This window comes from Coenobita brevimanus, chromosome 99, assembly GCF_032717465.1.
Source record: "Coenobita brevimanus isolate Jiangsu-jjx chromosome 99, ASM3271746v2, whole genome shotgun sequence".
Classification (NCBI taxonomy): Eukaryota; Metazoa; Arthropoda; class Malacostraca; order Decapoda; family Coenobitidae; genus Coenobita; species Coenobita brevimanus.
The window spans coordinates 21,127,878-21,183,979 of NC_137052.1; the positions used below are offsets into that span (position 1 = coordinate 21,127,878).

Consider the following 56,102-nt stretch of genomic DNA (forward strand, 5'->3'; position numbering starts at 1 on the left):
GTCCACTATAACTGCAGGTGCTGAGAAACCAACAGCAACTGGCACTGCGAGAGCAGCAGCTGAGAGACCTTAACGAGTTGCGTCTGCAGCTTAGGGTTCAGGAGCTTCAGCAGCAGGAGTTGGCGGATTATTTGTATAAAGACTTGAAGAAGAAGGAGAAGAAGGACTACAAGAAGATGTTTTACAAAGGCGCCATGCTGCTCGGGGCCATGTCCCTGGTGCCCCTGGCAGCGGGGGTTGGCAGACGGAGACGAGAGGCTGATTTTGAGTTCCCCTTACCGGATGCCCTCCCTTACCCCCTCCACGTCTCCCTGCCTATCGCCCCGCCTCACACCTTCCCCAGCAGCTACAACCTCACCCTCCCCACAGCCCTCCACACCACTAACCGCACCTTACCACACACCTTCCTTCGCACCCTAAATTCAGACCTAGCCAACCACACTAACCGCACCCTACCACACACCCTCCTTCCTATCCTAAACTCGAGTCTTAACAACGCTCCCCTAACCCGCCAGACACCACACCCCAACCCTGACCCCTCCCCCTTCAATATATCCTTTGAGGCTGTGATAAGTGTCCTGATGGAGAGAGAGAGAACCCTGTTGGAGGAGGAGAACCTACAGGACCTAGAATCTCTTCTGCCTCCCCTTCCTGCCCTGGGAGACTCCAACTGCCTCCACCGCTCCTTCTGCAAACTCATGGTCAGCCTCGAGGACACGCCATACTACACACGCTTCCTTGAGCTCTACCTCAAGTGAGTATGACAAGGACTGAGCCACTGTATTGTAGTTTGGTAAGGGTAGAGACACTAGGCTATATAAACCCTCCTCTCACGGCATCCCGTCAGGATTTTGTTATAAATATGAAACACGTCTCAAATTTACCAGTCAGCAATTATAAATACGAAGTGCACTCCAAAACTAAACTCTGTTATGCCTAGCAGTGGCAAGCTAATGGCCTGTGCAGCGGAGGGTGAGTGGCACCGTGTGATGAGGGTGGACGGGACAGGGGAGGGAATAAAATGTGTGCTGGTTTTGACAATCGGTCAGGCACGTGGGAAAATCCCCAGTCCTCGAACCAAGACGGTTTATGAACACAGAACAAAATGGTTATGTGTGATGCAAAACACTTTGCTAATATCATATGAACCCTCCTAAGCTGTCCAGGATATGACCCTAAACTAACACCTACCTTCCAATGGATGTGACTTTCGTGGTTAGGTCTTGCTGGGTTAATGGGGTATTACTTAAAAGTATACGGTACTTAAAACTGAAAGACGCACCTAAAATGGAAAAGAAGCCTTACCAACAAGGCTCTCCATGACTATGATCTCAATTTTCTGAATCTTCAATGTTCACCTAAAGTAGCACAAGATTCTTCAGTTAATGGTTTCAAGTTTGGCAAATAATGAATAAACTTGACGTGTAGTTGTTACTAGTACGGATGAATCCCCTGACATGAAATAAATGAAAAACTTTCAGTACATAGCCTATTCAATCCAAGAAAGACAAAAAAAAAAACTTATTGTTTATTTATTTTGGCTAATGAGTTTTTCGTCCCTTTGCAGCTTATATCACATAACATTCTATGACACTACTACGGTAAGTCAGTATTAACAATAATAATGCAAAACTATTGCCAAAGTTATTTCGAGCGTCAATATTGTTAGGTGCCTTTAACAGAGTTTACTCTCAAAGGGCTCTGCCAAATTAATTATATTATCCTTAACTGCTGTAAATTATGACTGGCAAAATAAACATTTCATTTCAATTTCAAAAATTCTTCGTGACTAGCACCATCTTCATTATATTTTGTTACAGCTCAGCACCGAAGAGGATGAAATGGAAATTTTACATATTTAAAGTCAACAGGGTATGGTGACTACATATCCATAAAATGAATGTGTATTGATTGATTTATTTACATACCTTGCCGTCAGGTTGTTTCCCAAGAGCATCCGAAACCCTGGAGTGGAAGAAGCCCTGAGAATGGCAGTGTTTAGACTCCCCTCCAGCACTGAGCATGATGCTGAGGAACAAGCGGCGGGAAGCGGCCTAAGAGGGCACAAGAATGACGACAGAAATGTCAGAGGAGGAGAGGAAGATGGAGGCGAGCCAGGATGGGATAGTGGAGAGTCAGGAAGGGGAACCGAAGGAGAGAGAGAGGGAAGAGTAGTGCACAACGTGAGGAGAGACGAAGGGTCAGCGGGATGCACGGTCTTCCACTGTAAACTGCCCGATCAGTACCTCTGAAGTCTGAACGCTGTTGACGAATGTGGACAAAGTAATGGAATTCGAAGCACAACATACTTTTAAGTATATAATCAGTTTATTCAAGTATATATAGGCATGTGTGGAAGCTTCTGAGATAGATATACACACTTATAAACAATATTGCTTAGGTAGACTGTCTGTCAATAACCTGAGATTATTTGCTTTTGCGAATCGTCTGGTTCAGCGTACTGTATTAGTTCTCGGGACCGAAGCCTGCATCGAGGGATTACTTTAGAGTTCAGATATGGTCATCAGATGGATAAAGCACTTTTTTGTACTTATTTTTGTAAGAGTTAAATATAAAGTACGTTACTGAACCAGATTTGCTAAGTATTTTGTCATACAGTACTTGCTGACAGGTTAAGGGAGAGACGATGGCCATGCTTTTTTTTCTTTTTCTCAATGATGCTTTTGCATATTTTTCATATTAATATGCGTAAATATTTATTTATAGGTGATGGTCATAGTGGGATTGTTTGCTTTCCTTTAGAATAAAATGATATGATAAAGTGTGTCTTTCAGTTAGCCTAAGCCCTCAGCAGCTGATGTTGGGAAACTGGTAAGTCAACTTTATAGGAATAAAATTAACACTGGAATCCTGATGTAACAGTTTTGGTGTAATTTAAAGTAAACTTAACCCCTTCTGCCTGAGGACGTCTATTTAGTTTTGCTTCACCTAACATTGGGCGGTCTTATTATCTTGGGACGACCCTTTCAGTGAGTGTTAACAAGGGTCTAACCTTTCCACTAAAAAGCAAGAAATAAAAAAAATATCTGTAGCCAGGCACTTCAATCCAGCTGAGTGGCCATACGAAATTGTCTCCTTGTCACCCTCCTTGGCCATTTGGTTGCCCTACATCCAACACATCGTCCCCCCCCCCCCCGACACTCACACACACACACACACCGCTCGCTGGTGCAGTGGTAACGTTCTCGCTTGCCATCTGGTAGACGGGAGTTCGCGCCTCGCTCAGGTTGCGAAAAGGTTCACTGACGAAGTGGGTGGTTACTGTCCTCCTTGAGCAAGGGGACGGGTGTGTGCGTGTGTGAAGGTCACAGCCTTGCCCTTAGATCGGACTATATGAGCTCTCAGCTCCCTTCCGGGAGTGTAAAAGCTGACGATCACGGCCATCAGGTGATCCTAACCGACCCGGTGAATTACACAGTATATGCGTCATTCCACTGTATCCCTGCATCTCATTCTTGATCTGCCCCTCCGCCTCTTCACCGCATTCACACAAACTGTTCTTATCAGTCTCATTCTCCACTTTCTCTAGATGGTCGTAACATCTAGAGCACTTCTCTGGATGCTTTCAGTCACATTCACATCAATACCACTTCCTCATTTGTCTGTCTCTCCATGTACCTCCACATGCCCCTCTTAGATAACTCACTACCACTGATCTCACTCGTGTCCTTCCAACAGGGTCCAAGCCTCGCACCCGTATGTTAGAGTGGGTTATCACAATACTGTCTTGCAGCGACTTTCTTACTTCCATGCTCACTTCCCTATTTCTTATTGCTGCTTTCAGTGAGCCAGCAACCTTTCTCCCCTTTTGTACCCTGTCAAGCACATCGTGACCTAAATTTCCTTCCTTACTCAGCACACTAAGTACAGTGCTGTACTTGAATGCACACTCTCACATTCTCCATTTCTTCACCATCCAACTTCACTGTGTACTTTGTGTCATTTCTATTAAAAATACAACTCATAATCTGAGTCAAATCACTTGTAATTAGCAAGAATTTAAAAAATATATACAGTATATCCTCGGGTTGAAGGGGTTAACTAAAAAAAAAAAAAAAAAAGAAGGCAGTCTAGCCGATATGAAGGACCCCCTGTATATTATATATTTATTGCATATTTAAAGTCCCTAGCAACCTAATGCAACGACACTATGTTGTTTGTTAGTGGAGGAAATATTATAAATACTGTTGTATATCTGCTGGTCATGCAGACAATAAGAATGGCGAGAAAGTGAGTACTGAGTATAAAAACAGTGAGAGAGGGAGAGATTATTTGGAGGTGAGAAGAGAGATGAGGAAAAAATTGAATAATGAGAAAGATGATGGCAGTAAGAGAAGGAAATAGCAGAGGGCAGAATATGGAAAAAAAAAAAAAAAGGCAGAGTAAAAACAGTTAAGGACAAAGAAAAAAGAAGGACAGGGTAAAGAGGATTGAGGGAGGAAAGGGAAGGTCAAAGTAATGAGAAAGGCAATATAAAGAGAAGGATAACAGAAAAAACAATGAGAAGAACAGTTGAAAGAAGGTCATGACAAAAAACATTGCAAAGGTCAGAGTAAAGGGAAGGGTTGAGTAAAGAGGACGGTAAAGAGAGGAACAAAGTAAAGAACAGGCCAGAGTAGAGATGATAAAGCAGATGGAGTACAAGAAAGAGGTGGATAACATATGTAAAGGAGAGGAACAATAAATGAAAGAGACGAGAGAGTAACAGAAAAGGAGGAAAAGAGAGGAAAAGAACTGAATATCAAATTGAGTATTGAGAAACATAGGCAAGATGCTGTATTTTCATCGAATAACCCATTTGGTCAGATGATGCAACTTCCAGTATATTCTTGCTACCACCAAACAATGTTGTTCAACTTTTAATAACAATCCCACAAATGAAGAGGTCATGATGGCTACAGTTACTGCTGTAGCAGTTCAAAAGTTCTCTCCAAAGCTAAGGAAAATAATCCAAATGTAGTATAATTATAATAATGCAGTACAGTAATATAAAAAAGCTGCTACAGTGGAGGGGTTAAGGGGGCATCTTAATTTGCACCTCTTGCTTATCATTTTGTTTCTGCATACACCACATCACTATTTCCTTCTGCATTATTTAATCCATGCTGGTAATGAACAGCAAGAGTAACATGTGAAAGAGTATTTAAGTGTAATATGCAATATACAGTACAAGGATAAGAAAGCGGTGCTAGAAAGTCGCCTAGGCCCATTACAGTATGGCCCTTAGAGACAGTCATGCAAAACAGCACTAGAACCCAATTACTGGATGTATATTTGCTGTTAGGGTGAGATTCAGGCATATAACTGTATGCTGCCACAGCACTTTATTCTTAGCCATGTATACATCATCACTCCAACCCATCTCAGATCCCAGATTGTACACATAGTTCAGTTACTTCTGGTATCTGCATTTATAGAAAAGAAGAAGAAGGCTAGATTTATGTCTATTGACTGTAATAGGGTCATTATGGCAGACAAATTTTTGCTGAATTTTTCATCTTCCCTAGGAGCATGAAACAGAGTATGTTATAGTCAAGTCTTCAAATGTACTGCTGGGAGAAGAAGGATAAGCAGCAAAAATATTGCACCCAACAGTCTAACAAGCCTGAGAATGGAACTCATTTTCTACCAGTTGCAAGCTACATATACTAACAATTCACAACTGACTCCTTAAAATGAAAGGCAAAGAAACTGATCTGACAGTGTATCAAAATCAATCCTCCACATGCCTTCGGTAATCCCCCTACTACTAGGGCAGTCTCCTAAGCTAAGAAAAATGTCTAGTACAGGCAGCAGCAAGAATTAAAAAAATATGTCACCATATCACAGGGAATAAGCTCGTGTGTTGTTATACAGCTACTAAGTAAGCACATGGACACTAGTTGAGTTTTATATAGTACACAAATACAACTGTCCAGTGCTATTGTGAATTATATATAGAAGTAAAACAATCAGTACCGTACTTTGTAAATCTAGTTGGAATACTTTAATCATAGTAAATACAGTTTAACTCCAGAGATACCGTACAATAACAGCTTCCGGATGTGCAACAGCATTGAATCATTGCTAACATTCTTAATACAAGGCAAATGGTCACAGCATGTTATCACTAAAACATCACCTTCAGTCACAGATTTATTTTTCTATTTCATTCTTGCTTCCAGTACAGTATTTTTTTTTTTTTTTTTTTTTTATAAGTTTAAGGGAGATGTCTGGGAGTGAAGGAGTTTGTGAAAGCTGTTATCATTTACAGTTTAAAAAGTTTTTACTTTGTTAAATAAAATAATGTGGTAGCAACTTCATTAAAATTAAAAATAAATAATTGTGGTGAAGTGCACAGTCTATATTGGGAAGTTATTCATTTATAATTACTTTTCCTTTTTTTTTTTTTTTTTTTTTTTTAATGTGTCTGACTCTAGGCATAGGCTTCACAGTCTGGTTCCAAGGCCCAGAAGTCCTCCTACATACCATACACCTCTACATGTCACCACTTCGGCGCTAACACCCACCATCCATATTGAATACATGCTAGGGATGTCTCATACAGGACTGGTGTACTGGTATTAGTGAGGGTATTTTTATGACGTCTCGGCGGGTCTTCTGGTAGATCAGTAAAGTCTGCATTTATTACATTCAAATCCTTAAACTGTTCCCTGCCCCAGTGGAGATTTGAACCTGGGTCCAGCAGGACTGCAAGCCACTGTTCTACCCACTGAGCTACCGCCTCCCCCCTGATGTACATTTGCTGTGACATAATACTGGACTGTCTAGAGTGTATATTAATAAATTCTAAGAAAATTTAGTCAGTGCACATCTTCCCACAATATATTATAAAACACTGGTAGGCAGATTATTAAATACAATTTTTTGAGTCAAATTCAACACATGGTGATGTTAGAACCAAATTGCTAGCAAAGGTAACTGAAAAGTGTAAAAGTTTCAGATTAAGTATAGAGTAATTTTCACTTTCATATGAATAAACAGTTTACCCCAGCTTTCATGGACACATTGGTACTATATTTCTATTAAAAACTCAGTATATGACACAAACCTCTATGCTAAGTTGAATTTACACTAAACAACTATCAACACATGCATGTTATTGGTCAAATACTGTATGTATAGTGATATGTAAATCACTGAAACCTGGGACATGAGTGCTTTGAAAACTTGCTAAATGCATGGGAAAACTTTACCTTTTCATATCAGATACACTCATGTGGCCAGTGTTCTCCCAACTTCACTGAATTTATCTACTGTACTGTATGGTATGTGGTTAACATAAACCAAGTTACTGTAGGTGATTACTTTTTTTTTTTTCCCCCATGTGACAGTAAATTTCTCCTCCTTATAACTTAAAAGAGTTGTGATGTTCTGTGCAGCCTCTGTGAACTTTTATGGGTGCTGCAACCTGTTTGACAAATCTCATAGTCTAACAGTAGCACACTGATGGAAAATTTTCTAACGATGACCAGCCCAAAAACATAACAGCCTTGTCACTTGGGGTGTGTCACCATCAACAATGAATACTGATGAAATGAATTACACCGTCTGGTTCCACACAGAGAATGTACTGACCACACTGATCAAATCACCATAAGGGTACTCATGAAGCTGGGATACCAAGCATGTACTTAATATTGTAGTATATTACCTGAACACTGTAAACACAGTTTAAAAGCAAATCATAAAAAATGTAAAAAAATTATATTTTGCACTTGTTTAGGGAAAATATCCTTTGAAGGATAGCAATGTTGCATGACACTGAGCTGACCCCAGCAAAGGCTGAGATATGAGTGGTCCTGAGCTAAGCATTATGTTTCCTTTATGATCTTTGACAGACAAAAGATCTAATACAAAGGCCATTAACATGATGAAATTCACTGCTGTATAGGGTAGCCTACTACTGAGAAGCATATATTGTATAGATACCTAGTTTGGGACACCAAGCAGTGCAATCACCAAACAACAACTAGTGCATTTATATACTTGCTTATCAATATCTCCTCTAAATGTAGAAGGGCACCTTCAGATGGTGGCTAATACAGATGTTCCTCACTTCCCATCTCACCTAAGGAGGTGCAAGGCTAAGAAAAAACTTTCCAAATCCAATAAATACCTAATGATTAACTGCGCAGTGCCTGAAGACTATTAGGTGGACATAAGCTTCAGCAATACAGAATTAACGGAATAATATCTTTGATATTAATGCTAATAATTTATTGTGGATACGGAAATATCTTTTAGAAACTTGAGGCTGTCAATCCATACCAAAGTCTTGATACCACTCCATTACAAAATTACAACAACAACAACAACAACAACAAACATATTTTGTCATGACATAAGAGACAGGCAGAAAGACATTATGGTCCTGTTTTTTCAACGCTTAGGATTCCTTTGTTCAGGAGTAGATCTACCCAAGCAACCTGTGAAGTGTTCATTCTTTCTGCCTGCTGTCAGTGTTAGGCGATAACACTGGAATTATATACAAGCAGTCCTTGTTACGTCAGGGATATGTTCCAAAGGATCAATTTTTTCCATACAACTCATATTATGCATGAGGAGAAACTACAGATCAGATTTACAGGCAGGACTGGAATAGTCACTCTTTCTGAAATCAGGTGTGCCTTAACAGCAAAACAGAATACCACAAAAAGGGACTTACGGCGAGAACTTATTGTACTGTACTTATATAAGAAGCATCCTTTCTATTAGCATCCAATCATCAATAACCATGCATCCTTACATATGATGCCCAATTTCTAGCATATAACAAGACAGGTTTTGAAGGTATAGACAGAACTTCTCATTCAGTTTCAAGAATGAACATTTGTGCATAAACAATACTGTTATTCACATAAAAATGTAATCTTATAATGTACATTCTACTCATGGTTGTGGATAACATATAACGCTTCCAAACGCAGCATATGTTGTGGTGATCAATGCATAATGGTTCCCCTTGTGATATACCTTATGCACAGAAATCGAACTAATAACCCATACAGATAAATGAACTGATATTTCAGATTCTTTTGTTTAAGAATTTAACACTAGATTAATTCACAGCTGCTGGCGATATATGAATTATTATTTCACTTATATATACGCACAGTAATTTTATTTTGCTTAACCACACGCATCCACTGACATCTTTTACTGGCTTATTCTTGCTATCACCAGCCTCTTGGTATTTAAGAGGTAAATGAACTGTATCTAATCCCTGCAATTTTAATTCTCTCATAATCTTAATAAAAATCATCAGGAGATAGCAAGAATAAAATAAAAATGATGTCTTTGTAGTGAAGAGGTTAAAAATGTAAAAAATATACAAATGGTAAGTACACTTTCACTGATTTAAAATTAGGTCCTAGTCAGGTTAGTTTTCCAAGGTTAATTCTGGTTATCAGTAGTGGCACTGATTTGAGCAAACATTTTATTTAACCTAATATATTAAACTCTGAGCTTAAATATTATTATTAAATGGAGAGAGACAGTAAGCCAAGAGTGTGACAGTGTTGATGTGGACAGAGAGAGTCAACACAATCATCTTTGTCCAGACAGTCATTCTTCTGGCACTTCAAATCCCATGTATTCAGGATTATCAACTGGTTTTTTTATTTCAGTCAACTACAGCAGAAAATGTTGAGTATATCTGTTCATAATTTCCATCTTTCATAAACAGCTGCCTGAATTATCATACAAAAGATAAAAAGAATTGTGCTTCTGTTATACGAAAGAATGTAGAGTAACGTGAGGGGAAGAGAGAAGCTGTGTCTCGTGTAATATAGAAAGATCTAAACTATTATGATGAGAGATGAAGACACAGTTCAGAATGCAATAAAAATTGTAAAACCTAAGCTTAAAATTTCTTTAATCCCACGACATCTTAATGTGATTCATTTTTACCACCTACAGATGAATCTACTCCAGTCAGGAAGAACTTCTTACACTGAAAGGATAAAAGAGGTCTACATCTAAATCCTTCCAGAAAAAAGTCTGTCCAAAGCTGAATAAAATCATCTGGAATAAAATAATAAAGACATCACTGTATTAAAGATATTAACTGGCTGCCTCCTGTGTGACTGCAATGATTCAGAAATGCACAGAATCTGGATCATGAATTTCAGTGATACACAAGTACAGTACACAGAAACAAGAATATGCATTTCAGTGATAAAGAAATACACTTCTCTTCTTGGCTTTTTCCTTCTCTCCATCTTGGTCAAGTGAGTCACTCTCTTCCTCTCTGAACAGCACCATATCCTGCCACCACCTTCACACCATACCATCTCAGCTACATCTGCTGTCCTACCCTTGTGCATCCTACTGGGCCTCTGCTTTTGATTTTTTCTGTAAATGAGGGAAAAATATTAATATCATCATCGTCATTACTACCACGATTATCATGACAATGATGATGATCATCATCAACATCACCAACACCATCTTAGTATTACATATGTTGAACTGCAATAGGTTTAAAATTGGAACTTCTTATATGTGGTAATTTTATGTTCACCCCTTGAATCCAGTGACATGTATACTGTACTGTATATATACAGTATATTTTTTGTTCATACTCCCTCTATATGATCTTAGTCACCTTAGGGCAGACAACTCAAACAGGAAATTATACTACATATAACCATCACAAACCTCTTCACTATACAACATCTCCTCAATGTTGACTAAAATTATCACTCTAATGACTGCAAGACTAACAGCCAAATTTAACCATGGAATAAAGGGGTTAGGACTTTCCACTGGTACAGCTTTCAAAATCATTAAACTCACAGAGCTAAGGAACATGTTTTCAGTTTAGGATATGCAGTATATACTTTTTTTCTGAACCAGACAGGTTAGGTATAACAGTACAATATTAAAGCCCTTCAATGTGCAGGGGTTTTCCTGAGTTCAATGAAATAATCTGAAAGCAGCAATAATAAACTAAAAGATTATGTTATCTTTATCCAAAGGTTTCATGCAGCTTCTGGCTGTAAACAATACAAGACAGTTACACATCCCAGTTCCTCTTTTAAAGTGTTTTTGATTAATAGCTAACCTTCATCATCCACCTGTGTTTTACATTTTGGGACAAAATTCTCTCCCAACTTTTTCCATTCTCGTCTATTGGTTGTTAGCCTGTATCATCCCAGGCCAGCAAATTATGGATTTCATAGGTGCCTGGTGGTTCAGGGGTTAGATGGCCCTAACTGAGTTATGGTGTAGTCATGCACACAGGTTCAGTCCCCAAGAGATGACTGGAGGCTTATTAATCAGGTTGTTGTTGTTGTTACATAAACCACTCTGTCTCACTGAGCAGACCCATCAACACAAGCAAGCAATCACCCCTGCAGAACCATCCCAACTAATAAACTAGTGTTCCCTTGTAGCAGGCAGTGCCTAGCCATAGCAAGGCACTTGATTCAATGTGGAAGGTTGGTACCTAGATGAATGCCGAATTTATCTCTCTACCCAGTTAACAACGGCACCACAGTAGGCTCCATGTCATCCCATGATTTATTATACAGTTACCACCCTGCACTGTAAATGGTTTACTGGGTTACAGAAAATTATTTGGCTTGTCACCTGATATAGAGCCACCTGAAGTGGAAAGAAGAGTAATAAACAGTGACAGGAAGGACGGAATAAACAGAAAGAGAGGAGAGCAGATACAGACACAGAAAGACAGACATATGGAAGAAGTTGGCAGCACTACATCAGGTGAGTGGATGATGGGTGTCCCATCAACCACCATTATTGATCATGTAATACCACCAAAGAAAACAGGCCAGACATGTAACCTTAATTGTACTGGGCTACAGTAGCCTAACCTTGAGCCTATACATTCTGAAGCGGGTTGCAAGGGACTGGGTGTTGTTACCCATTTCTTATGCCTCCACATGACTATCAATCTCTTCTTATCGTTTCCTCTCACTATATCTCTAATGCAGCTCTCATTACTCAAGTGGCACAGCTGTTATCTCTTCCATGAAAGACGTGTTCTGTTTTCCAGTTTTACTTGCACTGTAAAGTGCCATGTATATGACAGTGACGACCTTACTTTCTTGTTTGTGTTCTCATAAGATAACTTAAGCCTGAACCTTTATCATGCCCACATCTTCCATCTTACAATGCCGGTCTTCACTGGGAGTACTGTACTACCCTGCCAGGCCCTCCACACACCACCAACCAGCCAGTCCTGCACACTCTTCTCTGCCTCCTTCATCCATTATATTCCACCCATTTTATTCACCCCCCCCCCCATCATATTTTGTAAGAAATAAAATTTTCAGTGAATATCATTCCATCATACAACAACCATTTCATAGGGTGCATCATTCCATCCTACCCCACCACCACCCCAGCCCACTCCTCTCCACCTGTCCCATCCTTTTTTTTTTTTTTTTTTTTAGGTGAAATCTATGAACTGCACCTTATTGGCCACTTTACAATGTCCACCTCAGGGTATACTCCTTCCATCTGACCATCCATCACCATCACAGATCATCCTGCACATTCTTTTCTGCCCACCCTACCCCTTTTGGTGCTAATACCCACTGTCCATACCCAACATATGCTTGGGCTGTCTCATTCAGGAATGGTGCTGTGGTATTAGCAGGGGGGTTTTAAGGTCATGTTGGTGAATTCTGTGGATTGTGAATGCCATAATGAAATTTATATCATCATACTGCTCTCTATTCCAGCCTGGAATCACACTCATGTTTTTTCAAACAGCGGTAAATGTTTCTAACAACGTGAACATTACCGCCTCCAGTGCTATGCCAATTGTAAAATGGCAGGGGGCTGCAGCTTGCTGTTTACCATTCTGCCAGTTAATACATCAGTCACTCAACATTTATCTTGATAATCAAGCATAATCATGTTGCCTAATCTACAAACCAACATCTTATCTTGAAAAATATACAGTTCATCAGCAGGAGTAAGTAATCATCTCCATCTCTTATCAGGAATGAGTAGTTTGTACCATATATTTTTGTATCATTTGCATCATAATGTTTATAAAGGCTCCAACATGCTTATATGCATCAGCCTTGGTTACCTAATGGCAGCTTTCCACGTTGCTCGATCTCTGGCAGCATTCCTATTCAGTCCCTTATCCCTAAGGTCACACTCTATGACCTTGTCTCAAGTCTTTTTTGGGCTGCCTCTCGCAACCCAACCCTCGACATTACACCTCTCACCCAACTGTCATCCTCCATCCTATCAACATGGCCAGACCATCTCAATCTACCCCTCCTCATCACAACACCAATACATTCAAGTCCCATCCTTCCTCTCAACTCTTCAATTATAATCCTAGCTCTCCCAGGCTCATATTCAAGGATGCACTAAGCATCCATCTAATTGCTGTCATTTCTGTACATTTCAGCCTACAAATATTAATTTTCCATAACTCATACATTCTCAATCAGACTTGTATTCTTACTCTACTTGTGCATCTCAAGCTACAATGATATGCTGCACATCCTCAGTGGTGGTGCAACCTGTCTTATTACATGTCGGCGATGTATTCCAAAATATCATAAATTTTTACATACATAAATAACACATTTACATAGGCACTACAGGTCTTTACAGACACCACAAACCTTTGCAAAAACATTACAGAACTTCACACAGCCTTACAGAGTCAATTTGCTGCCCATACTTGGTTCAAAATGTGATAGGACACTTCAAACTACCCTACAGATACCAAATACAGTACTATTACACAGACACCACACACCTTTACACAGGCACCACACACCTTTACACAGACACCACACACCTTTACACTAACACCACACACCTTTACACTAACACCACGCACCTTTACACTAACACCACACACCTTTACACTAACACCACACACCTTTACACTAACACCACACACCTCTACACAGACACCAGAAACTTTTACAGAGACACCAAAAACCTTTACACAGACATCACACACCTTTACACAGACACCACACACCTTTACACAGACATCACACACCTTTACACAGACATCACACACCTTTACACAGACACCACACACCTTTACACAGACACCACACGCCTTTACACAGACACCACACGCCTTTACATGGACACCACACACCTTTACACAGATTCAACAAACCTTTCAACAGCCAATATGTTATAACGAAAGCCACCTAAAGTATCATACAGAAAGCACAGATTTCCACACATTACACCAAATAGCTTTCCTGATCCTTACCAAGTCCACTTTCTTGCCATACTTGGTCCAGAAGGTGACAGGGCACTTCATCTTATGGCTGGTGCGCTGGTCGAACACACAGCACTCTGAGAAGGGTGGGCAGTAGAGATGCAGGGACACGGCCTCGTCACTGTGGGAGGTGTTCTCTACTTGGTGTAGCCCAATGGAGTCTAAAAGAGGAAGGAGGAGTTACTTAATACTAGTCGCTCTTGCCTAAAAAATCTGGACATGTGGTTAAGCCCCAGGATCTTGAGATCTGGGTAGGGAAATCATAATCATCATCATCATCATCATCGTCATTGTCATCATCATTGTCATCATCATTATCATCACTGTCATCATCACCACTGTCATCATCATCATCATCATCATCACTGTCATCGTCATCCACACATGGATATTTTTACTAAGATGACAACAGTATGTACCCAGCTTGTACCCTCTTAGTGTCTAGGAACAGACTCTATAGTATATTCTTTAAAAATAGTTTCTATATGTGGGTAGTTAGTATATAACTTTTCCAGCAAACATAAACTTTATATAGATACAGTGTTGAAATTTATCTCTGTATATGAATGGAGAAGCTGCAACTCTCTCTCTCTCTCTCTCTCTCTCTCTCTCTCTCTCTCAGTGTGTGTGTGTGTGTGTGTGTGTGTGTGTGTGTGTGTGTGTGTATGTATGCATACATGTGTGTATATATGTATGTATGTATGACATGTATGTATGTATTTATGTATACACAAGCATCATAGCATGTAAGCACGTGTATACGAGTGTGTGCATACTGTACAGTCAGCAGCACGCCCACACCACCTCAGCAGTGTCAGCAGCCCCACCCACACACCCACCCACTCAGCGCATCACAAGGCCATCATCTCCTTGCCTTTCCACTACACAATTCCATCTTCATTAATATACGTGTATAGACTGATAGATAGATAGACAGATATATAAATAGATGGATAGATAGATAGATATTTATTCTGGGTAACGACACGTCACTTTATTCTCTCTCTCTCTCTCTCTCTCTCAAACACTGATGGCAAGCATTTTCTTGGTATCCACTGCATTCCTCACCTCCTCATTCCACCAAGCCAGTCCTTTCATACCAATCCGGGGATGATTCTAGATGACACAACAAACTTTGCAACTCCTCTCCATAAGCGATTCACTTTGCCTACTGCACCTTAATATCCTCTTGTATGTTCACAGTGTTGGTCTATCTATCTATCTATTGCCAGACGCCTCAATCCCGTTTGGGGTGGCCACAAACAAATCGCCTCCAAGTCGCCCTGTCCCCCGCCATTTCACTCCCCTGCTCCCAACTCACACCCCCCTCTCTCATATATCTCTCCACCCCATCCCTCCATCTCATCCTCGGCCTCCCCCTCCCTCTTTCCCCCTCCACCTCACTCACATACACTCTCTTCGTCAGTCTTTCACCCTCCATCCTCTCCACATGGCCAAACCACCTCAGTGTGTTCCTCATAACGCTTCCTATCACATCCACATCAACACCACAACGCTCCTTTATATCCTCATTCGTCAGCCTGTCTCTCCATGTGACTCCACAGGCTCCTCTTAAATAACTCATTTCCACTGCTCTCACTCTTGACTTGTGTCCTTCCAACAACGTCCAAGCTTCACTTCCGTACGTTAGAGTTGGTATCACAATACTGTCATGTAGTAACTTTTTCACTTCCGTGCTCACTTTCCTGTTTCTTATCACTGCTTTCAAGGAACCAGCAACCTTTCTTCCTTGCTGTACCCTTTCAAGCACTTCACCCTCCAAACCTCCATCCTTACTCATCACACTACCCAAGTACTTAAACGTACTCACATTTTCCAATTCCTCACCATCCAACCTCGCTGTACATTCACTGACTTCACCTCTCTCAAAGACCATCACTTTACTCTTCCCTACATTCACCTTTAGATTTCGTTTCTTACACACACTCTCAAACTCATCCACCAAGCCTTGCAGCTCCCCTTCGTCTTCACTCAACAACACAGTATCATCTCCAAACAACAGTACAGGGAGTTTCCAAACACTATCCTCTCTCACCAAGGTCACTCCAACATCCACTACCAACAATGTTGGTATCAGTGCTATAATGATGGCCAATACTCTTCATCGTTATAATTTTTAAGTAAGGAATTGCGTACAGCTTCTCGATAGATTTTTTTTCTAAAGTGACGAATTTAGCAAAGTTTTCAGTGTTTTTTATTGTAAAGGTTTATGCAACAGTGTTCCAGTTATTTTATATACTGTATTATGGGTGTAATGTATGCAAAATAAACAGCAAAGAAGAGGCGCTACGGAGTCAAAGGTGTCATATAAACCAAACTGGAGGGGCACTCATGGGACGCATCTCTCCAAGGGCAACGTAATTCCCAAACCATTCATCATAATTGGTTAGGTTTTCTCATCACTGATTTGGGTTTCCCAAAAAGTGTTTTCCGGATCCAGAATCTGTAATACGATCCAGATCGGTCCCAAAAGTTACTTGATTGTTCCTTGGGACATGGGCTATCTACCCACCAAATTTGGTTCAAATATCTCTTTAAGTTTTGAGAAATCCTGATAACAGACAAACAAACAAACAGGGGTGAAAATATGCTCTCACTGTTGGAGAGAACAAAATAAATTGCAAAGGAAGAGGTGTTAAGGGGGACTTCAACAACTACGAAAATGCAACTCATTCTCTCCAGACTTGTTCCTTTGATGGTGTACCTCCTTCACCTCCACCACTTCCCTCACTTGCAACACTTCCTTCACTTGCAACACTTCCTTCACTTGCAACACTTCCTTCACTTGCAACACTTCCTTCACTTGCAACACCTCCTTCACTTACAACACTTCCTTCACTGGCAACACCTCATTCACTTGCAACACTTCCTTCACTTGCAACACTTCCTTCACTTACAACACTTCCTTCACTGGCAACACTTCCTTCACTGGCAACACTTCCTTCACTGGCAACACTTCCTTCACTGGCAACACCTCCTTCACTGGTAACACCTCCTTCACTGGCAACACTTCCTTCACTTGCAACACTTCCTTCACTTGCAACACTTCCTTCACTTGCAACACTTCCTTCACTTGCAACACCTCCTTCACTTGCAACACTTCCTTCACCTCCAACACTTCCTTCACCTCCAACACTTCCTTCACCTCCAACACTTCCTTCACCTCCAACACTTCCTTCACTTGCAACACTTCCTTCACTTGCAACACTTCCTTCACTTGCAACACTTCCTTCACTTGCAACACCTCCTTCACTTGCAACACCTCCTTCACTTGCAACACTTCCTTCACTTGCAACACTTCCTTCACTTGCAACACTTCCTTCACTTGCAACACTTCCTTCACTGGCAACACCTCCTTCACTTGCAACACCTCCTTCACTTGCAACACCTCCTTCACTTGCAACACTTCCTTCACTTGCAACACTTCCTTCACTTGCAACACTTCCTTCACTTGCAACACTTCCTTCACTTGCAACACTTCCTTCACTTGCAACACTTCCTTCACTGGCAACACCTCCTTCACTTGCAACACTTCCTTCACTTGCAACACTTCCTTCACTGGCAACACTTCCTTCACTTGCAACACTCCCTTCACTGGCAACACCTCCTTCACTTGCAACACTTCCTTCACTTGCAACACTTCCCCTTCAATGCAATCAATAAGTCAGCCACTCAACCCAATCACTGTCACGCCTACTCCCCAAGTACACACTGCCACGCCCACCCAATACACACTGTCACGCCCACCCAATACACACTGTCACGTCTATTCAATACACTCTGCCACGCCCACCCAATACACACTGCCACGCCCACCCAATACACACTGCCATGCGCACCCAATACAAACTGTCACGCCCACCCAATACACACTGTCACGTCTATTCAATACACACTGCCACCCCCACCCAATACACACTGCCACGCCCACCCAATACACAATGCCATGCGCACCCAATACACACTGTCACGTCTATCCAATACACACTGCCACGCGCACCCAATACACACTGCCACGCGCACCCAATACACACTGTCACGTCTATCCAATACACACTGCCACCCCCACCCAATACACACTGCCACGCCCACCCAACACACACTGTCACGTCTATCCAATACACACTGCCACCCCCACCCAATACACACTGCCACGCCCACCCAACACACTGTCACGCCCACTCAATAGATTCCCCATCGTAATTTAAGATTTGGTTTTGCAGGAAGAACTAAAATAACAGGAAGATTCTGTACTCCAGTTCATTTATCTTCCAAGGAACAGATTGTCTTCTTTTTACGGCTCATATCACCAAGCCTAGTGGCAGAGACAATACTATTGTTCCACATCCTTTCCATAACACTTCTTTGTGACTAGGTAAACACAAAGCAAGGTATACACACAGAAGAGAGGGTAAACACAAAGTAGACCATAAACAAAGTCGGTACACACACAGTAAACGCAAAAACTAAACACAGGATTTACTAACTATTAATGTAGTAGACACCGTTTGGCTTGAGCAGTGTTCTGGCCGTCTCCTTCATCTCGCTACACTCCTGCATCTGTTGGTCATCTGGCATCTCGTATCTCAGCTCCTGCAGCGACCCCTTCATATGCTGGAAAAATATATATATATATATATATATATAACAACACAAAACGCGTAATTAGTTTCTTTATTATCTGCAACACGAACACAAACACGTTAATCTTTATTATCTGCAACACAATACACACACATTAAGCTCATTATTTGCAACAAAATAAACAGACATTATTACCCTCTGTCATCTGCAATACAAGACACATTGATTTCATCACCTGCAATACACATGACACAATACGAAACCTGTTCCCTTGTTAATATACACACTATCATCATCATCATATTGACCTACTTTCCACAAAATCAATAAATCAGAAGGTCCCAATCCGTCTTTAATGAGCGCTATTTATGTCAATTACTGTGGGCATAACAGGATAAGATAATGCTAAAAGACGGTGACATCAAACAAATACATCCTACCTACCTCGGGGAGTTCTTACCCATCTCAGGTGACTTCTTGTAATGAAAGGGAAACTACTTCAGCTCGAGTATCTACCTATCTATCTATCTATCTCTCCATCGGTATGTGTGTGTGTGTGTGTGTGTGTGTGTGTGTGTGTGTGTGTGTGTGTGTGTGTGTGTGTGTGTGTGTGTGTGTGTGTGTGCCCTTGAAGGTGACGAAAGGGTGTGATAAGACATAACATCCTGATAACAAGAGCTTAACCAAATCAACCACACTCCTTCCATTACATCACCATCACCTTATCACATCCATCCATCCGTCCGTCCATCCATCCAGTCATCGATCCATCCGTCCATCCAACATCCATCTATCACTCTCTCCAGCCATCCACCCGTCCATCATCTATCTATCACTCCCTCCAGCCATCCACCCTTCCATCCATCAATCCATTCAACAATCCCTCTGTTCATCCATCCATTCATTTGGACCACACACGCACACACACACACACACACACACACACACACACACACACACACACACACACACACACACACACACACACACACACACGAATTAAGCAACAGATAACAAAAAATAATATAGGTTTCCGTGTGTCACTTTCAACATTCAGGCTTGGTTCCTTCTCCTAAGCGATTTATTTTGCTGGCAACACCTTACTGTCCTCATCTGTGTTACATAAGTCCTCCCAATATCGCCGTACTCTGCATAAATAGCGTACAAAATTATATTAATCAGCCAAATACAAAAATAAATAGCTAAGGGAGAGGTGCTTGAGCCCTCTTACCTGGCGGGGATACCGCCCTTTTGTATGTTATTTGTATGATTGGCTGAGAGAGAGAGAGAGAGAGAGAGAGAGAGAGAGAGAGAGAGAGAGAGAATGCGTATGTGTGTGTGTGTTACATCACTGAGGCGGACAAGATCTGCATCATTAAAACTGTTTACACCCCAGCAACAGCAGAGGCACAGCAGACACCGCAACACCCCTTCCTTGGCGATTTATGTTGCTTAGTACGCCTTAATAGTCTCTCCTGTTACCTTCATCGTTTTAACATGGACGTAATTTGTGAGACTGACGGTGAGAGTGTAGGTGAGTGAGGTGGAGGGGGGAGAGGGAGGGGGAGGACAAGGATGAGATGGAGGGATGGAGTGGAGAGATATATGAGAGAGGGGGGTGTGAGCTGGGAGCAGGGAAATGAAATGTCGGGGGACAGGGCGACATGGAGGCGATCTGTTTGTGGCCACCCCTTACGGGATTAAGGCGTCTGGAAATAGACAGATAGACAGAATTTGTATCGGCTCATTTGAGGAGCTGGTTGTGAGAGGTATTCTTTTTGTTTTCAATCTTGATATTTTGTAGGAATTCAATGTTGATTCGTAGACGAGGTTCGTATACGTTCGCTGCTACCAGATGTCATAAAATGACTAAATGTCATAAAAGACTTTGTGGTTCCTTTTGGTTGAGTTATATATATATTAGACTTATGGACGAGCGGTGTTTATATCTTGGAGTAGCTTCCCATTTGTCATGTAGTGACAGGAGAGGTAAAGAATAGTATGGGACTATTTTTATTTGTCTTGGAAATATTAACAAGTCTCTCACACGGAGCGGAGTATAGAGTCCAGTCCCGCTAGCTATCTCTCTGTCTCTCTCTCTCTCAAGTTGCCAAGCCCTTCCTTTTTCTGACCTGCCTGTTCTAAGGCTTGTCTCCTTCTGAGCTCTCTTTCCTAAATTCTGGTGTAGCAGGGGTGTGTCACGTGTGTTCCTTGTGAGTGGAAAATTCTAGCAGCCTGTGTGTGAGTATGTGTGTATGTGTGTGTATGGTCACTAGGTCTTTGTTCACGGTTGGACTGCTGACAACTAACTGCATCATCTCCTTACTGGCCACTGTCGTCAGCTTTCCTCAGTGTAATTTGCAAGCTCATTTCCTATTCCCAGGCTCGCATAGAGCTATCTATCTATTTATCTATCTATCTATTATGATTTGTAATGGAACACATGTGAAATAAATCGCTAAAGAAAAGGTGTTAGGAAATATCCACAGGTACTCAGAATACGATCTAGACTTCTAAGGTGTGCCAAATCGGTTCAGATCCCTTTCACTTTCCATGGCCGGTTGATGGCTGACTAGTAACCAAGGAGACTCATTCCACCTTTCAGTTTGGATTCCTTACACTACTCATGGCCGGTTGATGGCTGACTAGTAACCAAGGAGACTCATTCCACCTTTCAGTTTGGATCCCTTACACTACTCATGGCCGGTTGATGGCTGACTAGTAACCAAGGAGACTCATTCCACCTTTCAGTTTGGATCCCTTACAGTATTCATGGCCGGTTGATGGCGAAGGGACTAGTAACCAAGGAGACTCATTCCCACCTTTCAGTCTGGATCCCTTACACTATTCATGGCCGGTTGATGGGTAAGGGACTAGTAACCAAGGAGACTCACTGCCACCGTACCTTCATAAAGCAGTGGGAGTCGGCGTGGTCGTGGATGGTGGAGGTGTGGGAGGGGCCCCAGCACACCAGCATCAGGTTGAACTTGCCGTTGCCCGCGTCGATCAGGTTGCGTGTGTACCTGCGGGGCAAACGGGCTAGTGTTAGGTCATCTAGGGGTCATGTGGGGTCATGTAGGGTCATTTGGAGTTGGATGGAACTTGTGAAGGGTCATGTTAGGTCATCTAGGAGTCATGTGGGGTCATGTAGGGTCATTTGGAGTTGGATGGAACTTGTGAAGGGTCATGTTAAGTCATCTAGGGGTCACATGAGGTTACTGGGGGTCATGTGGGGTCAAATGGAGTTGAACAGAAAGAACATATGAGGGGTTCTCGGTTGGCTCAATTACCCGATGCATTGGTCAATTTAGTTATGCATGTTTCTGAGATGTGATAGGAAGCGTTATGAGGAACACACTGAGGTGGTTTGGCCATGTGGAGAGGATGGAGGGTGAAAGACTGACGAAGAGAGTGTATGTGAGTGAGGTGGAGGGGGGAAGAGGGAGGGGGAGGCCGAGGATGAGATGGAAGGATGGGGTGGAGAGGTATATGAGAGAGGGGGGTGTGAGTTGGGAGCAGGGCAGTGAAATGGCGGGGGACAGGGCGACTTGGAGGCGATTTGTTTGTGGCCACCACAAACGGGATTGAGGCGTCTGGCAATAGATAGATAGATAGATGTTTCTGAGATAAAACTGGGTCAAATGGTATCATGTGAGGTCACTGGGGGTCATGCTGGGTCACTGGGGTCATGTGCTGTAACTGGAGGTCATGTGGGGTCACTGGGGGTCATGTGGGGTTGGATGGGACTGGTGAAGGGCTTTGTGGGGTTACGTGGGGTCAAGGAGTTAGCGACGGGGCATGTGTCAAATCACCCGCCACATCAGTAACACACATGTTTAACAACTTCAACCAAGCCAAGTGGTTTTCAGTCTGTTCTCTCTCACGGTACAAGATTTCCTTAACATCTTGAATCAGACTTTTGTATTTTTTTGCTTATTTTTTCTACCTCCAGACAATTTTGTTACCCTGTGAGGAGCCATGTGTGTTGGCAGGGATAGAAAAAGTCTCCGTAAGCCCGTACACAGTCTTAATCTCTCCCCTGAACTTTTTTTTTTTTTTTTTTTTAATAACAGAACGGAGGAAGGAAAAACAAATGGGGAAAAAAAAAATCCATACACCAGGTTACTGGTGTCCTCTGTTCATAAAATATCTGTAACAGTTAGACTTGAACAGTTGTGGGTTGAAATTTGGAGGAAAACAACTCTGGGGAAGCGAGTTCCAGAGAGATGCAGTTCGGGGAATGAAAGAATTCTGATAGGCAGAAGTTCTGCAATATGGTTGAGTGACATTCCAGTCATGAGCGCTACCAGATGCCCGTGTAGCACGAGGGAAGGCACGGAGAGGTGGCACCATGGACGCAACTTCGTCTGAGCATTTGCCAAAAAAATATCTGTAAAATAATGCAAGGGAGGCAACATTCCTTCTTACTTGCAGGGGAGGAAGTTATATGTGTAATGGCAGGGTTGTTAATGATTCTAACAGCTTTATTCTGAATTTTGTCTAGTTGTCTTAATGCAACCTCTCCACAACCATTCCACAAGGGTGGGCAATATTCAAGCTGAGAGCGCACATGACTCTTATAAATTATAGCTAACTGCTCATCGGCGAAGAAGTTACGGACTCTGTACAATAATCCAAGTTTCTTTGAGGCGGTTTTAGCAAGTGATCTGACATGAGAGGTCCAGCTGAGGGCACTGTTAAGTGAGACACCAAGAATTTCAATACTTTTGGAGATGGGAATATTAGTAGCACTGAAGGTAATGGCAATTTAACAATTGCCAGTTTGGAAGAATGGTGTAATTGTTAAAGTTCCGAAGAAGGGAGACCTGAGTGAATGTGGTAAATGGAGGGGAATCTCTTTGTCACCGATAGCTTTGAAAGTTTTCAGTAGAGTGTTGTTAAATAGGTTGGAGCCAGTGGTTGAGGGTATTCTGAGGGATGAACAGGCTGGTTTTAGAAAGGGACGTGGTTGCAATGATCAGATCTTTATAGTTAGGCATTTGATGCAGCAAGTTAATGAAATGAGAGTACCATTAAGTCTTTGTTTTGTTGATTTTGAAAAGGCTTTTGATAGTGTTTCGAGAGAGACTATGGGGAAGATCATGAGACATTATGGAATACCAGAGGAGTTTGTGAGGGTCATTATGAACATGCATGAGGACACATTTTGTAAAGTGATGGTTGATGGTTGTCTGAGTGATTCGTTTGAAGTCAAGTCCGGAGTAATTCAAGGTGGTGTTCTATCGCCTTTACTATTTATATTGGTCATTGATTACATTATGAAACGTGTTGGAACAGAAACCGGTGCAGGTATACTTTGGGGAGAGAACAGGAAACTTTTGGATTTAGATTATGCAGATGATATAGTTTTGATTTGTGATGGGCCAGAAGAGATGCAGAGAGTGTTGGACTGTTTGGTGAGTGAAGGTCGCAAGGTGGGTTTGGTTATTAATTGTGGAAAAACTGAAATAATCAATATGAATATGGAAAATGCGTAGGAATGTGTAATTGGAGGTATGGTTGTAAAGCAAGTTGATAGGTTTAAATATTTAGGTACTTATTTAGCCAAGGATGGTTCTTTGAACTTTGAATTCGAGGAAAGGTTAAAGAAGGCTAATCAGGCAATGGGAATGCTTAAAAATATTTGGAATAATAACAATTTCTCTGTGCATACAAAAATCAAACTTTATAAGGTAATGGTTAGGAGTATCTTAATTTATGGACACGAGTCTTGGTACAGCACAGTGACTATGGAAAATAAATTCTTGGTGTTTGAAAATAAAGCACTTAGAAGAATATTAGGAGTTAAATGGTGGGAAAGGATACCAAATAGTAGAATTAGAGAAATAACGGGAGTGCAGCCGATCGATGAATATGTTAGATTCTCACGATGGAAGTGGCTAGGACATGTGTATAGGAGACAGGGAATAGTACGAGGTACACCAGGGTGGGCGGGACTTGGTAGGAGAGGTAGAGGAAGGCCAAAAGAGACGTGGGTGAGGACAATGAGACGGGAAGCTGGAGATGAGTGTTGGGGAGATCTTGAGGAGTTAGCACAAGATAGGATGTGGTGGTGTGAGTTCATCGAGGCCCTATGCATCCCCGAGGGTGCCACAGGAAATGATTGATTGATTGATTGAAGGTAATGTACGAATCTGGCAATATCTGTCTATTAGTAAACTGTATATATTTAGTTTTACTAGCATTAAAAGAGACAAGGTTGTTTTGTCCCCATTCACTGATTGTAGCTAGATCTTGATTTATGGAGATGGCTGTACTGAGTTGAGAGGTAGAGATATTAGACTTAGTAAATGGATGTCTGAGTGTGAATGAACTATGTAGTGTTGAGTCATCTGCATATGAGTGAACGGGATTGTGAGTGACAGATAAGAGATCATTAATATGAACCAGAAATAGGGTTGGCGCCAGAACTGATCCCTGTGGCACGCCGGCGTTAATTGAGTGGAAATTCGAATATACATCATCTACTTTTACTCTTATTTTCCTGTCACTAAGATAAGAAGAAATCAAAGGAACAAAAGACGTTAGTCCATAGCAAGGGAGTTTGGACAGCAGGGAACGGTGCCATACTCTGTCGAAAGCTTTAGAGATATCAAGAGCTACTGCATGAGTGTCTCCAAAAATATCAATTGATTGATGGATGGTATGAGTTAAGAGATTGAGTATGTCAATGGTGGATCTTTCGTGGCGAAAACCGTATTGTCTATCACTAATTAAGTTGTTGGATTCAAGATGTTTAACAATATGCTTATTAATTAAAGTTTCAAATACCTTACCAAGAGAAGATGTGACAGCTATTGGTCTGTAATTGGAGGGGTCAGACGAACTTCCTTTCTTCGGAACTGGGTGGATATTGGCTTCTTTCCATGAATTTGGGAATAAAGAAGTACGTATGCATAATCTGAATAATTTGGCTAGGACAGAGGCAAGTTCAGGGGAACACTTTTTCAAAACAATTGGCGGAATTCCATCTGGGCCTGGAGCTTTGTTGGTAGGTAAATTGTCTAGGATGGATTTTACGAATCTTGTCTGAATTTTAAGTGGGGCAATTTCGGGAGAATCAAGTTCCAGTACTGAGACATTCTGGCTGGTATCATCTATGGTAGAGTTTCTTGCAAAGGTACTAGCAAAGATATCTGCTTTCCCACGTGGGTCATTTGTAATATTGCCATCTGAAGATTTTAGTGGGGGAATGGAAGATGACTTGTTAAAGATATTATTGAAAGAATTAAGAGATGACCAGAATATTCTATTGTCATTAGGGTTGTTAAGTAGTTTTGATGCTTGTTTTTGAAGAAAATTTGATTTAGATAGATTTAATACAGCTTTTGCATGATTTCTAGCAATTTTAAATTGGGAGAGTGATTCAGATGTTTTTGATTTTAAGTAAGAGTTATATGGTAATGACTTTTGGGCTGTTGCTCTGGCACAATTGCCATCAAACCATTTTGGAGAGTTTGATCTTTTAGTGAATTGTTGACTTTGTATGAATAAATCCATACCAGCTAGTATTAAGTCGCAAATGTGGGACTGGGTAGAATTGGGATCACTAGAGAAGAAAGACTGCCATGGAACATCAGCAAGATAATTTCTAAATCCATCCCAGTCTGCCCTGTCAAAGTGCCATCGGGTCACCCTGACAGGTTCGGAATGGAGAGGTGTAGGAGGGTTAACTAATGAGGCTTTGATGAGACTGTGGTCAGAGGATCCAAGTGGTGACAGTACCTCTATCCTGTATTGATCTGGATTATTTGTCAAGAATAAATCCAAGAGATGGGCATTATGGTCAGGATTATCAGGTATTCTGGTTGGTTGCTTTACCAACTGGGTGAGATTAAACGATTCTGCAAAACAGGAAGGAAATCGTCCGAGGGGCACAAAAATTAAACTAAAAACACGTCACCATTGAAGGAGTACAGCTTTGGTAACATGTCCCAGTGCTGTGGCGCTGACTACCTCACCCCCTGACATACCTTATTTTGTGCTGTTTACAGACAACTTGACTCAGCCCTGGACAGACTTTTCGGCCCTGAGAGGTTACTATATAAACCAACCCCTTCGCTAACCACCACTCTGAATAAAATCGTCCAGTGGTGACAAGATGTACCTAATCATACTGAAGGGGTTAATGGCAAAGAGATGATGAGGTGGGTGTTGATCACTTATTTACTCGGTTCAAATTCATCATACTGTCATTCACTATTCATTGCCGTTCTCTAGATATGTAAGTCCCTAGATATAAAGTATGGTACGATATTTTCATTTATCAGAGGCAATACACGCTGTACAGTACGTTAATCCATGATACACACGTCAATCAGTGGGTGTCAACAGTTAGGGTAGGGTAGGGTAGGGTAGGGAAGGGAAGGGCTAGGCTGGGCAGGGCAAAGTAAGGAGACAGCAGGATTAGGGTAAGGCAGGCTGAGATGGGCAGGGCAAGATCTAGTCAGATGCTGTAGGGTGGGGTGGGGCAGGGTAGGGTGGGGCAAATCAAGGAAGCAGAAGGCAGAGTAGAGCAGTCATCATCGTCATCATCATCATCATCATCAGCCTCCAGACACAGGCAGATGAAGCTCAGTACGAGGATAATCATTTCCAAAGATAAACTTTACGTCACGATAACAACAGAACACTTTCTCAACGTGATGAAGATTCCTAACCCTTGACAACCGAGTTCATGGCCACGTGTGGTTGCACTGGAAGATATATTTGCCAAGTAACCAAGGAGATTTATTCCCATCTTCCAACTAACGCCCACCGAATTTCATGCAACCAGGACAGTACCGACATTCAAGTTGTAGGATTGACCCAGAACACGTCATATAAAAATAATCATAAACACGCACCTGACTACAATAAGAAAAAAATTGCATTCTTACTCTAACTTGGCCTAAAATTATCATCTTTCCATCCTGAATGCAGAGTTGTGACAATGGATTAACACTAAACTATGAGGCTAATCATGAAGTGCTATGGAAAGAATGTAGTGCCTCATCACTGTCTCTTTTAGCCGGTGAGTTGGGTGAAACACGCCAAGAGGACGAATATCTGGATCAAGGTAAAGGTACGGCCAAGGGAATAGGTGTACGGCAACAACCTTGGAAATCAGGAGAAAACCGGTCAATCACTGACAAACACTTGTGACAGATATGGCCACCGTCCTACGCCAGATGCTGTGTGAGGTACGCGGTTGTTTCTTTGAGGTGGCCTAATCAGGATAAAAACTTGAGATAACACGTGGGTCAGCTGTCACCACCCACCCCTATCAGGCTCTGTTGCTGGGCTGGTGGGGTGAGTGCAACAGGCGGAGCGGGGTAAGCACACGATCAATTAACATACTTTTCCACCGCATATCGACGCAGTCTGTACAAAGATGTCGAGCTTCTGACGATTTTTTACTTCTTTCTTTCTCTTCCTGACATTTAGTAAACTTACAGGAGACATGTTGTGGCAAAAAAAAAAAAAAAAAAAAAAGTCTGGTGGATAAAAAAAGACACATTAAATGCTGCCTGACGTAAAATACCATGTAGGTGAATGGTAAAGAACAAATATCATACAAATTACACTGGTAACGATATGCTTTCATACCTGACGAGTATTACTGAACCAACAACATATTATTAACCCTGGAATTGGCAAAGGTGAAGGCAAACCACGTGTCTTTATATCGCACACGATTACTGACACGTGATAGTTAACTGCTCGATCTTGTGGCCGATTACTTAAAATGGCCTTAAGATGGAGGTGGGGTACCCCAAGCAAGGCATTACAGGTAGGCGCATGAACCAAACCCATATGTATTTGGGACAGGAAATATTGAAGGTGAAGGCTGTCATGCAGATATTTCCCCCTGCACAAAGCATCACCCGATGTTCGTCATAAGGGGTGAAGATAATGCTAATTAGAGATGAGATAAGGGGTGAAAATACGGTGGAGGCGGAGATAAAGCTAAGACAATGCCGGCGTCCACACCAACCCCCACCACCTCCTGCCACTGTGCCACAAGGTGCTCCCACCACACTGAGGCTGTCATGGCACAGGAAAAAACAAAACAAAAAAGAGGAAGAACAAGGTGTAATAAAATGGAGAAATGAATTCCCCGAGCTAGGCATCAAAGGCCATATAGCCCCGCTAGGTTACAGGAGGGAGCTACCCTTCCCGGCAACGGTAGCCCCGGGCGAGGCTCGAATCTGCAACCCCCCGGCCACGAGCTCGATGCTCTACCACTGAGCTACCGCACCCCCAAACAAGGTGTAATAAGAAAGTGGAGGAAGAAAAGGATGTGGGGGAAGAAGTGGGGGAAGAAAAGGATGTGGGGGAAGAAGTGGAAGAAGAAAAGGATGTGGGGGAAGAAGTGGAGGAAGAAAAGGATGTGGGGGAAGAAGTGGGGGAAGAAAAGGATGTGGGGGAAGAAGTGGGGGAAGAAAAGGATGTGGGGGAAGAAAAGGATGTGGGGGAAGAAGTGGAGGAAGAAAAGGATGTGGGGGAAGAAGTGGGGGAAGAAGTGGGGGAAGAAAAGGATGTGGGGGAAGAAGTGGGGGAAGAAAAGGATGTGGGGGAAGAAAAGGATGTGGGGGAAGAAGTGGGGGAAGAAAAGGATGTGGGGGAAGAAAAGGATGTGGGGGAAGAAGTGGGGGAAGAAAAGGATGTGGGGGAAGAAGTGGGGGAAGAAGAAATGGAGAAAGAAGTGGAGGATGACGAAAAGAAAGACGTGGAGGAGGAAGAAGTGGAGAAAGAAATTGAGAAAAAAGTGGAGGAGGAGGAGGAGGAGGAGGAAGAGGAGGAGGAAGAGGAGGAGAAGGAGGAGGAGCAGGAGCAAGAGGAGAAGAAGAAGGAGGAGGAGGAGGAGGAGGAGGAGGAGGAGCAGGAGCAGGAGGAGCAGGAGGAGAAGAAGAAGAAGAAGGAGGAGGAGGAGGAGGAGGAGGAGGAGGAGAAGGAGAAGGAGGAGGAGGAGGAGGAGGAGGAGGAGGGAGAGAGAGAGAGAGAGAGAGAGAGAGAGAGAGAGAGAGATTCCACAAACACGGTGGTCCACATATAACGCACTACTTTCACCCCGACGGGACATTTCTTGTGTGTTGTGCGAACGGCTCACAGTACCTAACCAGCATCACTTAACTCCCCTACTGCCACACCCTCACCCACACCAGCCGACTGAGCCGTTCCCGCAACACAACTGCCACGTGAGATTCTTGTGAGGCCCTGTAGAATAAACCAAACAGGAACGATAAACTGACAAGGAGAGACGAAAAAGAAAATGAAAGAAATTATTAAAGATATGATAAAAGACGAAGATGACACACAAGGGAAAAGGTGGAAAATAAGTCAGTAAAATAAAGGACAATTCGGCAGAGCAAATGAAGCGAGGTGTATGGCAATTTGCTGGTTAATTAGGTACTGTATACACATTACAGCATGATTGTATGGTGGTGTGTATGGAGGTGTGCAGACTCACTCTATCTCTCTCTCTCTCTCTCTGCAGGTGTGCCATGGCTAGTGCAGGTGTGCTTTACCTGACCACACCCAATATCATCCTGGATCATGAAGACACAGGAGCAATCATTCCTTGGTGGCAGCATCAACAATAACCTAACAAATTCCACCTAATGTCACACGATATCATTACCTGAGAGTGGGTCACAGGAGCCGGGATGTTGATGGGCAAAACGACTTGCAAATCACGCTCCCTTGCATTCCCTAACACCCGTGCTTAAGCGATTTGTACTGCTGATTACACTTTATTATGTTCTTACATCTCATTAATATTAACCATACCGATAATGAAAGGATAAAAATATTTAATAACGTTGCTAAGGCGCTATATTATGCCTGGCCTTCTAGATATCCTAACACTTTTCCTTTACCGATCTATCCCGCCACTTGCCCTTATCACCACCATGTACATCACTAATGCACACCAAGGCAATAGAAAAATGACAGACTCAGTACAAGATATTATTATGGTATAATGTTATGGATGGCTTTGCAGATTTCCTAACACTTCCTTCTCACTGATTTATTTTCTCCAAACATTTTTTTCTCACCGATTCATTTTCTCCTAACATTTCCTTCTCACTGATTTATTTTCTCCAAACATTTCTTTCTCACGGAATTTTTCCCCTAACATTTCCTTCTCACTGATTTATTTCTCCTAACATATCCTTCTCATCGATTTTTTCCCCCTAACATTTCCTTCTCACTGATTTATTCTCTCCGCCTAGCTAAAATGAACTGACCCGGACTCTTAATCAAGCAACGTGTCACAGGAGCCAGGGTTAAGCGTTTCACGACGAAGGATGGTGGTAGGGAGGTGGCGACTATCATCCACTCACTTGATGTAGTGCTGCCGATTTCCTTCACCTGTATCACTTTGTTTTCTGTGTCCGCCTTCCTCTCCTATTCTTCCCATCCTTCCTTTTAATTTATGTGACTCATTCCACTTCAGGTGACTCTACACTGAGTGACAAACCTTTCCTATAACCCAGGAAACCATTTACAACGCTGGGTGGTATCATATAACCAAATAACAGAGTGATGTGAAGCCTACTTTGGTGTCCCCTTAACTGTGTGGAGGCGTAATGTGGCCTACTGTACCTCACCTGCCTAAATACACGTACATATCAAGCAGGGAGGCAGGGAGGGAGGGAGGGAAGCAAGGAAGCAGGGAGCGAGGGAGGCAGGAGGGCAGGAAGGGAAGAGAGGCAAGGAGGGACTCTGGGAGGGAGACAGACAGGGAAGTTGGGGGGGATGGATGGATGGATGGTGGAAGAGAGGAAGGGGGAGAGGGAGCTAAGAAAGTTGAAGTGTCTATTAATCACATTACTTGAGATATATTTATAGGGGTAATAATCTGTGTGTATTAGTGGACAGGGAACTAACACTTAGTCATACTCTGAAACATGCTTTTATACTCGTATGTGTATATATATATATATATAGATAGATAGATAGATAGATAGATATACACATCTGAGATATCCCAGTCGAACATGTCTAATCTAACCTGACCCGATCTGACCTAACCTAATCTAACTGAACCTGGCGTGGCAAGGCCTGACCTGACCTGACGTAAGTTATCCTCCGGAACCGCAAAAGCTCTCATGTTCTCTGGTGTGCGTGTGTGCAGCGAAGTAGCCTTGTAGTGCAGGCTGGCACACTCGGCTGGGTCACTCAGAATCAAGAGTTATTATTGAGTGGTGGTGGGTACTCCCGATGCTGATGTCGCCTGTACTTTGAGGCTTCTGACCTGCCGTACTGTTGGCATCAAAAGTCCTGTCGTCTCTGCTGGTCTTCTCTCCACAGGCTTTGAATATCAGTGACATGATTCCCTAGCAACCCACACTGATAATTTTATATATATAAATTCTCTTGACCTTGAGGGAAACCAAGCAGACCCCAGCACACGAGACAGGACTCATGGCAACTGGTAGCACGAGCAGCTGAGCAACACCACAATAGTGAACATTACCACCACCAGGCTGACAAGCAACACCACAATAGTGAACATTACCACCACCAGGCTGACGAGCAACACCACAATCGTGAACATTACCACCACCAGGCTGACGAGCAACAGCACAATCGTGAACATTACCACCACCAGGCTGACGAGCAACACCACAATAGTGAACATTACCACCACCAGGCTGACGAGCAACACCACAATCGTGAACATTACCACCACCAGGCTGACGAGCAACACCACAATCGTGAACATTACCACCACCAGGCTGACGAGCAACACCACAATCGTGAACATTACCACCACCAGGCTGACGAGCAACACCACAATAGTGAACATTACCACCACCAGGCTGACGAGCAACACCACAATAGTGAACATTACCACCACCAGGCTGACGAGCAACACCACAATAGTGAACATTACCACCACCAGGCTGACTGAACACCGGCCAGGTCAACATCCACGCTGCTCGTTTCATCTCACCCGCTGTTCAGTAATTATTGTATACTGATTTTGAATGTACACCTTCGTAACACGCCTCCCGACCCGACAACACCTGACATGCAGTGAGGGACGGAAGTGTGTCGGAGAATGGCTGTAAAATACACTAAAGCCGATGGATCTGGGTGGTTAGATGTTGAACATAGTAGTCTACAGAGCACACACACACACACACACACACACACACACACACACACACACACACACACACACACACACGTGTACTTGTACACATAAACACATAAAACTTTCATAATAATAAACCTCACCACAGACGATAAATACCATATTTCTAGTGATGAGTTTGTGGTGGTTATATACTGTGCAAGTTTGTGCATGAGACACTGTTAAGCAGTCACACACACACACACACACACACACACACACACACACACACACACACACACACACACACACACACACACACACACACACACACACACACACACACACACACACACACACACACACACACACTTTCTTAGGCTGCGTAAAAAAAATAAATAAAAAAATAAAAAAAAAGCGCCCCGCCAGGTCGGAAAAGGGTCCTTGCACATGGCGAGGTGCAGTGAAAATGGCGGCGGCACAACGCCCAGCAGGACATGTGTACAGGGGATATGTATGAGTGGCAGTCTCAGTCCGGACTTTGATTACGTGGTAAATGTAGTCGAGTTCTCCACCTGAGAGTATTTATTTTGTGCAAGGCCAGCCACCGGACCTTGGCTTCAAGCCACTCCCATGATACCACCCTGAATGGTGGCAACTTTCCATCTACTACCTTTTTGTAGACTAACGGGTGCTACATCTTGGCCAAGGGTGACCCAAGACTATGCAGGGCAGGGGCGTCCATCTTCCCTGAGCCGGACACGTGCTCCGGCCACATACCCCAAACGCACTGGGTACTTTGTGCGTGCACGTACTTTGTGTACGTGGCACCGGCATGAAAGTGTTATTGGGATCCTTTCCACAAATGAATCAAGAGAAATACAACTCTTTCCTGTTTACCCATGCACTTGTGGCCATGCCCACTGACCCACTGCTAACCTAACGACCCACCAACCTACTCACCCTCGTCTGTTTATCGTCAGTTTTAACTCCCTTCCCTGCCACCAAAAGTACCTTAACACACACACACAAGTACTTCCTTAGCCTGCGTTCATCTCACCCTCTCTTCATTCAGTTTACCTATCACCATCCACCTGCCTGTCCAATAAATCTATCTATCTATCTATAGCCCGACGCCCAAATCCCGAATGGGTGGCCGCAGACAAAACGCCTCCCAGTCGCTCTGTCACCCACCATTTGACCGTCCAATAAATCAATACATTTTAATAACTCACTGGTCTCTATCTACCTACCTTCATCTATCACATCAGTTACTCCATCAAACTTGCCTTAAGCGACTGCTGTCCTTTTATCTATTTGTCTATTTACCTATCTATTTTATTACTTAACTACCTGTCCATCTATCTATCTATCCATCTATCCATCAATATATATATATATATATATATATATATATATATATATATATATATCCACCCATCCATCTACCTGTCTACTTGCCTACCTGTCCATCTATGTATCTATTGAATTATCTATCTGTACATGCATATTCAACCATACACCCACTTACCTACCTTTCCACCTCTGTATCTGTTCATTTATCTATCGATTGATCTACCTATATATGTACTGTATCTATCTATCCATACACTGATATACCCACCTAACTATCCAGCTACACCTGCCTGGGAATATACCTATCTTTTCTATCTATCTGCATCTACAAACCTATCTGTCTATCTATCTATCTATCTATCTATTTATCTATCTTAACTACGCATCATTGTTCCATCAAAAAGGTTAAGAAAAATGAAAAAACAATCACCCACACACACTAGCAGCGGACACAGACAGCACCACGCGTACCCTACTTTCAACACTCCTCACACCCAAACCTTATCACCCGCCAAGCTGCGATTTAGGTCACTGCTGAGGCTGTTTTTTGACCCAACAATTACTACGTACAGTCGTGGGGCATGGGAGTCTTAGTAACACCTCTTCCTTAGCGATTTGTTTTGTATAGTAGGTCTTGACAGTCTCTTTTGTTACTTATGCTTCTCTCTCTCTCTCTCTCTCTCTCTCTCTCTCCCTCTCTCTTATTCGATATAATTTGCATCATTAATATACAAGAGGTTTAAATAGGTGTGATAAGCAGAATAAATCGCTGAGGATGGGACGTTGCGGACCATGAACTAAACCAAACGAATCGCCTCCTTGTCACCTTGTCCTCTGCCAACATCCTGCCCTCTCTCCAACTCACATTTGCCTCTCTCCTTTACTTCTCCACCCCACCCATGCATCTCAGCTTCGGTCTTCCCCTCCCAGCACCAAGTCCTCAGTGTAAAGCTATTGAACACGAATTCATTTCAGCCGGACGAGGGGCTGGAGGCTATGCAGAGACTATGGCTGACGAGTGTACAGTTACGGCAAATAATATGAGAGAGAGAGAGAGAGAGAGAGAGAGAGAGAGACGTGCACATCTTTTTTTAAAACCCCATTCCTGCCATGTGCTGCCGCCGACACGTGTAAACACAGCACATGTTTCACACACACACACACACACACACACACACACACACACACACATGCTGAAGTACTTATACAATCCATCGTCACACCTGCACATACACACAAAAAGATATACACTGAAGTACTTACACAAGCCCTCGTCACACACACACACACACACACACACACACACACACACACACACACACACACACACACACACACACACACACACACACACACACACACACACACCTGAACACACACACACACACACACACACACACACACACACACACAGATGGCTAGTTATCTAATGTCAATAAGAGTGGGAAAAGCAGGTGGGTAGGTAGAACAGAAAATAAGGGAGGCAGGTAGGTAGGCAGGTAGGTAGATTAAACAAAAAGTAGGTAGGTAGATTAGAAAATAAGGTAGGTAGGCAGGTAGATCAATGAATGAGAGTGTAAGTATGTGGATTAGTAAATGAGATGGATGTTAGGTAGGTAGGCTGGCAAATGAGAAGGTAGGTAGGTAGATATGTAAGATTAGTAAATGAAACAGTGGGTAGATTAGTTAATAAGAAGGTATTTAGGAAGGCAGGATGACAGGTAAATAAGGAGGTAGATAGGTAGGAAGATTGGTGAATGAGAAGGTAGACAGGAAGATACGTAAATATGAAGGTAGATGGACAGGTGGGAAGATTAGTAAGTGAGAAGGTAGGCAGGTGAGTAAGGTTAGTTACTGAACAGATCAGTACACCAAATACGTACACACAGTCACCCCTAATGCTATCAAATGCCGCTATCATGCTCTAGACAAGGAAAAAAACCAAGCACTTTCCCTCATAAGATAACCAAGTAAAGCGGCCTCTCTTAGATGTCGAAAACCGAGAGCCAGAACGCCAAAGGTGACCCCAATGAAGACTTGTTTCCCAGTGTACAGGGTGGTCCATTTATAACGCTGTGTAGGACTATCTCTCGTGTGTTGCGTGGACAGGTCAGTGTTATCAGTGCCGATCCTGCATCAATTATTTCCTACTCCCAACGCCACAACCACATCCAGACCAAATAGGCGAGATTTTGTATTTATTGTTATTACAGAGAATTATAGTACAAAGTATTTTCCTATTAAATTGACTATGTTTATTGTCGTACAGCAAATCACTTATCAAAGTTTACAATATCATAAGTGGTTTACATTGCTGAAAATTAAGGAACGAATTTAGAGAACTTATTTAGAGCATGGCTTCAAAATTCACTGTTTAAAGGTCACAGCGAGGACAGATTTAGAGTAATCTTGCCTACCAGTGTTCTCTCTCTCTCTCTCTCTCTCTCTCTCCGATTACAAACAATAAATTAAAATAGTGAATGGTGAACTTACCTAAAATATAACTCACTTGACACACTGCGCAGTTGTGTGCCTATAAAGCCGAATGTTGTCTGTTTTGGGAGGGAAGCAGTATATTCCACCTTAGACACTGACACTGCCACTGTCACTCACTTAGCACAATGAGAATAAACAGGAGTGGACGATGTATCCATAAGAAAGTGTTTGTGTGTATATGAGAAGGCAGTGTTTGTGTGTGTATATATCAGAAGGCAGTGTTTGCATGTGTTTATAAGAGAAGGCAGTGTGTGTGTGTGTGTGTGTGTGTGTGTGTGTGTGTGTGTGTGTGTGTGTGTGTGTGTGTGTGTGTGTGTGTGTGTGTGTCTAGTCTCCACACAGTCTGCCTCGAGTAATAAAGAGGATAATGAAATGTATCTCAAATCTCCCAGTAAAAAAAAAGTTTTAAAAAATAAATAACTAAAAATAAATAAAAAATAGTCCAGTGACAGAAAATATAACACGAAAACTCGGTGGGCGGGCTGACGACAAATCCTTTCAGTCCGATGAGGCAATTTCAGACGATTTTATTCAGCTTAGCACAGAGGAGTCAGCTACAGCCTGCCCTTCCCTCCACTTCCCATAAGCTCCTTCCCTTCCACACGATATAACCCCATTCACTCCTTCCCTTCCACACGATATAACCCCATTCACTCCTTCACTTCCACACGATATAGCCCCATTCACTCCTTCACTTCCACACGATATAACCCCATTCACTCCTTCACTTCCACACGATATAACCCCATTCACTCCTTCCCTTCCACACGATATAACCCCATTCACTCCTTCACTTCCACACGATATAACCCCATTCACTCCTTCACTTCCACACGATATAACCCCATTCACTCCTTCACTTCCACACGATACAACCCCATTCACTCCTTCACTTCCACACGATATAACCCCATTCACTCCTTCACTTCCACACGATATAACCCCATTCACTCCTTCACTTCCACACGACTCCCCTATACATAATACAAACATGGAAGCAATACAATAAAAAAACACGGATAATATCAAAACTAGGTGCTCGGATTGAAGGGGTGCAGCATCAACAAGCAGTGCAGTGTCCGCCAAACGCGCGAAGACAATTTGGTGAATCAACTTCAACCTTCAGCCGGGTCAAGGGCACTGCGCCAACACGAGAGTATCAGTTCTTGCCAAAATGCTATAATTTCACTGACGCAATTCTCCCCAGCCCGCCAAATTGTACCATATTTAATAAGAACACAAGAAGAGAGGAAATTATTTTACACAGCAGGTTACTTGTCCCATGCTATTTGTCCCGTGCATGTGTGTGTGTGTGTGTGTGTGTGTGTGTGTGTGTGTGTGTGTGTGTGTGTGTGTGTGTGTGTGTGTGTGTGTGTGTGTGTGTGTGTGTGTGTGTGTGTGTGTGTGTGTGTGTGTGTAAAACAGCACAACAAAAGGTGACTTGGTTACTAAAAAGCATCCAAAAGACTGTGGGTGTGTAAGAGTGGGTTAGAGCCAGTACCAGAGGTTCTACACCTTTTCAATACCCGTGGGACTCCTACACTGAGACAAATATTCGTGACACCTTTTATGTCCAGCCAAACTATGTGCTTCTATGGAACAATTTTCCTGCCACTGACAATGGCACCAGGATTACAACTGATTCACTGTTCGTTGACAAACTGGAGAAACACCGATGTGAGACTTAGTGTGTACTGACGGTTATTACAACTGTTTTTAATTTATTTAGTAATATCATTTAATATACGCATCACCTCCTAGTCTCTTCCATTAAAATTGCATTGATCAAGGTGTTGACATATCAGAAAATTTTGAAGTTGATTAATTAAAGTTTGACACTGTAGACTCAAGAAATGCATGTGATTCAGCAAAGCTGTCAATCACGCATGTACCAGTGTGAACTGGAAAGAACGGGCACAAACAAATCCCTGTCTCACCCAGATGTTCAGTTTTATAGACATTTTATAAATGTGAAAAAAAGAATATCGTAATGCATTGATATTCACAGCTCACTTTAATTGTTGGCCAGTTCAGTAAATTAGTTCGTTTGAAATATTATATATACTGATATGTGTATTATTACTGAGCAAAGTATATGGATATCTGCCTGATTATACGTGCGTTGGTCTCTGCGGGACACCTAATTATCAAGGTAAGCAAGTGTGCCGCTGCACACCTGCTGGGAGTCACCGAACCACACAGTCGACAGGATTTGCCAAAACCACAGGTATATTGCGTACTTACAGCTGCACAACGAGAGGTGCTTTGGTCACTAAGTTATGATTTCAACAAACTGTGACGCAGGGAAAGGACAGCTTTAGTTTGAAATATGATAGGTTTTACTTTCACTATACCCCTACTGTGTGCGTACGATTGAAATATGGCATAAACTGCGACATATCACCTTGAAAATCTATAGGCATCATCTTTATCACAGGCATAATGTGTGAGAATAACAATATGCCTAAAGGTGGACCGGATACTAGGGTGTGGCACTCACAAACTGCTGTGTGGGGAGGACGGGGGGACGGAGGGCTAAAGCCGTGATATCAACAGACTTCGTCTTTGCCACAGACCTATAGTGTGTGAAAAGATCCATAACCAAAGATGATCCGGAAACTGAGCCAGCCCTGATGCGTGGCTGCAGGGCTGGCACACCTACGTCTATCTATCTATCTATAGCCCGACGCCCTAATCCCGCAAAGGGTGGCCACAGACAAAACGCCTCCAAGTCACTCTGTCACCCACCATTTGACTCCCCTCCCCCCAACTCACCCCCCCCTCCCTCATATACCTCTCAACTCCATCCCTCCACCTCATCCTCGGTCTACCCCTCCCTCTCCCTCCCTCCACCTCACCTACATACACCCTCTTAGTCAGTCTTTCATTCTCCATTCTCTCCACATGTCCAAACCACCTCAGTGTATTTCTCCTAATCTTTTCAACCACATCCACATCTACCCCACAACGTTCCTTCACTTCTTCATTCGTCAACCTGTCCCTCCACGTCACTCCACATGCTCCTCTCAAGTAACTCATTTCCACTGCTCTCACTCTTGACTTGTTCCCCTCTTGCAAGGTCCACGCCTCGCTTCCATACGTCAGGGTAGGGATCACAATACCATCATGCAGTGACTTCTTAATTTCCATACTCACCTACGTACACCGGGGAATAAAAGTACTAACAAGGACGTGCGTGTACAGTGCTGACAAGAAGGTACGTAGGTGGCACGGGAAGAGGGCCAAGTACAGGCAGTGTTGCATAAAAAGGCAGACAATAACACCCCACCCTACACCCAACAAGGACAAGGTGATGAAGGAACGACTCCACTCACAGCTGATGAACGTGATGAGTAGCCCGAAAGACGGCTGGAGTTGATGCGAATGATTGGACATACTACCGATATATGCTGAGGAAATGTGTGCATGACAAAATATTACCCATGCACAGCCCAGCATCCTAATACACAGCTTTATTAAACGTGCTGAACCTCAAGGTGGGGGGCCATATGTTGGGTTCATTTTCGCTATCGTTCATTCCCTCTGAACTGGCGGAAATTTTCGTCCTTTTGCGGTCAATTCTCGTAGTTCAGTGACATAATAAGACAATACTATGACTCTATATCTTTCCCACAGCACTTCTTCGTGACTAGCACATGATTTCTCACTAGAAACCAACCATGAACCCCATCACTAATAGAGGTAACTTCTAAACACACACACACACACACACACACACACACACACACACACACACACACACGTGTGAAATAAGCAGTCCAATAACCTTTAACTCTTTCAGGCCGAAGACGCCTGTATGATGATGATGATTTTTTCTTTATTCTTGCCTGCGGCTGAACCACCATATGTGGGTAGTACATAGGCCTATGGGCAGAAAAGGAAACAGTAAGGTTCTAACATTGCCTATCAACTGCGCGAGGGACGTGTATACAACCAGGCGGTTGATCCACCTGATTCCAACAGCAACACCACGTGAAGGCGACCCGCTGCCTGGCAGGAGTACTGTATACGTGGTATGTGACATGACCTTGTGTGGAGGCAACAACATTAGACTCACTGGTTATATCTGGACAGGGGAGGGGACGACAGCAGGAGGAGGAGGAGAAGGGGGGAGGAAGAGTAGGGGGAGGGGGGAGAGGAGGAGGAGGGTACAGAGAGATGGGATTGATAATGAGAACCGAGAGGACGGGAGAGAGACATGGAAGGTACGGGAAAGGGGAGAGTGAGGCAGGGGGTGAGAGGCGGTAAGGGAGAGACGAATGAGGGGGAGAGGGGGAAGGGGAGACAAGGGGTAGGGGGAGGGGGGGTTGGGGTGAGAGTGGAGGATAGAGGAAGAGTGAGAGAGGAGGGTAGGGAGATGAAGGGTACGAGGAGAAAGGGAAGGGTGGGGTGGAGGGAGAGAAGAGGGTAGAGGGAGAGTGGAGGGTAGGGGGAGAAAGAGGGGGTTATGTGATGAGATGATAATGACAACTGAGAGAGAGAGAGAGAGAGAGAGAGAGAGAGAGAGAGAGACTAAACCACCTCTATATCATTAATTTCTCCTATTCCTTGTCTCCTTTCGCTCAGTCTTGCTACAGTCAGACGATTTGGCACTTCAGGGGACGAGTTGTGGGAAGGGGAGTTAATCCAGACTATTTTCTTTACCCCTTCACCACAAAAAGCGTCTCTTGAGCTGAATAAAATCGTCCGGTGTCAGAACTACAAAAAAAAATCATTGTAACTTATCGACCAAGAGGGATGTCACGTATTTACCTACTTATTTAATTATTTTGTTTATTTCTTGAACGCCTTCTGTACCAACAATGTCTTTTTTGTTTCTACTCAGACGAACTGCAACAGATTTTATTCTGCAAAATTGCCTATACTCCTCTTACCCTTACTTGGCCTAAAACCGCCATCCCTCCATCTTTAATGCTGATGGTAAAATAGATTCACACTGGAATATGATGCTAGTCACGAGAAAGTGCTATGGGAAGGATGCAGAGCCGTAGTACTGTCCTCTTCCTCCACAGACCCAAGTGAAATAAGCTGCAAAGGGACGAGAATCTGGGCCAGGTTAAGGTGAAGAGTATATAGAAAGAAATAAAAAAATACATAAGCTTTACAAATTTCGCAACATCTTCTCCTCTGCGATTTATTTTGCATATGACATCTTTGTACCCTCTTGCATGTCACTGATACAAATTACATCGATCTTAAAACGCTGTATATAAGACATCAGAAAATAGTATGGTGTAGTAGGGAGAATAAACCGCTAAGAAAAACATGTTAGGGAGCCTCTTATGCCAGCTAGAATACGGTCTTTTATAAAACCATGTGTGAAGTGTAAAATTCTGTGAGACATGGGATACGGAGGGTGTGTTTACGTAGCCATTGCCTGCCCCACCCCCACCCCCATGCCCACCCCTCCACACACCACGCCACACCACCCACAGAGGCCACACACACACACACACACACACACACACACACACACACACACACACACACACACGCACACACACACAGAAATCTTATCTTCATATTTACTCAAACATCATTATCTGTCCCTGGTTCCAAGAATACACACACACACACACACACACACACACACACACACACACACACACACACACACACACACTATCTGTACCCGGTGCCAGGAAAACACAAAACAGTACAATACGACGTAAAAAAATGTTCTCCTTTTAAGAAGTTTTAACGTCGACTAAAAACGAAAAATATTATAGCCGATGACGCACTCTCTCTCTCTCTCTCTCTGGTGACGTGGGGTGGGGGGGGGGTGCTGGAGAGGGATGCTGTTCATGTGATGGCACAGATACAACTGGGCGGCTTCACTGTCAACATATACACACGTCCCTCAACACCCTTCCTATCCCCCGAAAGGAAGATGGTGGACTGCGGGAGGAGGACAGCAAAAGCCTGTAGTTCACGGGGTTCACACTGGCTTCACTCCTAGATCCCCTCCATTTTAGGCAGCAGGCGCCACACCAAACTGGGCCACCTGACTCCTGTACTTAATGAAGGCCATCTCGCTACCTCTTCCACACAGCGTTACAAAAAAGTCTCTCTGGATTCAAAGTAAATGATGGCGGGAATCGAGGTGCAATGGTGAACATGTACGGAAGATGTGGAGCTGAAAAAGCCACTCCAAATCCCCCCCCCAAAAAAAAAAAAAAAAAATAATAATAATAATAATAATAAAAGCAAAATAAAAATACCAGTAAAAATTGTACAAAATAAAAATACGGAAAAAAATAAATACAGGTAACCGCAGTTAATGGATTTAATGGAACAGGTGTGGGTTTACGTCACTGTCCTGTCCTCATTTTTCAGGCCTTTTCATTGAAGCCTTCGCTGCACCTTTTCCTTCGCGATTTAATTTGTATGTTGCATCTTAACACTGCCTGGTAAATTATATCTCTCCAATGCCAATACAGCAGCTATCAATGGCAAATAAGAGGATACTGAGGGCTAATATGCAGAGTAAATCGCTAAAGGAAGAGATGTTACGTAATCTGAACAGGCAGCTAGAATACAACCCGAAAATACTCAGCAGAAATGGCCTGAAGGATTACGTAACATCGCCTCGGTAATCCATTCGCCACGAGACACAATATTTACCAATGCACACTGTACACCTGTTGAAATAAACAAATAAATAAATAAACGTACGTACAAGAGAACATGACGATGAACCAAGTAAACCAAATCGCCAAGAAGAAGTGTTACGAAGGGTAAAAAAAAAAAAAAAAAAAAAAAAGACGGTGGCGTGTTACGTTTTAGGGTCATTACGTAAGCAATGCGGGAGGAGAGGCCTGGGGTGAATGGGGTGGGGGGTGGACGGAGGTGGGCGTGGGGGAGGTGCAGTGAGGCGGTGACGGAAGGGAAAGGGAGAGGGAAGAGGGAGAAGGAGGAGAAGGGTAGGGGGATGAGGGAGAAGGAGGGAGAAGGGACTGGGAAGAGAAAGGAGAAGGGAGAGGGGACAGGGAAGAGAAAAGAAGAAGGGAAAGATGATTGGGAAGGACAAGGAAGAAGGGATTGGGAAGAGGCAGGAGGAGAGAGAGGGTGAAGAATGGACAGGAAGGCAGGGGGATAGGGGACAAGGAGGGGGGAGGGGCAGGCAGACGTGACGGGGAGGGATGGGAGGAGAGACAAGAAGAAGGCTTTAGAAAAATATCTAACTGCACAAGGGTTACTAAGTTCGGTTATTGTTAAGTCCTAACCTTCCCTTAGAATACGAGAGAGAGAGAGAGGTGGAGGAGGGAAGGAGAGAGAGGCGGTGGTGGAAGGGGTTGGGATGTGGGTGGAGTGGGAAGTGGAGAGCAAGTGGGAGGGGGTACTGGCGGAATTTTCCCACTGCAGCTCCAACAAAATCCTTCACCACCTCACATTTCACTGCAGTTAACGTCCACCTCTGCCGTACTCTACTTTGACACGTTAATAAGCTGATATCCGTTGCTTGCTGCCTAAAATGCCGGCAAACCACACAGACAAACAAGCACATGGGGAAGTTGGAGAGAGTTAAGGCGTTGGTGTGATATCCTGGAATACTGAAGGTGGCCTGAGATGGACGGGCTATGTGGAAAGAAGGGAGACTGAAAGACTGACTAGAAGAGTGTGTGGGTGAAGTGGAAGGGGAGAGGGAGAGGGGGAGAGAGACTTATAAAGGATGTAAGGGGTATGAAGAAGACAATGAAGATAAATATGACGATGAAGATGACGATGAAGATGAATATGAAGCTGAATATGACAAGATGAATATTACAAGCCTCCAACATACACCGAGCAAAGACATGTGATAGGAGAGGCCAGTGCCTAGATAGGTCTCAGCTGTCTGCAGTCACACAGCTTTATGTAAACATTCTCGCCACGTCAGCAAACATTCTCGCCACGTCAGTAAACATTCTCGCCACGTCAGAAAACATTCTCGCCACGTCAGCAAACATTCTCGCCACGTCAGCAAACATTCTCGCCACGTCAGCAAACATTCTCGCCACGTCAGCAAACATTCAAGCCCTTAATACGGTGGATTGTCATCTCATCGGTTAAGGAAGCTATCTAACACCTTTTCTTAGGCGATTTATTTTGCTTATTACACCTTCCTGTCCTATTCTGTGTTAAGTAAATCCTGGTAATATCGTCATACTCAGCATAAATAACATACAAAACGATATTAGCCGCCAGTATCCAGACATAAATCGCTAAGGAAGAGGTGTCAGGGAGCCTCCTTAACCGGCAAAAATACGGGCCTACTCTCACTGCCACGCCCACACCAGCAGAATGAGCCGTCTCCGCAACACACTGGATATATCAAGGTGAATTTCTAGTGCAGGGCTATTATTGGACCATCCTGTATATCATCAGGGATACCGATACGTCTGGCCATATTTATCTGTCCAACTTATCATCATCACCATCACCATCATCATCATCACCATTACCATCATCATCATCACCACCATTACCATCATCATCATCACCATTACCATCATCATCATCACCACCATTACCATTACCGTCACCATCATCATCATCATCATCATCATCACCATCATCCTTACCCCACTGCTCATTAATATCTACCTTCATCTACCCCACTACTTATTAATATCTACCTTCATCTACCCCACTACTCAATATCTACCTTCATCTACCCCACTGCTCAATATCTACCTTCATCTACCCCACTGCTCAATATCTACCTTCATCTACCCCACTACTCAATATCTACCTTCATCTACCCCACTACTCAATATCTACCTTCATCTACCCCACTGCTCAATATCTACCTTCATCTACCCCACTGCTCATTAATATCTACCTTCATCTACCCCACTGCTCATTAATATCTACCTTCATCTACCCCACTGCTCATTAATATCTACCTTCATCTACCCCACTGCTCATTAATATCTACCTTCATCTACCCCACTACTTATTAATATCTACCTTCATCTACCCCACTACTCAATATCTACCTTCATCTACCCCACTACTCAATATCTACCTTCATCTACCCCACTACTCAATATCTACCTTCATCTACCCCACTGCTCATTAATATCTACCTTCATCTACCCCACTGCTCATTAATATCTACCTTCATCTACCCCACTGCTCATTAATATCTACCTTCATCTACCCCACTACTTATTAATATCTACCTTCATCTACCCCACTACTCAATATCTACCTTCATCTACCCCACTGCTCATTAATATCTACCTTCATCTACCCCACTACTCATTAATATCTACCTTCATCTACCCCACTACTCATTAATATCTACCTTCATCTACCCCACTACTCATTAATATCTATCTTCATCTACCCCACTACTCATTAATATCTACCTTCATCTACCCCACTACTTATTAATATCTACCTTCATCTACCCCACTACTTATTAATATCTACCTTCATCTACCCCACTTCTCATTAATATCTACCTTCATCTACCCCACTGCTCATTAATATCTACCTTCATCTACCCCACTCCTCATTAATATCTACCTTCATCTACCCCACTCCTCATTAATATCTACCTTCATCTACCCCACTACTCAATATCTACCTTCATCTACCCCACTACTTATTAATATCTACCTTCATCTACCCCACTACTCAATATCTACCTTCATCTACCCCACTACTCAATATCTACCTTCATCTACCCCACTACTTATTAAAATCTACCTTCATCTACCCCACTACTCAATATCTACCTTCATCTACCCCACTCCTCATTAATATCTACCTTCATCTATTTACACTTCTTATCTGTGAACCCTATTTTCATCATCAACATAAAATCACCACCACCATCACCACTACCACTATCACCACCATCCTACTTCATTACCATCTATCTACATCCAGGTACAGTACATACTTTGCCCTCCTCCTCCTCCTCCTCCTCCTTATCATCATCATCATCATCATCAGTATGTTTTCCTCTTGTGTACGGGACGGGAGGCTCCAAATATAGAAAGAGGACTTTGGAATAAAAATTAGACAGGTAGACAGACACACAGATAGATATAGACAGATAGATAGATAAATATAAAGAGAATGGCCAGTGGAGTTGCCCCCACATCCAGTTACTCTCCACATAAACCTTTGAAATTCTTGGCTCCACTTCAGACGCACACTGATCCACACAAATATGCCATTCATACGCCAGCTGACTCCGATACACTTTCTGCCAAGCTACTGAGATTTTCGTAGCTTTATACAGATGCTTAAATGACACAGGCCTCACCATTCAACAAGGTAGTGCTAAATATTAAGTCTTACGCTATTATCCTGTGTGTGTGTGTGTGTGTGTGTGTGTGTGTGTGTGTGTGTGTGTGTGAGAGAGAGAGAGAGAGAGAGAGAGAGAGAGAGAGAGAGACCCCATTATAATAATTTATAATCAGAAGCGATTACTTGAATAATGGCTGTAGCTACAACGATCATTCCTCATTAACCCAACACAACCACCGCCTCCACCTCCACCAACTTATCACCACTACCACTATTTCTACCACTACAACCACCACAACCACGTCAACCAGTCACCACTACAACCACCACAACCACGTCAATCAGTCACCACCACAACCACTACAACCACCACAACCACGTCAACCAGTCACCACCACAACCACTACAACCACTACAACCACGTCAACCAGTCACCACCACAACCACTACAACCACTACAACCACGTCAACCAGTCACCACCACAACCACTCCAGCTTCCACGCCACCACCACAGCCACACCCACCACCATTCATTCCTCCATTTGAACATTCTCTCTAAGACCCTCTCTCTCTCTCTCCACCCAGACACCTCCATCACATTCTTTTGTCCTTGCACAGAAGTATGTAGTCTGATTTTTTGTTTACTCTTGTTGCTACCAGACGATTTTACTCAGCTTAACAGCCCCTTGGTTTTGATGGGGTTAGTGACGCTACGACTCCTCCACTTCCAATAGTCAATGTTGAATAAAATCGTCAGGACAGAGTAGAACCAAACGTGAAAGACTTGGGGTTAAAGGTGATGCTGAAATACCTCTTTATCCGCATCCCTACGTCAGTCCATTACATACTACCATATCAATTCTCATTATTTTCATCATTCCACCGATAATCATTTTCATCATTACATTCATACTGAGCCTCATTACATTCATACTTATTCTCATCATTCCATCCACACTTAGTCTCATCATGATACTTACTCTCATCATTCCATCCACAGTCAGTCTCATCATTCACATGTATAATTATTCCCATCATTCCATCTATGCTTATATCCCTCCGTTCATCCCAACAACAGCACTACCAACAGTTTTTCCAGCTATTCTCCCACCACTGCAAATATAAATTATCTTCCAGCAAAATGTTGATACAGTCTTCGGCATAACAAAACACGAGTACCCTGGCCCACCATAGGAACTAAAGATGGTATTTTCGCACACTTTTAGCCCCTCCCTCTTACCGATTCATTTTGCACGGGACACTTGACTTTCTCGCATCTTATTTAAGCCTTGCAGGAACACCTATCATCAAATCATTTACTGCCCCAACACAAGCGTGGGCGCCAGTGACTAGATTATTTAGGCCAGGATCCACACACACTGACCCAACCCAGGCATTTAAGAGCAACTACCTGTGGCTCGTCAATGAATGGCGCTTGTGTCTGCAATGAACCCAAACCATCCCTCACATTTAATGGCCTTATAGGCCACATTTCACTGGACTGCCTTAACCCACTAGACCACCAGGCGTCTAATTATGTGATTAACACCGAACATGGTAAACGGTTTCCTGCGTTACAGGGAATCATTTGGCTTGTCATTCACGAAGGCTGCACTAGTCGTACATTAGGCCACCAGATGGTGGCCGCCACCGCCAAACACAATATTCAAGAGGACAATATTGACAAGACAGAATCAGAAATAAACTGGTAGGGAAGATGTGATGACAAAAATACGGTGTGTGTGTGTGTGTGTGTGTGTGTGTGTGTGTGTGTGTGCAGTGGTCTAAATGCTGTATTACAGGGTACGAAGTCACTTCATATAATTCACAGAACGCCCTCAATACATGACGTACGATACCGGACTGTTATAGTCTACCCAGAAACAGCAGTATAAGGTATGTCATAGTCTTTGAACACTGGTATATAAAGGAAAGATGTGTTAGGAGGTACAGGCAGCTATAAACCAGACGTGGCCTTTGCTACTTCCTACAGGTATAATTGGTCAGGTTAGGGCCAGCTACCAGCCTTAACCCTAATCTATCCACCATACTCTCTCTCTCTCTCTCTCTCTCTCTCTCTCTCTCTCTCCCTCTCTCTCTCTCTCAGTCCGTACCACACACCCCGGTTCCCATCCAGCTTCCAATCAGAGGGTCAACACAGCCTTGATTACCCCTTTCACTACTCAATATCCCTCCTAAACCTGACTAATGTCATTTGGAAGCAGTTTATCAAATACGTCATCGGGAAGGGATTAATAAGTGTCCATTTATCTCGTTACTTAATTCTGTGATATCGTCCTACGGTCCCAATCCATTAAGTGGAGGTTGGAGGTTTGGTGTCAGTGTAAAATTTGCCACGGACGTAATGGTGCTCTCTCTCTCTCTCTCTCTCTCTCTCTCTCTGGCATCCTCTTCATAGCTCAGCATCCAGCCTTCGTCAGTCCCACGCCTCTGGTCCCCCGCGGCATAACACAACGGTAGACCAGATCATTATCGAAGCAGCAGACCACGCTACGCCCCTGTTAGTGTTTACATGCAGAAGAACCCCAGGCCATCTCTTGGGTCCGTATTCTCGTTAAGGAAGCTCCCTAACACCTTTTCCTGAGCGACTTATTTTGCTTGTTATGGCTTACTATCCTCCTCTGTTACATAAGTCTCTCTCTCTCTCTCTCTCTCTCTCTCTCTCTCTCTCTCTCTCTCTCCAGCCGTGCGAGGAGAACGTGAAGGGACAGTACATCGTCGTCATCATCCCTTAGCACTTGCGAAAATAACCCAGACAAAGTGTTACTAAAACTGATCTGAAAGAAGTGCTAAAAAAGAAAGAAAAAAAAAAAGTCGCCCCAACCAGGCCGATTGGGTATTTTTCTACGCCGATCTTGCTGCTGCCACAGGAGTTTACTCGGCGCACACCCATGGCGATGACGAAGGCCAGAGGGGCTCTCTCTCACCCTGCTGTCATCCTCCATCCTCTCCACATGCCCAAACTATTACAATCTGCCTCTTCTCATCACAACAGCAATACACTCCGGTCCCATCACTCATTCCAACTCTTCATTTGTAAAACTGTCCCCCTCCCCCCAGGCCAGGCATTCCGGGACAATTGCATATCCACCTAATCAATGTCACTTCTGTACGTTGGAGCCTGCGAATTTCCTCTTCCATTACTGTCCAGGTTTCACTACCATACAACATTACACTCCTAACACATGCCGCATACAAAAATCCCTTTGCACGGAGGAAGAGACCTCTCAATTAAAAAAAAAAAAATATATATATATATATATATATATATATATTATATGGAAAACATCCCTGACAACGAGGACTTAGCTAGTGAATAAATTCAAGATAGTATATCATCACAAACCAGCAACAGATACATAGTCTGGTAAATATTTAGCCGGGCCACAAGTGGAAATCAAGTTTGAAGTGTTTTCTGTTTACATCTCACCATTTGTTGACATCTTTTGTGACTGTTCCGTCGCCGATTAACGCCTTCTCGCCTTGAGGTCACTAACAACCACAGCGGGTCAATTGCGATAGATGTATCAGGCAAGAAGTGTCAGCCAATGATGCCAGTGATGATATTAACAGAAAACACCTCAAAATGCTTCCACTGCAGATGTGGCTTCAGCTAAACAGTCATACTATCAAAGGCACAGAGTACCCCAAGGGAATCCATGTTTCTAATGGTGACAGCTGCGCCTGCCAACTGGACTGATATAAACCTCTTCACTGACATCACGATTTATGTTAGTCTTTTTACCTCAAACGATTTATTAAACTCAGGCAACCTCCTGAAAAGACGGAATTAAGGACTGCAGTATCTACCCTCTCCAGTTCAAAGTCTCTCCAAAGCTGAAGAAAATCGTCTGGAGATGACATAAAAATGCAATACGCCATCGTACTGACGTGCTTTAAAGCTATTACCGATGGTTTGTTTGGGCAGTTACGGTCTTGAAGGGTTTAGTTCACAATTTTTTATTGCTTCCCACAAAACACAACCTCCAGCTATTACTTGTATCTAGCTGGTCAGGATTTAGGACTACGCATCTCCACGACACAAAGGTAATTAAGGCAGATCATCCCTATGGGTTATTGGTAGTATTAAGCCTGAGATATCAAGGCGCAAGCCAAGCCCATAGTTTTCAAGATCAATCATGATAAACATTATGGACAATAAGTCTGACCTTTCTACCCTCTTGCTGACTGCGTTATATACTGTACGATTTAAGTGGACCGCAGTCTAACCCAGTTTTCCCATCTTTAAATGTGATTTAAAATGAGTCATTATAAATCAGAGGTCTAAGTACACCTTCATCCACTCCGTTTAAATACAACCGTAAGATGTGACAGCTTGACTTACTTGTAACGATCGAACTTGGCAAACTTCTTCCAGTCAGCTGGGTTGGACTTGTATCCAGACATGAGATCATGCACCTCTTCCACATTAACGTCATCATCCTCAAAAACCCGGTGTAGCTCCCTCACCAAGTCATCCAGAGTGAACACCTGTGGGGTCGTCATGCTGACCTCCATGCTGGCGGTAAACGGGGCAAAAGCGATGAGAAATAAACAGTAACGAGTAACAGGTGGGAAGGCAAACGGTAATGGCGCAACTGTACTGTGGTTTTCCTGTGTGCAGGTGGTCAGGTATGCAGTGATGGCTCACGTATTATGTCTGGTATGCAGCAAGACTGATTAGAGTCAGTTCTACCCCTTTTCTGGTACTTTCTGAAATGGACCGGCAAGGCACAGCTCCGTCACTGGCTGAATGTCTCCCCAGTCTCCCGCATTGCCTGAAGCAGTGGCTGGGCTGCCCTCTGCTTCCATACGTCTGGTGTTATTTGATTTTCCACCTGCTATTACCCCATTCTGCCTGCGAATATCTCATTCAAAATTCGGCAAGGGTTTATACGGTATGATTTAGTGTTTTGTACCCTCAGTTAAAGTCTGTATTTTATAATCGCCGCAATAAGTGCATTGGGTTGGCAACAGTGGTGAGGCGAGCCCACTAAAGCCAGGGCTCTGGTTGGCTGAGTCTCTCACACCACTACACACCAATAGTATCGCCAGATTTCATATTACTTGGCACCAACCAAGTGTTTTCGTACCCCTAGAATCAACGTGCCGGCCATGAACCACGACAGCATTATCTAACACCTCTCGAATTTCTTACTAAAATAGCCTACACAACAACCAACGGGGTATTGGACTTATAATACTGCCCCCACGATGATGAACGAAAAGCTGTCCAAGATCAATACGCCACCACACTCACACACACACACACACACACACACACACACACACACACACACACACACACACACACACACACACACACAACTGTTGCACAAAAACACCTGCATTCCATTATCCCATGTAGATGCGCCGCCAGGTACTGTAGGTAGGTGCAGGTGAGGTGCAAGTAAGCGTTGGTGGGCGTAAACACAGGGTATGGAGGAAGTTGGACAGATGTGAGCCCATCGGTGTCCCTACCATGACAGTACTAAGAGAGCAGCAGTTCAACATGAGAATCCTTTGCATCCCGTTTTCCAGCATCATCATCAGTGAGGATGAGGGTTCATGTAGTCCGGAACCGAGTAGGCATCATGCATCACCCACGAAGTTTCCCAGGGAAAGTGGCGTTGTCGTCATAGGACCGAAAAAACTCATGAGAAAAACCATGAGAGGAGTAAATGGTCAGTCAGATCTCTGGGTCTGCGATATATCTGTTCTGGTTCATCTCTGGTTCATCCACTGGATAACCCAACGGAATTTGATCATTTGATCGCTTGGGCCAATCTGGACACGGAAACTAGTCGGGTCACAAAATATTAGGTAACCTTCTGTATCACGTAGTTGAAGAGCAACAGTGGCAGCATTCACAGTCTTGTGTTGCTCTGGGATCTACAAGTCAGTATTCCACTCAGGACTCTCTAATCTTCCAGAATGAGACAATCCTCAAAAATATTCACCGTGAACAAGACAACCTCTAAAGAGGCGTACTGTAGGCTGAATGTACTAACCCATACGCTATATACATTATATATACATAAATATATTACGTTATATATATATATATAAATTCCTCTAAATCAACATTCTCATCGGGGTGCACATACCATAAGACAACACTTATCCACTCACACACACACACACACCTTTCCCACATTTTCTACACACTTGCACTCGGAACCACTTAAGAACATGTACACACAATTAGTCATGGTTAATGTCCAGAATAAAAGGGTGTAATTACTGTCAGGTGGCACCCATATCGCGCACGGACTGACTCAGTACTAAATTCCCTTAATGTTGTTGTTGTTGTTGTAGTATCATGTTCACCTGAATGTCACACCGGCTGACTGTGTGCTGCAGCTGTCTTCTGCTGCAGCCACCATACTGCTTGTACAGTATAGGGAAACAGTTCAGAGACGTTTGTAGTAGCGGACAACAAAGCCAGACGGCGATATCGGTGTCACCACAGGAAGGTGTCCCTCATCAGCACCAACACATTGGCGAACCCATGTAAAATATGTGCTTTCTGTCTACCTGAGGGAGTATCCATATACCAGTAACTTTAATAATATTTATTGTAAACAAGCTGCCACAACAGTATGCTCACTATGTTCGTAAGTATTTAGCTGTATACATTCAGTCAGATATTTACCTGACCTTGCTTGTGAAGTATAAGCCAATCACAGTTGCATGTAAATATAAAATAATCAGCAAGTGATCTTATACACAACTTACTTTCCAGAATCATTGGGAATGCAGCCACACCCTCTCTGTAGCACAATATATACCAGTTCTGTGTCAAGTCACCCATCCAACACCTGTCCTGTGTCACCTGAAGCCCTGATGAAAATAACCAGCAATGTACTAGAGACAGGCGGTGCAGGCAATGTGAAGGAAGGCCCACACTACTGGCCATTCACTGCACGACGGTTGGTGTGTGTGTGTGTGTGTGTGTGTGTGTGTGTGTGTGTGTGTGTGTGTGTGTGTGTGTGAGAGAGAGAGAGAGAGAGAGAGAGAGAGAGAGAGAGAGTCATTTTGGTACGCCCCAGTCTCTCCCAGGAATGTGACGCATGTGAGGCGCAACAGTCGCTTTTCGTTCCTGAGTAAATAATGTGTTGTGTGTTGTGTAAGTAGAGAGTGATGATTTGCATATGCTACTGCGTATATCATGGGTACACCACACGAGACTCAGTAAGGAACCAACACTATGACCTTGCCTAGCCTGGCCCCACTAAGTACACACACACACACACACACACACACCAAAACCTCGCTGGTGCAGTGGTAACGCTCTCGCTTGCAAACTGGTGGACGGGAGTTCGCGCCTCGCTCAGGTTGCGAAAAGTTTCACTGACGAAGTGGGTGGTTACTGTCCCCCTTGAGCAAGGGGACGGGTGTGTGCGTGTGTGAAGGTCACAGCCTTGCCCTTAGATCGCACTATATGAGCTCTCAGCTCCCTTCCGGGAGGGTAAAAAGCTGACGATCACGACCTTCAAGTGATCCTGACCGACCCGGTGAATTACCAATATCCTGCCGTATGGTAAGTCAGATTTTTTATTTGCAATAGACCCTGATGCGGTGCTGCCTCCTTCTTCCTTCACCTTTATCACTCTTTCTCTCAGTCTGGCCTCACTCTTCCTCTTTCTCCCTTCTTTCGTGTCACTTTTTATTACTCTTCTTTCCTTTTCAGGTGGCTTTTCACTGAGTGACATGCCAAATGGTTTCCTGTATGCCAGGAAACCATTTACAGCGCTGGGTGGTAATCATATAACCAACCCGTACGTGTTCCCTAAGTGTTAGCAAGTGGGTTGGCGTAGGGTAAGTGACCCTCCCCGTAAAACAACTAGCTCAAAGACGAACGACCACTCCTTTTGGGATTAATGCGCCTGGCTACAGATAGATAGAAGAGTCCCTGAGACCGTGAGAGAGAGAGAGAGAGAGAGAGAGAGAGAGAGAGAGAGAGAGAGAGAGAGAGAGAGAGAGAGAGAGAGAGAGAGAGAGAGGTACAGGCATTATGGCGTGAATCATGGTGAAAACACTGTGTATTCAAAGGCCAGAAGTGCACACGCAGACTACTGAATGGGTCCAGAGACACATCAGTGTGAGGGGAAAACTAGCTACCTGGAATGTACCCATCCTTCCTCAGACAATACCTGCATTAGTACCGTTTCATGAAGGAGGCGGGTGACCAAAAATCTACTTATTTTAACCACGCTGCCAACCTCTTTCCTGCAAGTCGTGGTCGCATCACTATGAAGATTCCCTGCAGTATTTAGGCCTATTCCACACACGGAGGACAATCCCGACTCAGTGACGATAGGTTAACAAGACTGGGCATTTGGCTTACCTCTCTAGGCTTCGTACTGGGGGAATGGGTGATAAAGAAGGTAGTTGGGGAGTGAAAGACAAAAATGGCACATTGCTGGTGAAGAAGGAAGAAAAAGTGAGCAGATGCAGAGAACACTTTAAGGAATTCTTAAACATAACGAATGAAAGCAACACGAGAATAAGTGGCTGGGGAATAGCTGGGAGAAGGGAGATGAGAAGGGAGGAAGAGATCTGTAGGATGGAGTAGTGGAGGCAATAAAGAAAGTCAAAATGGAGAAAGCCGCATGAATTGATGAAGTGTGTGAAATGCTGAAACACGGGGAAGAGACAGTAGTAGATAAGATGTGGAAGACGTGCAGACTGGGCAGGGAGGTTGGCAGTGTCCTGGGGGATTGGAAGTATAATAATTCCCCTGTACAAAGGAAAAAGGGGAACAGAAACGTGAAGCAACAACAGGGCATTTGTCTTCTTTGTGTAATAGGAAAAGTACGAGTACCTGTATATGGTAGGATACTTATTGACAGAGTTAGGGAACAAGATTTCAGGAACGGAAGAATCTGTGTAGATCTGATAGTCATCCTAAAGTGTTTATTGGAAAAGTTTCTAGAGATGGAACAGAAGTTGTATGTGGCCTTCATGGATTTGGAGAAACCATTATAACAGAGTAGACT

The 56,102-nt window shown here is 43.3% G+C and overlaps 1 protein-coding gene across 1 annotated transcript; it reads right to left on the reverse strand.

Moving 5' to 3' along the window:
- Positions 1–9,224: 9,224 nt before the first annotated feature.
- On the reverse strand, positions 9,225–51,829 carry LOC145414378 (cysteine dioxygenase type 1). The gene is made up of 5 exons (XM_080283913.1): positions 51,446–51,829; positions 21,774–21,891; positions 18,772–18,898; positions 14,255–14,424; positions 9,225–10,377 (listed from the first exon to the last, which is right to left on the reverse strand). The coding sequence occupies exons 1-5, from the start codon at positions 51,616–51,618 to the stop codon at positions 10,351–10,353; spliced, it is 615 nt and encodes a 204-aa protein (XP_080140039.1). The 5' UTR covers positions 51,619–51,829; the 3' UTR covers positions 9,225–10,350.
- Positions 51,830–56,102: the final 4,273 nt, after the last annotated feature.

What these genes read in the sequence shown, in the direction of transcription:
- LOC145414378 (XM_080283913.1), bottom strand. Translation starts at nt 51,618, where the DNA reads ATGGAGGTCAGCATGACGACCCCACAGGTGTTCACTCTGGATGACTTG. An exon ending in GCCAAGTTCGATCGTTACAA is followed by an intron (nt 21,892 to 51,445) that starts GTAAGTCAAGCT and finishes TTTGCCCCGCAG; the next exon opens with GTACACACGCAACCTGATCG. An exon ending in ATGGCAAGAAAGTGGACTTG is followed by an intron (nt 10,378 to 14,254) that starts GTAAGGATCAGG and finishes CCTCATTTACAG; the next exon opens with AAAAAATCAAAAGCAGAGGC.